The sequence below is a fragment of the Carya illinoinensis genome, chromosome 5, assembly GCF_018687715.1.
Source record: "Carya illinoinensis cultivar Pawnee chromosome 5, C.illinoinensisPawnee_v1, whole genome shotgun sequence".
NCBI classification, from domain to species: Eukaryota; Viridiplantae; Streptophyta; class Magnoliopsida; order Fagales; family Juglandaceae; genus Carya; species Carya illinoinensis.
This window is the reverse complement of record NC_056756.1, coordinates 9,945,494-10,017,582: the sequence shown is the minus strand read 5'-3', so window position 1 is coordinate 10,017,582 and position 72,089 is coordinate 9,945,494. Positions and strand designations below refer to the sequence as shown.

Sequence of the window (72,089 nt, the reverse complement as noted above, 5' to 3'; positions counted from 1 at the left end):
TCCACAGGCTTATTGGGACCCTATGAATTAGTGCTGTAGTCCTTGCTCATGACCTCCTTTAATTTATCTCTTTCACTTTCTTGATCGGAATGGGAAGCATAAATCATATCTGTATGTCTTTCCTCATCTACAACCTTGAGTTTTTCCCTTTGTACAACCACGTTAGGCCCTCCCAAATTATCATGATCGATATTCTCATTTTCATAGGACCCCAAAATCGGCCTAGTAAATTCCGCTTGATGCCCATTAAAGTCCAAAATAGGACCATTCTCAAATTCCTGCTCCTCACTCAAATGGACGTGTTGCATTTTCATTGCACCCTGCAGGTCCAAAATCACCACTTGCATATCAGATTCCGGACCGTCACCTCCACCATTCGGCCCACTCAAAATTTTGCAATCTGCTTCTTCTTCATGCACGTCCTGTATCAAATTCTGCACCTCTTCACGAGCACATTTCAGACTCTGAGCAACCAACGGGCCTCCTGCTTCCTTTTCAACAATTTTCTCAATAACCGAAGAGTCTCCTGCTTCCTTCTCAACATATTTCTCACTTGCTGAAAACCTTCCTACGACATTCACAGTGTTGGCACTAGGTTCAATCCCATCAATTTTAGTCAGCTTAGAATTAATTTCTTCCACTTTAAAACCATCAGTTTCAGTTGGCTTAGGAATAATTTCTTCCACTTTAAACCCTTCTTTCTCCATATTTGTTTTGACACCTTTAGTAACCCAAACCAAGCTGCCCTTCCCTTTTTTATTCTGATCATTACCTTGGCGACAAGTCTTCAAATTATGGCCTTGGCATCTGCAAATAGAACAGTAAGCGGGCAGTGTTTCATACACTACCCCTTGCCGTCGACTTCCAGGTAAACCAGGACTTCCTATCCAAAAATGTAGAATAAGATCCTTTGATGCATTAACCTCAAGACACACCCTTGCTCCATCTATTCGGGTTGCACACTTCGTCGAATTATCACGGCGAATGAATCTCCCAATCGGTGCTGTCAAAACCTTGAGAATTGAAGCATGGAAAAAATTTGGAGGAAGTCCTGGTAAAAAGACCCAAACCGGAACAAATGGGGACTCAAAGCTTTCATCAAAATCTGGTTTCCAGACAAAGGCCGGTATGGACAACCATTAACATCACAAGAATCTCTTGAAAGTGCTTTATTGAAGTCATCCTCATTGGACATCCAGATAAAAACATGGCGCGGTTGCTGCATGGAGGAGAGGACTGGCATGCTGGACAAACCCCATCTAGATTGAATGAACACACGGATATCATCAAGTGAAGGTCGTGGGCGGAGGAATTTGATCACCATTGAGTATCGGAAAGGAATAACAGTGCGCTCAATCTCCTCTGCCGAGGAGTGAAAAATGATTTCTCCATCTACTATCTTTGGAGGACGAAAAGCAACCTCCATCTCAGGCAGGGGCTGTGGAACGGCCGAAACAAGGTCAGCGAAGGACTTATGGGGGCCAGCTGGAGGCTGCAAAACCCCGTCAGCGGCCATGCAAGACCACGTAAGGGTTCAAACCCTAGCAGAGCGAAAAGAACGTATATATGGAAAGTTTTTTTTTAAAAAGCGTTTTTTTTTTAAAACCTGATAACCCCCAGATGGATGAATAAATTTAACACCTTGAAATTTCATATTATGATGTATTGGGAATTGATGCATGTACAACTCTTTTACAATTATAATGGTAATGTAAAATTTTTACATTTATTTTAAAAAGTTGACTCCATATCATTTATTTACACTACAAATTGCAATAAAAAAGAAAATAAATAACCGTGTATTTTGTAATTTACACAAATCGAAATAAATCACAAAATCCTAAAAATATTCTAAACAATCGGATCATTCCATAAAATCCAACCATTAAAATCAAACCAAAAGGATTTTATAAAAACAAATTTACACAAAATCAAAATAAATCAATCGAATCCATCATTGAATACTGATCACTCATCACACACATGCACATTCAATCCCCCACAGCACACAATTTACAATCTCATCATCCATCTCCATTAATCTCATCCTCCATTTAATTCCATAAAAATTTAAAATTTAAAAGAGAGAAAAAAAAAGGAGAGAGACGGACTTACCTTCGGCGAGACTCGAGGAGTCAGCTATGGTGGCGACAGGGGGCACAGACGGCGGCGATAGAAGCATGGCGAGACGATGGGGGCACTATTGCACTAGGTGGTTGGGAAGATTCTATTTGCGCTCGGGGGGGGGGGGGGGGAGTTTAACTTCTTAGAGAAAAAATCAGTACCATTTTGGGTTTACTAACTTAAATAAATAAATAAATAAAAACCTCAAGTGCCAAAACGACGTCGTTTCGGTCACCTAAGGGTTTTTTTTTTTATAAATATATTATATAATTATATTTGGGCGGGGTGGTATGGGGTGATCCTCCGCCCCACCACCTGCTATGCGGGTAGGGTAATCCGCCCCACCACACTGGGGCGGGGCGGGGTAGTAGCAGGGCCCGCTGCCCACCCCTATCAAACAAAGCCCACTTTATAGCCCTCTGCGTTTCCTTCATCGTCAAAAATGATAAGAATTCCTATCACTTATGCTTATAGAAATGTTTTCCGTTGAATGGTGAAGAAATGTACTTAAATGTTTTTTTCCAGAATTCTTTCCCTATCAAAGCTCCAGTTCTTAGATCTTACCGATAAAGCTCCAGTTCTTCCAAATTTTAAATACTTGAAACTTACCATCTGGATATGAGGCAGTGCGAAACAAATTTGGATGCCCTTGCCGAAATCTAAGATTTAGACTCTGATTTGTTGTAAATGGTTTTGATGTTTACACTGTTGTGAGATGGACTCAGTATTGTACTTAGATGGGCTGATTAACGTATGAAGTTCATTTTTATCATTAAAAAAAAGAATATGGAGAGAGAGAGAGAGAGAGAGAGAGAGAGAGAGAGAGAGATTGCAGATGGTGGTTTGATTTCTAAAAGGGCGAGAGAGAGAGAGAGAGTGACGTCGTGGGGGAGGATTGCACTTGGGGAGTGGTCAGTTTCTGTATTTTGCATCTATTGTAAATCTACAGTGCCTACCACGTCTCACCCTCCTATTGGAGGGTGTAAATCTTCTAATTCCACAACGTCCGACATGTAGGGCACCCTTCAATTTTTCCAGGTCCAAAATGACTGCGGGTTGTCGTAATGTTTTTATTTTATTTTATTTTATCTTATTATTATAATTTTTTTAAAAAATTGACATAAAATAAAATAAATAATTTAATTTTTTTAAATATGTATTATTAGTTGGGTGCTTCTACGCAGTTCCATGAATTTGTTTTTTTAAGTTATTATTAATGCAATTGTACCTTTTAAACATCATTGATCATTAAAATAAAATACATAATAATAATCACTTTTTTAATAATTAAATAAAAAATTAAAATATCCAAGTGGTAATTTTAAAGAGGTAAACTCATGGGGCCAAGTATAATTTTCCTATTAAGTTTGTAAATTATTTGAAAAGTTTTATGGTGGACAAGTTCCATGAATTGTTTTTTTAAATAGTGGGACATATTTGGTTAAAAAACTTGAATAAAACTTACATTTTCTTTATATATGTACTAGCATTGCTCTTAATATATCATATTTTAATAGAGTAATGTTAAATATAATCAAAAGCTATACAAATCCTGAACACTTCCTTAAAAAAAAGGTGGGGTCAACAATTAAAAAATTAATTTTTTAATGTCGATCCTGTATTTATCCATCTTTTTCAAAAGAAGTGTGCAATATTATACACTTTTAATTGTAAATATCATTTATCATTTTAATATTACTTGTTCAATTCTATTTCCATCACAATCATGGGTGCCATGTATCTCTTAATTGGTGCGAGTCATAAAGTAAAAGAAATAATATTTGCAATCATATAATATACAAACACCATGCACTCATTTTGAAAAAAAAAAAAGTAAATATGTAACTCATATAAAAAAAATTAATTTCTTAATAGTGAAATTCAATTTTTTAAAAAAAAAAATGAGCATGCAATGCTTATATAATATTAGAGCAACATGGTACCAGCTCTTGCAAGGATCTCGATCAAGTAAATGCAGTAGAAACCATGCACATCAACGTCTCCGATATGCAACAACATGGATCATCAAATAGAATTAGTTCTTGTAATAATGCCACGGTTCATTTACCAAAGTGTCCTCATCATAGATGATCTGTTATGTATCATTATGTAATTTTAGAGGTTGTTACATTCCATAGCTATACAGATAGGAAGGCTAGAATATTCCTTAGTTTTCTGTTAGAAAGGTTGCTCTGTTTTGTGTGTATAAAGTAGTAGCATTGTAAATGATAAAATGCAACGCATCAGGATTTTGCATATTCTCTGGTTTCTCTCTCGTTAGCAAGCTTGAATCAGTATTCTTACATGGTATCAAGAGCTTGCGACTGAGAAACTTTCTACTATGTCTTCTGACAAAGAGACTCCTATCAATAAACAACTTCTCGATTTCAATATTGTTACCAACCCATACCGCCTTAACCATGGTGATAATCCTTCCTTGCCATTGGTTCTAGACCTTCTCACTGGTGAAAACTATACTACTTGGTCAAGAGCTATGTGCTGAGCCCTTCGAGCCAAGAACAAAATCGGTTTTATCAACGAAACCTTGACCAAACCAACTGATCCTGCTAGTCCACTTCTTGATGCGTGGGAAAGGTGCAATGACCTTATTGTTTCATGGATACATAATTCCATCAATTCTTCCTTGAAATCTAGCATTGTTCTAGTCGATAATGCTGCTCAGATTTGGGGTGAGCTCAAAGAACGTTTTAACCAACAAAATGGTCATCGGATTTTCCAACTTAAGAAGGCACTAACAGGTTTGCAACAAGATTCAGATTTTGTTAGTGTTTATTTTGGGAAACTTAAAACCCTATGGGATGAACTTACCATTAATGATCCTGTACCCGATTGCACTTATGGCAAATTAGCTATGTTAATTGATAGATATCAAAGGGATTGTGTTATTCAATTCCTTATGGGTCTAAATGATTCTTTTCAAATCACCCGAGACCAAATCATGCTTTTAGATCCCCTACCGCCTCTCAATAAAATTTTCTCTGTTGCCCAGATGACTAACACAAGAGGGGGGGTGAATTGAGTTGTATTAAAAAAATAACAATTATAAATCTAATATAAAATATAAACAAAATATGAAATAACAATAAATATAAAGAGTAAGGGTAAGAGAGAAGCAAACTCAGTATGTTAACGAGGTTCGGCTCCACTGCCTACGTCCTCGCCTCAAGCTACCCCTTGAGGATTCCCAAATTCACTATTCAACCTCCTTCAGGTGGAGATAGAAACCTATCACACCTTTGAACAACACCGCTACAAAGGATCCGTGTAGAACACTCTCTACACTTGCAATCACCTTACACGTGGTGATTCAACTATTCCCCGTATAGAATACTTTCTACACGCACAAGGGTTATACACACCCTTTTTCTGATACAAAAGCTGATAGTGGGTAGGTTATCAGAAAACACTCCTCAATGAGTGAAATAAGAACAATACAGCGCAAACTATATCTCTCAAAATGAACAAAAATTAAGGCTCAATACTTAGAGAAGAGAGAATGAAAGTTTTGAATGAATGTTGTATGCTTTTGGTGTTGTAAATGTGAAGCTCTCAAATGATCTATTTATAGGCATATGAGACTTCATATTCAAATTTAAAAAGATTCACATGTCAAAGACAACATCATTCACTTTTTCAAAAAATTCAAATAAAAGGTTCTTCTTTTTCAATTGTCAAAGACAACATCATTCACTTTTTAAAAAAATCAAACCTAATATTTTACTTTTGGCATATGACAAAATGAGCACACTTTCATTTTCAAAAAAATTCAAATCTAATCTTTTACTTTTTGCATATGATAAAATGAGCACACTCTCCTTTTCAAAAAGTTCAAATCTAATCTTTTACTTTTTGCATAAGTCTAAAAAAGCATCAATCACTTTTGAAAATATTCAAATAAAACATGCACATATGAAAGATGACAATCAATCATCTTTAATATTTTCAAAGTTCAACCCTTTAATCAAGGCATGCACATGCAAAAGATGACAATCAATCGTCTTTCAAAATTTTCAAATTTAATTTTCAAAAATATTCATGCACATGTGGAAAATGTATTTTAATGCTTTATGATAAAATATTAATTTTCAACATTAATCCTAATTTCAAATTTTAAGAGATTTACAACATTACTCTATGACTTTAATGTGAACTTGTTTCCTTCTTGCTCATGCTTGGTTCTTTGATGTGCTTGATTCCATTGTGTGAACAACTTGAGCTTGAAACTCCTTTATTCTTTGAATTCATTTGTTATCATCAAAATCCACGTGTAGATTTATAATCATATGAAACTTAAAACCTTGGGTTCAACATTCTCTATGATCCAGCAACAAGAAATGCGCATCTTATGCTTTCTGCCCTCCCCTCACCAGATACTAGCTCTTGCTGTTAAATATTCCACCAATTCCTACAAACCTTTTTCCAAATCCATCCAATCACCCGAACGTGACAAACCATTTTGTACCTACTGCAAAATTCAAGGGCATACTCTTGATATTTGTTTCAAGGCTGGAAATGCCCAACCCCCTACTTGTTCCCATTGCCACATGACCGGACATATAGCAGAAAAATGCTATAAACTTCATGGTTATCCCATTGGTCACAAACTTCACATTAAAGCCAAACAACCCACCTTTTCTTCCCCATCTGCAAATTTGACTTCCCTCGACCTAGAACCAACCTCAGATACCCCAATGACCATCACAAACGATCAATACAACCAACTGTTATCTGTATTGCAGTCAAAGGATGTCTCCCTTGCCAATCATTCAGTGAACACAGTTCAAGCAGATTGCACACATTCTTCCACGATGAATGGTAGTTTTTCTTGCCTTAACTCTTGCATTTCCAGAAATCACATACACACACCTTGGATAATTGACACAGGTGCTACCAATCACATGATTTGCAGCACCTCCCATTTTTCCTCCATCACTTCTAAGGTTTCTTTCATGGTTAAACTTCCCAATGGTCACACTGCACCTGTCACACATATTGGCACAGTTTCTATTTCTAACACATTAACTTTACACAATGTGTTATGCGTCCCTTCTTTTCAGTTTAACTTACTTTCTGTCAAACAGCTAACCCTCTCATTTCCTTGTTGTTTTTTATTTCTTTCACAATTTTGTTTCATTCAGGACCTTTTATCATAGACAACGATTGGCATGGGTGAGATACAAGGAGGACTCTATCATTTACTTGCTGCACCAGTGCCTCCTACAACCCTCCATGATCATTTGCCTCTTTCATTGCATACAAATTCTTCAGCTTTAGCTATTGTCAAACCTATTAACTTTGTCTCTGATATTTGGCATTGTCGTATGGGTCACACTCCCTTTTCCAAATTACATCTAATTCAAGATCCTTTAATTCATAACCATGTTTCTACCATTTTTGATGATAATCCTTGTCTTATTTGTCCTCTTGCAAAACATCACCGGTTGCCTTTTCCATTAAGTTCTCATAAAAGCAAAACCATATTTGAACTTATCCACTACGACATATGGGGACCCAACTCAGTTAGCTTACGATGGCACTAAATACTTTTTAACCATCGTTGATGGCTACTCCCGTACCACTTGGTTGTATTTGCTTAAAGCTAAATCAGATACTAGACCTTGTCTTGAAGCTTTTTGTAATCTAGTTGAGAACCAATTTCATACTAAAATTCAAACAATTCGTAGTGACAATGGACATGAGTTTCAAATGAGAGAATTCTATAACAAGAAAGGAATCATACATCAACGCACTTGTGTGGAAACCCCATAACAAAACGGCATAGCCGAAAGAAAACACCAACATATCTTGAATGTAGCTTGATCCCTCCAACTTCAATCCAACCTTCCCAAACCATACTGGACTGACTGTGTACTCACAGCAGTCTACATTATTAACCGTGTCCCAACTCCTCTTCTTTCCAATAAAACACCTTTTGAACTCCTCTTTCAACAACCTCCCACATATTCTCACATGCGCATCTTCGGCTGCATTGTTTTGCTTCCACCCTATCCCACAACTGCTAGAAATTTGAACCCCGTGGTCGATATTGCGTATTTCTTGGTTACCCCTTTGGGGTTAAAGGATATAAGCTTTTAGACCTTCAAACTAAAACCATTTTCCTCTCTAGAGACGTTACCTTCCATGAACATGTGTTCTCCTTTCATCACTCAGATCAAATCTCACCTCTTTCTTTTCCTACTCCAAATTCTTTTCCCTGCCAATCTCTTCAACCTTCCCTCCCAGTCCCATTTTTAAATACTCTTTCCCACTCTGACTCCTCTCTTTCACCAAACAATCTACTGCAAACCCATGCTTCTCCTTCCCCACCATCTCCCTCACCTCCACACTCTTCCTTCTTACCTGACCCTTTAACACTCACATAATTTCCTTCTCCTTTAGCCATATCACCTCCTGATATCTCTTCACCCACACCTACAACATCAGACATACAACCTATCTCACACATCGACCCTCTTCCCATAATCATTTCTACACCACAACCAGATTCCTCCCCATCACTTCTTGTTTGCAAATCCACTAGAACCCGTCGTGCTCCCAAGTACCTACAAGACTTTCACAGCCAACAAGCCACTTGTATCTCCTCCTCCCAATCGGGCAACATGGCATCAGCTCCTTCAGGTATCCCTTTTCCCTTATCTTCTTCACTCTCTTACCACAAATTGTCACCTGCTTATGCTTTATTTTCCACTACCATTTCATCACACACTAACCCTCTCACTTACAAGCAAGCTGCTAAAGATAGTGACTGGCGAAAGGCAATGGAAATAGAACTTGAAGCATTAGAGCTTAACCAAACCTGGATCCTTATAGACTTACCACCTCACAAAACTCCCATTGATTGCAAATTTGTCTACAAAACCAAGTACCATTCTAATGGTAAAATTGAGAGGAAGAAATCGAGATTGGTTGCTAAAGGTTTTACACAGCAACCTGGCGTGGACTATCATGAAAATTTTTCACCCATGGTAAAGATGGTTACCATCCAAACGATTCTTGCTTTAGCAGCCATTACAGGCTGGCATTTGCACCAATTCGATGTCAACAATGCTTTCTTAAATGGAGAGTTACATGAAGACATCTATATGAAGACACCACCTGGCTACAACAAAGCTAAACCTGGCCAGGTCTGTAAATTGCTCAAGAGCTTATATAGTTTAAAGCAAGCTTCCCGCCAATGGTATGACAAATTTTCCACTGCCTTGATTCAATTCGGTTTTACTCAATCTAAGGCTGACTACAACCTCTTCACTTGCATTACTGATACAAGTTTTACAGCACTACTAGTTTATGTTGATGATATAGTAGTTGCCACCAATTCTGTTCAATCCATTTCGGTTTTAAAGGATTTTTTGAACACTCATTTCAAAATAAAAGACCTTGGTACTTTAAGGTACTTTCTTGGCATTGAGGTTGCCCGTTCTCTAGTTGGTATCCATCTTTGCCTACGAAAATACATCTTGGATCTCCTTGTTGATTTGGCTCACTTAGCCTCCAAACCATTGACACTTCCCATGGATCAAAATCATAAATTATCAAAAACATCTGGCACTCCATTATCTGATCCTACTCCATATAGGCAACTCATTGGCAGATTACTTTACCTTACCTTAACTAGACCTGACATTAGTTATCCCATTCAAGTACTCAGCCAATTCATGGACCATCCCACGTCCTCCCATCTTGCTGCTGCTCATCGAGTTTTGAGATACCTTAAAAACGCACCTGGCTAGGGCATCCTACTCTCTTCTACCTCTCCTATAAACCTCAAAGGTTATTGTGATTCAGATTGGGCCTCATGCTCGAACACCCGCAAGTCAGTCATTGGGTTCTGTATTTTCTTGGGGCACTCTCTTATCTCCTGGAGATCAAAGAAACAACAAGTTGTCTCAAGATCTTCTGTTGAGGCAGAATACCGTAGCATGGCATCGATTACCACTGAATTTACTTGGCTGCGACATCTGCTTCATGACCTTTCCATTCCTCACCCTCAACCTGCTGAGCTATTCTGTGACAACCAAGCTGCTTTACACATTGCAGCAAATCCTGTCTTCCACGAGAGGACAACATATTGAGGTAGACTGCCACCTTATCCGAGATAAAATCCAAGAAGGGGCTATTCGGACTGCACATGTTCATACTTCTTCCCAGCTTGCCAATATGTTCACTAAGTCCTTGCCTTCTTACTTGCTTTACTTGCACATTTCCAAGATGGGAATAGTTAATATCTATTCTCCATCTTGGGGGGGTTATTATAGCAACATGGTACCAGCTCTTGCAAGAATCTCGATCAAGTAAATACAGCAGAAACCATGCACATCAACGTCTCTGATATACAACAACATGGATCATCAAATAGAATTAGTTCTTGTAATAATGCCACGGTTCATTTACCAAAGTGTCATCATCATAGATGATCTGTTATGTATCATTATGTAATTTTAGAGGTTGTTACATTTCATAGCTGTATAGATAGGAATGCTAGAATATTCCTTAGTTTTCTGTTAGAAAGGTTGCTCTGTTTTGTGTGTATAAAGTAGCAACACTGTAAATGATAAAATGCAACGCATAAGTATTTTGCATATTCTCTCGTTTCTCTCTCATTAGCAAGCTTGAATCAGTATTCTTACATATAACTCATGACTGTATCTAATATTACTCTAAAAATAATAATATATCCGAATTTTAGGGATGATTATTTATTTGGTGAAGGTAATCCTCAAGCTATTTCTCCCAGCTCTCGTCGCTCTACAAGAGTGCCGTGGATAAGCATGTAACATTGGGAATGAGTAGGGTGTTGCATGAACATTAGATCCATTTTAACCCATTCTGTGAGAGACCTTGTATGCTCCAATCAGTTTCGAAAGACGTGGCTTAGTGGTGGACAACTTCTGTGCATGTCTGCCTCCTTGGCCCTGGCCCTCCATTAACCAGATATCACGTTAGCTATGCAACTAAACTAGAGTTTGCTTCCCATGTATAGATATTCCATGGGAGAACTGTTAGGCAATTTATACATAAATCTTATAAAAGTAAGTTTATAAATTACATAATTTTATATGATGCGTAATATCTATTTTATAACAAAAATTATTTTACAATCTGACATATCATATCGAGTTATATCAATTTAAGACCCGTTTGGATACGAAGAATACATCAGAATATATGTAAATAACATTAAAATAGTTTTGAGTTAAAATATTTTATTGAATTTTGAAAGATGAGAGAAAAATTTGAATAAAAATATTATAAAGTTAAAAAATTGCTTAAATAAATTTTTTTAATATTACTTTTATAAGTAGTATTATTTTTTGTGTTTTATTTAAAAATTTAGAAAATCTGGGATGTTTAGATAAAAAAGCTAAAGAATTAAAATTAATTAATTTTTTTTAATATTTAAATGATGTTTGAAAATGAAATAATTGAAAATATCTAAGAAGAATTGAGTTTCCAAACACTTCCAAGTGAGAGAGGATACCTATCTTCTGTTTTTCTTTTATCGGCATCCGAATTCCGATGTCTGGACAAAGTCTCAAATAATCACAGGTGTACAAGCACTTGATAAAGAAGTTTTCTACGAATGCCCTCAAGAAAAAGAAATTCTTCAATCCGAAGACCTCAGAAGTTCGAATGCAAAATTTTAAATCCAGGATGCCCGGTTTTATAAGGTTTGCTTTAAGACCACCACAGTGCCCTTTAAGGTTAAGAGTGGATCCTGATCCATTTATTACATATGATCGATGTACAAAGATAAAAATTAAGAATATCTTTGAAGTGATGAGTCTTGATGACTTAACAGTTGGGAATTGGAAAAAAACAATTAAGGAAAAAGTACATTTAAGATTGATTAAAGGCATGTCCAAAGAAAATGCGTACCCTGAAGATTGATCTCAAGTCCAATGACTCCCAATCAGACTCATTGCTCATATTATTACCAGAAATACAACCACAGTTGATCCACAACCAAAGTGATGAAATTATTGATTTTATTTTAAACACAAACACGAATTCTTTTGAATGAATAAACATGAAAAGCGCGAAAATTCTCAGCAGTGATAGTGAATCCAAAAGCATGCACGCACGAACCAAGATAGCTGGCAACACAGGGCTCAGGAACCACGCAAACAGGGTTCATTACTTCAAGAGGCTGCATAGTCCATTGGACCATAAGGCTCAAACAACTCAGCAATGAATCCTTTCTTTCTTTTGGGGTTCCATCCCATATCTTTGCAGAGCTGATCATTGTACCATATATGAAGAGCACCAATGCAGGATCTCTTGTAGTATTGCCCCGAGTATGTCTTCATGTATTCTTGCCACTCTCCCACATCTTTCTCCATATCTTTGATGCTGGGCAATCTGAACGTGCCGTCAAGAAGCTCGGCTAGCCATCGGCATCTCATCTCCGAGGTATACAAGTTTGAAACACTCTCTGAGAACCCAATTACTGCTAGTTGTGGAATTCTTGAATGAATGCATTCCCTGATACATAGCAACTATCATTTCCTTATTTTCAATTGTTACCTTCCCTATGCACGAGCGTTTTAGATTTACATCTTACTTTGTCTATCAATGAATTATGATTTTTGGTTTAAAGAAAGAAACTAACCTGTAGAGGGGAACTGTTGTATTAGGGGACCCTGCAATGTAGTCTTTAAAGGTGGAGGAGACGAAGATGTCCTTGAGCTTTTTATCACCTCTGAATCCAGTAGCCAAAATGACCAAATCAGTTGCCAGAGGTTGTGTGTCGCCATTAACCAAAACACCCTGCTTGCAGAAGCTGAACTTCGTGGCTTTTTTCAGAATGATGCTTCCTTCTTCGACTTTGTCATAGAACTTCTCTGGCGTTGTGGAGATCAGACAAGAACTGATTTCTTGAAGGAAGCTATGTTTCGGTACCATTCCAAACTTTGCCAACCGAAGCTTCTTCTTTATATCGCTTTCAACGAATTTAGAAAATGCCCATCTCTGTTCCACAACAGAAAATCTCTAAGCTTCATCCTTATGATGAGAGTCGTGTATAGAAAGAGAAAAGAGAGACAAAAGAAAATCAGTTCAAGGCTATTTACCACAGGAGAAAGAATTGTAGCCAGGAGACTTAGCAGGAAGCCTTCACCAGGCTTATGAACCAATAACTCCGAGAAGCGGTTGAGATATAAATAACCAAGAGGCACACCCCATGGAAGATAATCAGGGGGATTCCAATGCTCAGTCTTGTATAAAATAGTACAAGGATGTTCCCTGCCTGCAGATCGTGTGAGAAATAAATCTTACCATTTGACCTTATTTAGGTTGTAAAATAAGTGAGACTTATGCTTCATACCATTTGCTGTTGAGCACTCCATAGCAATGTCCAAGGCAGATTTTTGCAACCCCACAACAGTGACTTGCTTCCCTTTGACAAATTCAGCAGCACTTTGATAATCCATGGCAGCGTACTCCATGCTGTGGATCACCTTCCCATGAAATACTTCTGGGCCTTGGTTGTCGGGGAATTCTGGGATGTTTGGAATGTCACTGAATCGTCCGATGCAGAGGATCACAAAGTCAACTGGGTACACCTGAAGAGTACATGATCATGAATGTCAATGAGAATCCTTGTCGTGAATGTCAATGAGACAAGTTACCCAGTTCCAATCCTTGTCGTGAATGTCAATGAGAACCTGCGCTTGGCCTTAGAAGACAAGCAGATCTGTACTTTTCAAGTTAAAAATATATAGCATCGAATTAATTGGTCTCTGTTCCCATTAATTCTCAGCCTCACCTCTAGTTCAAGTGGGCTCATTGGGCTATAATTAATTATATAATAGAATCATGAAAAACACTGAAACTCTGATACTTTACATGATGGATTTATATATACAAACCTCAGTTGAAAGGCCAAGAGCATCTCCTGCTACAATTTTCCATTTCCCTTTAGAGCTGAATGGCTCACCAGCACTACCCCACATGCTCCACGAATGCATCTCTTCCTCGGAAGGGCCTTCATACTCGATGCTGACAACTTTGGTGTTAAACTTGACATGCCGAAGCAAATCAAAATGGCGAGCATAAGATTGAATATAATCAAAAACTTGATGTTGGTCAGGAAAATCTTCTTTCACAGAGGAAGGCCAGGGAAAATCTGAGAACTGATATGCTCGTTTCGGAGTTTGGAGCTTGGTGGTTTCCACGGTCTTTGTCCAAACTCCTCCGATGCTGCTTTTGGCTTCGAAAACGATGGGATGGAAACCCTTTGACAAGGTGTACTTGCAAGCCAGTAGGCCACTGATGCCGGCACCGATGATGGCCACCTGCCTCTCCATCGCCTTTATGTTTAGTGTCCTTCTTTCCCCTGTGCAAATGGATAATGTGTACATATCTTATATTAGTAAGTGCCAATAACTTAGGCTACAGAATTTTCGTCTAATATTTTTATTTCTAATTTTGCCCTTAACTTTATTCCAAAATTACGGACAGTTTTCTTTTACTTCTATTACCGACAGATATTTTAGTCTTATTAAATTTATGATCTTTTTTCTTCTTCTAGACATTCACACCCATTTCTTACAAACCCCCCTCTCTCTCTCTCTCTCTCTCTCTCTTCACCGCCACACCCTCGCCTCTAGCAAAGCAAAACAGAGACACCACCGCCTCCATCAGTGAAGCACGGTCTCTCACGTCGGATCTCTGACCCGTGGTTTGATCATCCATCCTCATTTCTAACCTCAACCCCGCATGCCTCCGGTCTCAGCCCGACGAAGACGAAGATGGAGACAAAGGCAGAGAAATACCGTCCTCCATCTGAATGAGAAATAGAGGTCGGTGAAGAAGAATACCGATGGATCTTCCCAAAGCTAAGTTTTTTTTCAAAATTTTTTTTTCAAACAACGAATGTTTGAATGATTACTTTACTGAACCATCAAAATCGAAAGATTTTGTTCAATGTTTTTGGGTTTTTTTTTTTTTGTTGTGATGGACATCCGTATGATTTCGATTCCTTCTGTTGGGATTATTTTCTGTGAGAAAATGATCTATCGGATCATACGCATATAAGCATATGTGGCTTTTATTCTGTTGAGTTTTTATTCAGTATGGTTTTTATTCACTGTTTGGTAATTTGTTTTCCTGTTGCGTATATGCATATGATGTATAGATTGAGCCGTTTGCTTTGTGTTCGCTATGTGGTGGTTGGCCTTGTATGGAAGCTCTGGTTTGGTAGCAGAGGAGCCCGTGTCATGCCGTGTTTAATCTAGGGCTCCAAACATTGGGTTTGAGTTTCATTTTCTGAAAGTTTTTATTTTTGTTTGTTGAACTTCAATTTCGAATTCAATCCTCTTTGTGTTTGGTTGTTTTTTACTCATGCATGTGTATCACAAATTTTTTACTCATGCATATGCGTATCATGAACTTCATTTTGAACTGAGAGGACAAGAAGCAGAAATCATACCTACGAAATGCCCAAATTATCTCTCTCTGCACTTTTTAAATTTATGTATTATTTTCTTTATGGATTTGATGATATGTTCTGTGATTTTTGTTTGCAGGGGAAGGAGAATATTACTCCAATTGGCTCAAAGATCACAGTAATTTCAACTTCGTGCCTTGTTTTTTATGTATTTGTTTATCATAACCAGTGTTTCATTTGTTTGCTTAGGAAAGCCTAATGGGTTTTTTATTACTTTGCTTGATTGAAGTGTTTGGTAGAGTTAAAAATTTCTTGAAATGTTTAATTTTAAATTAATCTCACTGCCTTGTATCAGGATCACATGCGACAAGCTGGGGATGTTTGTTTCTCCCAAGTCTTCCGTGAGAATGGTAGGTTTTTAGTTTGAGGATTGTGTTTAACAGTTTGTTGTGATTGTATCCGAACATCTTGTGGTTTGGCCTTTTATCTGTGGTGGGAAGTAATATAGTTTGGGTGAGAGTTATTATGTGCTCTTGTTTTTACTATGGTGGGAAGATTAGCCGCTAAACGATAAAAAAAAAATCCATTCGTGTCACTAATTTGGTTGCTTATGGAAAATCATTGTTGCTAATTTGGTTTCTTATGGAATTGTGCTATTTTTCTTCGTCTCAAAGTTTGCTAATTTGGGTTTGTTAATTATGCCCCAAGGTTTTTAGTTTCTTACATTTGCTAGAATTATTGAGTGTGAAGTTTGGTGATAGTGGATATTAGCTTAACAAGATGATTCGTATGTTTTTTTAACCCATATGTTACTCTGTTTCTTAAAAGCAATGGGACACAGAATTACTTCACATATCTTGCTTTTTTATTTTGGGTTAAATTCATGCTTAATTTAAATCCTATTAATGATAGAATTCATGAAGTCCATTTCTTTAGTGTCTTGGAAATGAGGAATCATAATTCTTGGAGATTTCAAATCATTTGACTTTCTTTTTTCATCTTGGACCTTTCATCCTTTTTTTTTGCAATACATGATGGGATATTTGAATAAAAATAGACAGAAATGTATCATTTTTCGCATTTGAAATAGTGGGTTTGGACTTTTGGACGCACAATCACATCACATGGCCTCCTTTTGTCGTTATTGAATTCAACAAAGTAAAGGTAAAAATCTAGATTTTTTTTGTTTGTATTTATTTTAGAAATGAGTGCAAGAGTTGGTGATGACTTTCAAAGAAAAATACAAATATTTTAGCAAATGGGAGATCACATATATGTTAATTATTTCCTGATGTTACCATATATAGATTAAAATATTTTTTTCTTATAGTATCAGATGAGAGAATTAAAAAAAAAAAAAATTGCATGTGCTCCCACATATATATATAATTTTAAATATAAATCCATCATTCAATATACTACATATCATCTATTTTTTTAATTTTTTAATTTTTTATTAAATTTTTAGTATATGAATAATAAATAAAAAATTTAAATTAATTTTAAAAAATAAATCTAAAAAAATTTAAAAAAGCATTTAAAAAATAAAAATATAAAATATGTGGTGTACGAGACTCATTGTATGATCACCGATATAAAAGAATGTTGAAATCAAATCTTGAATAGATCAAGAGTGGATGCAGACGTTGAGACAAAGGAGGGATACAAAAATAGTTGGGGGACCTACATCTTGAAACGTGATAAAGTTTGAAATTAAGCAAACAATGATTCAGACAAATATCAATCATCAAAATAGACAAAATAAATATATAAATAAATAGTAGATTAGGATAATTATTTCTTTATTAATTCTTTATTAAATAGAGTGAGCTAGACAGACACAAACCAGTAAGATGATGTCACCCTCTACAGTTCCCACGTCTTTCCTCTAAAATCTTCCGAGATTTCCACTTTTGCATTATTGATATGCCTGTGCTCGAGATCATAAAAGATATATTCTTCATGCATGCCTTTTAACTTTTTCTTTTCTCGAAAAAGTCTTTCGAAGAAGGCAAGGGATAAGGTTTTAAAGGGAATATAAATCAAAAGGTGCGACGTGTTAGGTGCATCATTGATGATCATCTATATCGAGTGTTAGGTGCGACATGTATGTTTTTTCCTCATTCTTTAATTTTTAAGTGAAGTAGAAAAAGAAATTGAATTTGAAAAGGGTCCATTTCCAAGTACCTAAAATGGATTGGCTTAACCTTACCTGTCAAAATATTTAAAAATCAATTTAAATAATTTAATTAATATTATATTAATTTTCTTATGTACAAATTAGATTCCTGACACTCAATGACCGCGATTGACGGCAGACAAAAACACATATATAAGAAGACGAGAGATGAGAGCGAGAGAGGTGGTTGTCATGTAATTCCCAATTTGAACTAATAGGCCCCACCATATTTAACAAAAGATGATCATAACTCTCTCATCTAATAAGACAAAACGGTCCCACCATGAAACGATAATTGAATGTGTACAACCTAAAACTGATCATGACTTGGACAGGTAAGATAAATAAGTCGTGTCTTGGACCAGTTACCAAAATTTGAAGAATTAGATTTATTATCTTTACATCATATTTATTTCAAGAAGTCGATGTCTAAAGTCAACAACCAAGTTAATTTATATTATATAGATGTATATATATATAATATAAGGCAAATCTGAGGAATGGATCAAGAAGATTGAACTCAATCAGACAGACAAGATATCACATAGATCTCAAGCACAGGCATATCAATAATGCAAAAGTGGAAGTCTCGGAAGATTTTAGAGGAAAGACGTGTTTAAATACTAAATTTATTAATTTAAAAAAATTATAATTAAAAAAAAGTTTTTTTTTAAGTTAATGCCCTTTTATAATTAAAATTAATATATGTTTTAATGAAAAAAATAAAATAGATTGAGATGAAGAATTTTATATCTGAGAAGAAATTATGCCGCTCAGTGTTTATTGCTGAGCATGCCGCCCTTAGTTTTTTTCTTTTTTTTTTTATATTTTTTTAATATATTTAAACATTTTTAAAAAATAAAAAAATCTACCAATATATTTAAAATTATTTTCTTAATTATTAAATAAAAAAATTAAAAAAAAATTGTGACTAATGACCACTTTGAAAAGGCAAATAGAGAAGATATACAAAATTTTCTAATAATAACTTTAGTATAAAATAATAAGATAATGATAGATTTACTCATTGTACAAATTGTGATTTTCATCCAGAGGTTTCTCTGTCGTCCAAGAGTCATGCGGGAAAAAGCGTCGAAGTCCCCAAGTCCTCTTTCTTCCTCCTCCTTATTTTCCTTTTTTCTCAACTTTACGTCACTTCCATCTCCTTTATATCACATATCCTAACAACCCATCACATCCCTTTGTCCCTTTTTATCCCTTCTCTCTCCCCTATTTTCTAACACGAGGACTTTGAAAATTTGCTAGAATTTTGTAAGGACACTTTTTGATGCATCAAATATGTATTTTATTCTACCAATGTTATTTGAAGATTACAAAGCAATTTTGTTAAGTAGGATATGATATTAATGTGTCCATGGAGTACAGAAATTTTGAGTACGTAATAGCAACTTATATTGATAAAATAATGTTCTACCCTCAGTTTGAATGTCAAGTTATAATTAATTACAATGCAGAGAGAGACAAGCAATTATCATCCTTACAATTTATAAAAGGGTCCTAAAATAGATATTAATTGCAATTCGGAAAAGAATCCAAAATTGATTGACGTGTTGAATTAAAGATTGCAAAAAATTAATGGAAACCGTTCAGTTATTTTTCTGTCGACTTCTCTCTCATTTTCTTTCTTTAACTTAGAAGTTTAAGCACAATTTTTATTTTTTGCAATCTCTAATCAATCATAATTAATGTTTTTATATTTTTTTTGTTAAGACTAAATACCAATACTGTAATTCAATGATTAATTAATAATGAACGGGTAGTGTAATGTATTAAATATGATGTTATATCATGTTGATGGTGTTGCGAGTAGAGCAGTTAATCTAGGGATCTAACGGGTCGAAGACATACTTAGTCGAGCATCCAAACAAGTCGTAATTCACCAAAAAGCAAAATCGAAAACCGCTTTAAGGACGCCTGGTTTTCATTTGGTGAGAGAAAATCCACTTCTCAGCACAAATACATTGCATGTGGGTTTCCCTTGTGTGTATTGTCACGTATACAAACCTCCCACATTCCTCTCACGAAATAAAACTGTTCTCCATTGACCCACCCCGACTCCTATCATTTCGCTCCTCACCTTCTCTTTCCTTTCACTTATTTTCTCTACTTTGTTTTGCCCTATCTCATAGAATTTGCATGTGGGTTTTTGTTTTTGTTGATAAAGTTCTGTACGAAGAGATTTTGGCCGTTGTCTTCTTTGGTTTTCTCTTTTTTGCTCTGTTTGGAGGATTTTCTGATGGAAAACGATGCGGATTCAACCTCCCGGAATTTTTTCAGCTGTACCCATGTCTAACATCTTCAGTTTCAGTGGTAAACTCTCGATTGCTTTAGAAAAACATAAATGATATACTTTAAGTGTTCTTCTAAATAACATACTCAGTAAATAATTCATCAAAATTAAGCTGTTAATCTCTCTCTCTCTCTCTCTCTCTCTCTCTCTCTCTCTCTCTCTCTCTCTCTCTCTCTCTCTCTCTCTCTCTCTTTTTCAACAAAAACAGCGACCCTCTATTTTAGACCAGACAACTCTGATCCGTAAGATTTTTATAGGTCTTCTGTAGCTGTCAAGCGCCGCAGCTATGATACTACATCGCTCTTCTGTATCTGTCAGGCGCCACAGCTATGATGCTACATCTCTTGTCTCTTGTAGAGAGATGCTTCACGAAAGATGTTATGAAGCAATAGAGTGATACTTTGTCATAATTTTCTCTATAAAAGAATTATTCAGCTCATATTCTTTCGCATCTCATTTTCTTTACTTTTTGTAAATTTAGTCTGCATTCTTACTCTGTAATCTCTTTCTGCTTTCTCACTTTGCAATGGCTCAGCAATCTTCTCATTACCAATATATGAGGTATTCTACACCTCGTTCACCAGTTGTTTATGCTTCTTCCGTAGGTGCTATAATGCAATCTAATAATGATCTGACTAATAAGTCAGATAATGAAATTATCTACGAGCTTGTGAGTCTCGGTATCCGATACTCATCAACCCTTGTCGCATATTCTCAGCGACTACAATCTAGGACTGGTGGGGTTGACAAACTCCACGAGAATATTTTTATCCTTCAGCGGCTTCTTATGGAATCCAACATGAAGATGGAAGCACTAAAGCGAGAGAACAGAGATTTAAAATCTTTGCTTAACTCTTCTTTTCAAGTGGCTACTCCTTTAGATAGGAAAGGCATGCAGATTTTTGAAGAGCAAGAGCGTTTAAAGATTGAGGTAAAGAGCCTCAAATTTCTGTAATCTTGCTTTGTGATAATAAAATAATACTTCACAAATATTCATATTTGTGTTTCTATCTTCTGTTAGATCTTCTATGTGTTCCATTTTATTTCTTATTTAATAATGTACAATTTCTTACAAAACCGTAATATGAATCTGAAATACTAATTGTATTTAAGAGATGATATTTTAGATCTAATAATTTCATTCATCTCCTTCATGAATGTTCTCTAAATCCCAATTGAAGCTTGTCATTTTACAAATTTTTTAGTTACAATTCACTTGTAAAATCTTTGCTTGTTATTTGGAAAAATTCCAGTGGATCAAGATATCAACAATCATGACAGTGTTGCTGCTCTCCTGTTAAACAGGTTGATTCACATTAATAACCTCGGTTGCTTCTGAATGAGATGTACTTATTTCTCTTGTTCTTTATTTTAGGACATTTTGAACTTGACACCTAGACAGAAAAACAAATCCATAACTCATTTTGTTGTTTATATCTGTGTAGTGTAATATTTTCTTGTTTATATGTTTATTATGAAGAGGAATAAAATTGTTAAAATATAGATGAAATTCTATCTATTTATAGCTAAATTGAAAATTTTTTAAATTGTTACACTTAAGAAAAATATTGACTGGACACACGTGCATCGCACGTGCTGTTTTACTAGTATATATATATATATACACACCACCGAAAGAGAAATGGCTAAAATGGATTACACAAAGTAATTTTAGAAATTTATATAATTTCATCGTAGATTATAAAATTATTTTTATTTAAAAATAAATATAACGAATTATATAAAAATACGTTAATTTATTATATTATTTTTATATAATTTCTATATAGCTATAACAGTTTTGTATAAAAAAAACTAGTAGTAAAAATGACAAGCACCATTAAAAAATACATCATATATATCTAATAATATGACTAATTTATTATAACCGACGGTTCTAATATGAGTCGCAAGTCCAAAGTAAAGGATTGAAGATCAATAAACAAGATTGGTAAGTGTGTGAGACAATGTTGATGTGGAAAGTACGGTTCTCGTTAGATGACATTAATGAAATTGTATTATTGGCAATGGCCTAATTATGGCCAAGTCTAAAGTTTAACTAGAATTTTATTTTTTAACCATAACATTAATTTTTAGTTCAATAAGACTAGTCATTATAAATATAAAATAATAATATAATATTATATATTTTAATAATATTTGATTAATTTTTTTTATATTTTATAGGCTTGTGCAGGAAAGTCATAACCCAACCAACCCGATTGAACCAACCCGACTAACCCGTTAAAAGTCGGATTATAATTAGTAGCGGGTCAAAACAATTTCTTTAACGGGCGAAAAGTTCTAGCCCCGATAACCCGTAACTACTAGCTCCCTTCTTCATTTCTTTAGTAAAACAAAACCTAGCCCCTCTCTCTCTCTCAGAGAGACGGCACTTGGTAGCAACTGCAGAAAACTGAGGTATCTTCCTAGCCTAGTTGTCTTTGATCTCAACACGAAGGTTCAAAAAATTGATGTATGTTCATTTATCTCAGTTTTTGCATCAACGTTTCTTTTAGAGATTTTCACTATGCACCATCTTCGATCCTCCTCACTTTCACTGATAAACACAAACTAAAAGTTCAGAAAACAGCCATTTTATTATTGATGAGTTCCTTTTATTAATTCTGCCTGCAATTGTCTTGCACAAAATCACTGCAACAATTGTTCCTTAGATGCCCAATACTTTTTTTATTTTTTATTTTCTGTACACTAGAGTTTTATTGATCATGAGAATGATAAGTGGATGCCCAAATATATATATATATATATATATATATATATATTTTATAGGTAAGATGCCCAATACAACAGGAGGAAAGAAATAAAAATTCGTCCTTAATGTGTTTTGCATTATCTTAGATGCCCAATTTATATGTAAATGGGGATCTCACAATGCTCTTGACGGCCCAATTTTTATGCCCATGGCTGTAGGCTTGGTTGGATTACCAAAGTCCTTAATTTGCAGTTGCAAGCATGCTGATAGTTTACATATAAATTCTTTTCTAATTCTTATATAAAATTGATCTTAATTGACTTGTAAAAGTTTGAATTGTTCATCAAAATATGTCTTCCACTCAGAATGTGTTGAAAAGTCAAATTTAAGCACACTTCCTATTCAGTCCAGTCCAAAATCAATGCAAGTTTGGTCCCATGTCTCTCGGTTTAGCACTTGGTTTTCTAGTTATCTAAAAAGTAGCCAAAGTCATCTAACAAGTTTATAGGCAACTATTGTGATTCCAACAATTTGACAGAAAGGGCTTTGTCACAAACTCACAGCAATAAGTAGAGTATCTTTTATCCTATCAAAAAAAAAAAAAAAAGTAGAGTATCTTTTAGTTCATGACCATTTTGTTTATGGTTTCTGCAACTGTTGTGATTTCAACAATTTGACAGAAATGGCTCTCTCTCTCTCTCTCTCTCTCTCTCTCTCTCTCTCTCTCTCTCTCTCTCTAGCATATGCATATCAAAACAAAATGGTATTCTTATTTTCTCATACTTTTATTATATGTCAGTTCATACCAAGGATTCATTCAGAAGTGACACTCCTACAAATTTAAGAGACTATGAGATTTCTACTCCTTTAGCTTCAAACATTAATTTGTCTAATAGTAGCAACACCATCCTCCCTCCCAAAAGAAAGGCAAGTAAGTACCTATCAACGGTGTGGAAACACTTCACAAAAATAGATGGATGTTCATTAAGTGACCTAAAAGCGGGGTGTAATTACTACCTCAAGACTTACGCTTGTCACTCCAAAAAATATGGTACATCAAATATGTTGCATCATGTTGGTGCTTGTAAAAAAACCCTGATAGAAATAGACCCAAAGATCGACAAGCTACACATAAGTTTGATCCAGAAGATGTACGAATGGCAATTACAGAGATGATAATTTGTGATGAGGTTCCGTTTAAGATGGTGGAAGGACAAGGATTTAGGAAGGTATGTAAATCACTAGAACCAAGATTCTAAGTGCCATCTCGAACCACTGTAGCGAGAGATTGTATTAAACTATCTAAAAAAGAGAAGGAGAAGTTGAGGAAAGTATTTAAGGAAATTGGGCGGGTTAGTTTAACTACTGACACTTGGACATCCAATCAGAACTTTAATTATATGTGTCTTACTACACACTTTATTGACTGTGAATGGAAATTACACAAAAAAATTATAAATTTTTGTTTAATTCCTAATCACAAAGGGGACACTATTGGAAGGTATGTGGAGTCGTGTATACAGGATTGGGGTATTAAGAAGATTTTTACTGTTACAATTGACAATACTTCCTCAAACAATGTTGCCATTGTTTACTTAAAAAGATTTACGGAAGGTCATTTGTTGGAGGGGAAATATATTCACATAAGGTGTTGCGCCTATATTATGAACCTTATTGTGAATGATGAGCTAAAATATTGTGATGATTCAATTGCAAGGGTGCACAATGCGGTTAAATATGTTAGATCATCTCCTACAAAAATGGAAAAATTCAAAAAGTATATAGAGAAGAAGAAAATCAATTATTCAAAATTGGTGTACCTTGATGTTCCTACCAGATGAAACTCCACTTATCTCATGCTAGAAGTTGCAGAAACATTTCAAAAGCCATTTTTGCAATTGGAGAATGAAGATGTTTATTTTTCTCACTATTGTCGTAGTGTGGACTTGAGCCCCCCAAGCTCTAGTGATTGGGTGAGAGTTAAAATAATGGTTAAATTTTTGAAAATTTTTTATGATGCTACTGTGAAACTTTTTGACTCTTTGTATGTCACATATAATACATATTTTCAAGAGATTTGTGGCATTCAATCACATTTATAAAAAATGAGTCAAAATAATGATCCAGTGTTGAGAGCTATGACTACGAGCATGAAAAGTAAGTATAACAAATATTGGGGATCAATTGAAAAGACTAACTTGATGATATTCATTGTTGTTGTTCTTGATCCAAGATGCAAATTTAGTCTTTTGCATTTTTGGTTCAAAAAAATATATGGTGGTAATTTAGTTGAAGAAATGATTGTAAAAGTGAAAGAATTAATGATTGACATGTACGGGGAGTATAGTATTATGTATGAGAGTTCAAGTGGAGTTTTATACTCTGAGCCTCCTTCTTCAGTTGATCCTAGTATGATTGATTCTAATTCTCAGCAAAGTTTTTGGGTTGAATATGAGCAAGAAATTATTGAAAGTAGTTTGAGAAACAAATTAGAGATTGATCAATACTTGGAACATGATTGTGAGGCACGAGTTTCAAATTTTGATATTTTAGATTGGTGGAAAATCAATGAAATCAAGTATCCTATTTTGGCAAAAGTTGCACGGGATGTGATGGCTATTCCTGTTTCTACTGTTTTTTCTGAGTCAGCCTTCAGTGCAGGGGGTCGGGTGCTTGATCCATTTCGTTGTTCATTATCTCCAAGAACAGTTGATGCACTTGTTTATACTCAGAATTGGTTAAAAGATCCAATAACTATTGATCTTTGTGCCTCGTTGGACAATGTTAAAAGTTTTGAGGCAGAATCAGGTAATGAACATATTTCTTTCTTCCATATTTATTGAAGTTTTTCATAATGTTTATTTTTATATCATTTAATAATCTTTTTTTCTTTTTTCTTTTTTTTTTTCCAAAATTTGATCCCCAATCAAGCTTTATTTATGTTGATGATGAGTGACTCAAGGCTTATGGTCTACACATTTTATATTTGTTGTTAAAGATTCCTCTTTGAGGACTGTTTATTTCTTGTTCATGAATTTGTTTAAAAGGGCTGGAATATTTTCCATTGATAATATATATATGGATATTATATTCATGTTTATTGTTTATATTATGGATGGCCTATGGGATGTAATGTAGTGGATGGATGAATGGATTTGTGAGAAATGATGGACATTATATTCATGTTTATTTATAATTCATGAATTTGTTTAAAAGAGCTGGAATATTTTCTATGCATGATAATATATATTTATGGACATTAATGTTTATTGTTTATGTTATGGATGGCCTATGGGATGTAACGTAGTGAATGGATGGGATGTAATGTTTATTGAGAAAGGCTGGAAATGAGATTAAAAGAAAAATCGTAGATTTAACCCGACCCGAATCATTCGGGTCGGGTCGAGTCATTCTGTGCTGACTCTGGGTTGCGGGCCACAACGGGTCAGGTCAAATTTTGGTTGGGCGGGCTGTTGTTCAGGCCTAATATTTTACAAATACACTTCATATATTAATTAATAATTTTATTAAAAAATAAAATGTGATAATTTATTTCAATGTGATAAAGAGAGAGAAAAGTTGATGAAAAGAATAAGATAATTGAATAGTAACTCTTCAATAATAGAAAGCTTCTTAATTTATTATAGTTCAAGTGTTAAGTTAAATGTAGAAACTTTTTTTCTTATTTAGTTAAAATTTAGATTTATATTAACATTTGATTAGGCTATTGCGAATGGTCTAAGTCAGTTCCATAGTTGTGATTGTTTATGGGATACCTGGCTTATCCATATGCTGGCAATGAGAGAGTTTCGCCCGTCGGCCTATAGAAAGCTATCATGTTGATTTGTTTGATCTGTTGTGCCTGTTTATAGGGTAATCAACTGCTGCTGGGCAAACCAAGGCAAAAGGTGCGTGGCAGGGAGATCCTTTGTCTCACTTCACTACTTCCAAGCCTTTATCCCATGACCAACGCCTCTGACAGGGCCGTTATGAGAGACAGATCAGGCGAGGGAGTTGGAGCGGGGAGTACTAGAGACCAATAAGAATACGGATCAAAAGGATGATTCGTGCAAGGTGTCATATTGGAATCTGGATAAGGCCACGTGCACCAATTAACACTGCTTGCTCGGTGTTCGTTGACAAAAATGAGGGTGAAGGTGCTGCAGGCTGCAGCAACGGGAGAGAGGTAAATTTTATCACGTGTGCATATCTTTATAAATAATATTATGTAAAGTTATATAGCGTATAAATATTATATAATTATTTTTTATAAAAAAAAAAAAATTATTATTAAAAAGAGAAAAGAACAGTGTGTGTGTTTGCTTGCTCACAGTTTTGTTGGTCAACTGGATAAACTCACGAGAACGTATGTGCCGCAATGACCAATGAGTGCTCCGACCGAAGAAAAAAACAAAAAAAAAGATTAAACAATGAAAGATAATGGTTGCTTATAGTTTTCTAATAAGATTTTCCAAACAAGACTTAGGTCATATTTGACCAATCAATGATTTTATTTTATTTTAATATATTTTAACTTTTCTTGATTTTTCTAGTTCAGATTTTTACTTAATTATTACTCAAACATAAAAATTGTACAAAGGTTATAAATTTCAAAACAAAAATTAATCATAATAAATTATATTCAAATAACTTTTCAACTTTATTTAACAGTTTTTTAAATTCTAATACAATACTTATTTTTTAAAAAAATTATTTAAAATTCTCTATCTCCTTTTTCGAAACCTAATTTCAAACAAATTCTCACAATTGTTAAATATTTCTAAACATTTTTTATATTCAAACAATAACTCATTATATCGTTGAATAGAAAAGCTTATACTCATGGATACGACGTGATATTCAACCTTTTAGATCTTGTTTGATTTTATAGATAATATTAACTCATTTCATATTAATATTTAAATATTATTTAAATAAAAAATTTTAATTTCAGATTTTTTACTTTTCAGATTTTTAATTTAATCATTACAATTTTTTCAAATTTTTAAACAAAATATAAAAAATAATTCAATTTTTTTTAAAATCTAAAATAAAAATAATATTGTAATTTTATAATATTTTTATTTCACTTTATCTCTATCATTTTTTATAACTCTATAAAAAATTTTAACTTAAAATTTTTTTACTATTACTTGTATATTTTTTTTCGTTATCTATGTAATTAACGAGTTCCGACGCAAAATTTTTTATCTTTCACAAAAATGGAATAGTCTCGTTAGTATTTTCTTAGTCGAAAATGGCTGCTTGTGGAAACGTACAAGCCACGAGGAATAAACAAACAATGATGCGACGCCATTGTGAAAGACTTTTGTTGTCTTGTGGCTGCTGGTTTCGGAAGTCGACAAGACGACCCTTCGTTAGCATTTCAATTTTTCCAGGTCGAAAATGACTGCGGGTTGTCATAATATTTGTATTTTATTTTATTTTATTTTATTTTATTATTATAAATTTTTTAAAATTTTTACATAAAATAAAATAAAATAGAATAAATAATTCAATTTTTTTTAAAATAAGTATAGGTACTATTAGTTAGGTGCTTATACGGCAGTTCCGTGAATTTGTTTTTTAAAGTTATTATTAATTCAATTGTACTTTTTAATCATTATTTATTATTATAGTAAAATACACAATTTTATTAATAATCACTTTTTAAATAATTAAATAAAAATTTAAAATATCCAAGCGATAATTTTGAAAAGGTAAACTCATGGAGCAAGTATAATTTTCCTTATTAAGTTGGTAAATTATTTGAACAGTTTTACGTGGACAAGTTCCATGAATTGTTTTTCTAAATAGTGGGACATATTTGGTTAAAAAAACTTGCATAAAATTTACATTTTCTTTATATACGTACTAGCATTGCTCTTAATATATCATATTTTAATTAAGGAATGTTAGATGTAATCATAATATATACAAATCCTGAACAATTTCTTTAATTAAGGGTTGGGTAACATTTAGAAAATTAATTTTTTTTATGTCGATCCTATATTTACTCGTCTTTTTTAAAAAAGTGTGCAATATTGTACACATTTAACTGCAAATATCATTTTTTATTTTAATATTACTTGTTCACTTCTATTTCGATCGCAATCGTCCGTGCCATGTATTTCTTAATTGGTGCGAGTCATAAAAATAAGAGAAATGATATTTATAAGCATATAGTGTGCAAATGCCACGCACTTTTTTTGAAAAACAAATAAATATGAAACTCATATGAAAAAATTAATTTTTTAATAGTAAATTTTAATATTTTTTCAAAAAAAATACACGACTCTTATATAATTCATGAATATATCTAATAATACTCTAAAAAAATAATAGATCCAGATATTAAGGATGATTATTTATTTGATGAAGGTAATCCACAAACCATTTCTCCCAGCTCTCGTTCCTCGTCAAGAGAGCCGTGGATAAGGATGCATGATATACGATATACTTACTATCCGATTACCACTCATTTCCTACTATAGTGTATTTGAAAATTTTATTTTATTTTTATTATTTTCTTATAAGTATTTTTTCAACATTCTTAATTATTAAGAAAAAATTAAAAAAACATATATACAACTTTATTAATAGTTATTTCTTTAATTATTAAGAAAAAATTAAAAAAATAAAATAAAAAAATATTAAAAAAAGTTATAAAGCAGGTAACATTGGGAATGAGTAGGGCGTTGCATGAACATTAGATCCGTTTTAACCCATTTTGTGTTGGGATTTACTAGGGAGCAGCTACTATTAATGTTGCACGCCACATACTTATAGGTTTTTATAAGGTGTAGAGATGCCTTCCATAAGATATATAGATGTTTTTTATAAGGTGTGTAGTGTGCAATAGTAAATAATGGCTGCTCCCAATATTTTCTCTTTTGTGTTGGAGTCTATGTGTGCTCCAATCAGTTTCGAAAGAAGTGGCTTAGTGGTGGACAACTTCTGTGCATGTCTGACTGCCTCCCTGGACCTGGCCCTCCAGTAACCAGGTATCACATGTTAGCTACACAACTAAACTAGAGTTTGCTTCCCATGTATAGATATTCCATGGGAGAACTGTTAGGTAATTTATACATAAATCTTATAAAATTAAGTTTATAAATTATATAATTTTATGTGTTACGTCATATTAATTTTGTAATAAAAATTATTTTATAATCTGATATATCATATTGAACTATATCAATTTAAGACCCGTTTAGATACGAAAAATACATCAGAATATATGTAAATAACAGTGAAATAATTTGAGTTAAAATATTTTATTGAATTTTAAATGATGAGAGAAAAATTTGAATAAAAATATTATAAAGTCAAAAAATTGCTTAAATAAAATTTTTTGATATTACTTTTATTTTGAAATTTGAAAAAGTAGTATTATTTTTTGTGTTTTGTTTAAAAATTTAGAAAATCTCGAATGATTAGATAAGAAAGCTAAAGAATTAAAATTAATTAATTTTTTTGTTTTTTAATGGAAATATGCTTCATTGTATTCATTCAGTAAACGAAGTTACAACTGTGACTTATAAATCAAGAGAACCAGATTATAAATTAACTAACGTAACTGCTCAGAAGCTTCCCCGCACACAAAGCGACGGACATTATCTTAAACTTCTACAACTCTCAAAATAGAGAGTAAACACTCTGTATGACCAGAGACTGAATAGCCCCTTCAACCTCTAAAGAGGCAGAATGTGGAGACAATTACTATGAACAAACAGTCCAATGACATGTACCTATATTAAAACTAAATAAACAGACAACCTACAAAACAAAAAAAAACCAATAAAAACAACCCAACCATGAGCACGACATGAGCTCCGACGGCACACCCTCCACAAGCAATCGGCATCACGAGCCCCAATGGTACGAGCACCTAGCTTGCGTACAGACCATAGCAACCTCCACAGCGAAGGCTGACCGTAGCATTGCCTGTCGCTCTAAGCTCGTTGTCTCAGATTACGACCGCTCAACAGCTCATCACCTCACCATGGACTTCACATAAAAATAACAAAACACCAAAAAAAAAAAAAAAACAACAACAGCAGCAGAGGTCATGAAAATACAAATTTAGAACAAACACCAATGCATCAACGGAACGGAGGGGCGGAAGACAAAAAAACAGAGGCTGTGGTGCAAGAGTAGCTGAAGGAGAGCCGACGGTCGAACTATGCCTTCCCGGAGTCTGGGGTCCCAGAAAAGTCAAGTTTTAAATCAGCCGATGACTCCTCAGTGGTGCGTGGCGGCCAAGCTCTGGAGTGTCCGAGATTTCATCTTGCGAGTGCGGGCTACGCGCCACTCTATTTGGCACCGCGTTCGGTGAACTTGAAGATTGGCAGCTGGCCAACATTCTGACGGGGCGCGTGTTGGCAAATGGAGGTTAGAAAATAACCCGGTCGGCACTCCCCCTTATTTGCCTGAAAACATGCCTACAAAACAAAAAAATGAAAAAAAGAACACAAAATGCAGAAACAGAAATGAGAAAAGGGGAGGGGAAGGGGGAGGGAAGAGAAAGGTTGGCCCCTCCTAGTCGAGGATCTGTGGATTTAGAGTTAGGGTTTTTTTTTTAGAGAGAAGGGAGAGAGTCTAACGGGGTACCACAATTTTTTTGTATTTAAATGATGTTTGAAAATGAAATAGTTGAAAATATCTTAGAAGAATTGAGTTTCCAAACATGCTCTTAGAAACTTTGATCTTTTGTAGGACTCATCTGTAGATCATTTCTGCAGTGCATTTGAAGAGGTGGATTTGAATTTGAGGTTTTATTAAATCAAATCCATACCCCGTGTTTGAATTATATACAAAAACTAGGAGTAAGAATCGACTCCAACTCTAACTTGTTGGAGAGTGTAGTTGGGTTTGAGCTTTCTTCTGACTTTTTTTATCTTCATATTTAACCTATTTTAAAAAAGATTTTTTTTGTTAGTTTTCAAATTTCAATTTTTTTAAAAAATTAAAAACTAAAATTATCTCAAATCATCAATAAATAGTAATAAACTGTTTGTGAATGGTAGTGAAGTAGTCTAAAAACAACTATGTTCCCAAACATATCTTAAATCATTCACTACTAATTTACTTCTACACTAATATTTAACTTATTTTTATATTAGATTTATAGTATAGTGTCTATTAATTATATATTATCATAATATAGTATTACATATTATTGACCGTGTATAATATTACATGTTATTATTTTATACTAGTGTTTAACTTATTTATAACTTATTTCTATGCAAAACTTATACTATAGTGTCCAATTATATGCTATTATACTGTAGTAAATTAGTATATGTGTTTTTAACTTATTATATTGTACTTATTTAAATACTAGTGTCTAACTTATTTCTATACTTGATTATGTCTGATAGTAATACTATAATGTTTATATATCCTAAACTATATTTAGTCTAGTTATATAACTACATAATTATTCTAGTATATATGATAAATATATAAATAAATACATATTTTTATAACATATGTACAATATCAGAATTGGAATCGGAGTTGGAGGACAAAATTGAAGTCGGAGTCGAAGAATAAAGTCAGAGTTGGATTAGATCCAGCGACACCTCCGACTCCAACTTTGACTTCGACTCCGTTTGGTTGAATCAGTCAGATTTGGAGTCGGTGTATAAAGTTGGAGTTGAATCAGATCCAATGACACCTCCAACTCCAACTTTAACATTGACTCAAGGAAAAATTAAAAAAATATCCGACTCTAACCCAAAGCCATTTTAATTAGTCCACTATTATGGCCGGCATTAATAGTCGAGAAAGAGAAGGATGACGATAACTCTAACCTTTTGATTGCTCATTCTTTAATCAACTCCAAAGTCAAGACTTACTTTGAGGGGAGCATTCCCTTCGGTGGTGTCCACACTCGATCACTTTGCCTAAAGATTTATTGGTTTTTAAAATAAAGCAGAAACAACGTCTTCTTTTAGCTTGACTTCTCAGCGTGAATATGATATCAAAACAATGATTTAGCAAATCAGTTTAACAATATGATATCATGTGTCTTGCTGTTTTTGATGATATGGAAATATTAACTACGTTTCTCCACGAAATTAATGTGGATGCCATCTACAAATCCTAGAATAGGTCTTCGGGAAATCTTTCCTCCCTTGACTTTTGTCCACCTGTTAAAAAAAAAAAAAAAAACATTATAAAAAGATAAGAGGGCTGATTACAATGTGCATCCATAAACCTTCATATATTTTTTGGCTTTACAATCTAAACCACAAAAAGTCTCAATTTACATCCTATATGACCTATACTTTCTATATGCAAACTAAAATAAGATCTAACTGTTGAGATAAATGAAAATTGGCCACATGACATGCTCTTGACGATCAGATTTCAATGGATGGCTCATAGTGAATCCTATTGATGATTTAGGCGTAAAATGAAATTTTAGGATGCAAAGTTGAAAATAGTTCATGATAATATGTAGGGCTGAGCAGAAATCCGAAAATTCGACTCCAACCCAGACTCCGCTCTGGCTTCGCTCCGACTCCGACAAGTCGGAGTCGGAGTCGGAGTTTTTTTCTCATGAAAAGTCGGAGTCGGAGTCCAGGCGGATCCGACTCCGACTCTGACTCCAACTCCGACTTCCTATTCCGACTCCAACTCCTCTAGTATACATATTTTATAAAAAAATATATGTGTTTTTCTATATAGTAATCATATAAATATAAATATAGTAACATCATTAGTTAAATCCAATAATATACTAGCAATTAGTACTAGTTATTAGTTATAAACTTATAGTAAATAAGTTAATAAATATTACTAATTTACTATATACTAATAGACTAATAGTATTAGACTATTAGTATATAGTAAATTACTAATATATATAATAGTATACTATTAGTTGTATATATTAAATTAATATCTTTAAGTTATTATCTATTAGTAATTTAGTACTAGTGTAGTGTTATCACATATTATTAGTTACTAGTTATTACATCTAGACTATCTAGTTATAAGTTATTAGACTATAGTAAATAAGTTAATAAATATTACTATATATTAATAGACTAATAGTATTAGTATTAGTGTATTACTAATATATAATACATATATATAATAGTATACTATTAGTTAATATATATTAAATTAATATCTTCTAAGTTATTATCTATTAGTATTAGTGTAACTAGTGTTATTACATATAATTAGTTACTAGTTATTACATCTAGTTATTTAATATTTGTTATAGACTATAGTAAATAAGTTAATAAATATTACTAATTTACTATTATACTATATACTAATTTACTAATAGACTAATAGTATTAGACTATTAGTATATAGTAAATTACTAATATAGTTCAATAGTATATTATTAGTTATATATATATTAAATATATATCTTTAAGTTATTATCTATTAGTACTAGTGTAACTAGTGTTATAGACATATTATTAGTTACTAGTTATTACATCTAGACTATCTAGTTATTAGACTATAGTAAATAAATTAATAAATATTACTAATTTACTATATATTAATAGACCAATAGTATTAGTATTAGTGTATTACTAATATATAATATATTTAATAGTATATATTAGTTATATGTATATTAAATTAGTATCTTTAAGTTATTATCTATTAGTACTAGTCTAACTAGTGTTATTAGATATTATTAATTACTAGTTATTACATCTAGACTATGATGACTATCTAGTTATTAGACTATAGTATATAAATTAATAAATATTACTAATTTACTACATATTAATAGACTAATAGTATTAGTATTAGTATTAGTGTATTACTAATGTAAAATATATATAATAGTATATATTTTTACTAACTTAAATATATTTTTACTTACTTAAATATATTTTTACTAACTTATTAAATATATTTTTACTAACTTATTAATATATTTTTATTATTAATGGGTTTTCACTTCCCCCCCACCCCCACAAATGGCGCCATTTCTGTGCAACCCTAATGGGTTTTCACTTCCCCCCACCCCCACAAACGGCGCCGTTTGGGGTTAAAATAACCCCAAACGGCGCCGTTTCTGTGCAACCCATTAGGGTTTTCACCCCCCCCCCCCGGATTCCCTCCCCCTTCGCTGTCACTGAATCACTTTTCTTCCTCAGTGCCGTTTCCTCTCATCTGAGTCATCTCAACCTTCACCGAAGCCTTCTTCCCTTCTTCCCTCCCCGCTCCCTGCGCCGAATCGATTCTCTCTCTCACTCTTCAGAAATCAAAATCGAGAACTCTGGTCCCTCACCTCGCATTTGAACCGTACGCAACAGGCCGACGTCCCGAGTTTCCACTCCCCACTTCCAGTCGGCCAGTCCCATACCCAATTCCCAACTTCCCAAATCGGCAAAGAAGGCAGACCTGGGTCATCAGTCATCGCACGGTGCCATCGCAGCCAGCCAAGTCCGACGCCATCAACGCCGTCGCCCAACTCCGACTCCGCTCCGACAAGTCGGAGGCAGAGTCGGAGAGGAGTCTAACACCATCGGAGGCCAATAAAATCGGAGTCGGAGTCGGATGGCTCCAATACCGACTCCGATTCATCGGTGCTCAGCCCTAATAATATGTGATCAAGAAAATAATTTCCTTTCTTTTATGGCTAATTTTTGTAACCTCATCCCAATAAAAGATTTAAGAGGAAAATACATCGATATTGCTTAAACTAATGCGCATATTCTATTGTGCAATGGTTAGCTTTTACTCTCTCTTACGGAAGCATTTCCCTTAATTTAATTCCTCCTTGTCTCTTTAGATTTTCACAGCAGAAAGGACCTGCCCTTTAGTTTGTAAACCTCTTATGTACATATGACTCTGTTATTTGCTTTTATTATGAATGAATGAGCCTTGTAGGGGAAAAATAAAATAAAATAAAATAAGAGGTGATCACTACTATGTTACAGCAAGCATGGCAGCAAACATGTTGTTACAGCAATGGCACGAGTAATAGAATACAACAAGCATCATTTTTACCTATATTTGTTAGAGCAAAGCATGCATCCCATACATGCTACGTACAGCAACATGCAACCCATGCGCAACCTACAGCTGTTGCAAATAACTCCAAGCAACACGCACAGCAGCATGCAACGGCAATACAGCAAACACAGCAGCATCAGGAGCAGCAGCACTCAACGACAGATAGTACAAGTCACATGCAACGTACATAGCAGCAGCACGAGCCTCTCATATTACCTTGTACAAATCATCCTTTGTAACAACCAAACATTTCTTAGCTGTAAAGCTGTCCTAGCACTAGAGAATATTCGGTTTTACCTTTGTATATATATTGAGAGGCTTTGCCTCAGAGTAATGTAAGCAGAGTACGTGAAAGAATTAAATACAGAGGAGTTGTTGTTCTTTCAACAATATTTAGTGACCAAGACATGCAGAAAGGTAGCCATGAAAGTTTTGCTATACTCTGCCCGTGCACACTGTCTAATTCCTCCTCCGAATGGCATGAAATTCTTAGATACAGCTTGTGGCTCGAGATCCTATTTCCATTAATTCAAATAACAAGAGAAAGAATAGGTATAAAAAAAAATGACTAGCAAATGATATAACAAATAATTACTCTGTATGATAAGACACACACACACACATGCACACACCTGCCAACGCCATGGATTGAAAGCAAGTGGATCCTTGTACGTGTTTGGGTTCAGTTGGATGGCAAAATTAGCAAGCAGATGGTCCAACCAGCCGGAATTGTATAACCTGGGTAAGTATTTTGCCAATCTTGCATTTAGACTTGGTAAACCTAGATAACCTTACCCAAAATATGCTCGAGAGCAATATATATCTATTATATACCTTTAAATTCTATATCTTTCAATGCTCTTCGTAGTAAACCAGGAGCAACATTTGCCAACCTAAGAGCTTCAGTATCACCTCTATTTGATTTTGATGACACATTATGCTTCCTTTTCTTTTGAGGTCCATCTTGGCCTTTCTAAGTCTTAACCTTATCATTCACAATCATATTTACACTTTCAAGTCAATCATACTTTATCATTTCCTCTTCTTGCACACTTATAGTCAGAAGATCTGTAACTAATCAGTTTTCCTAATGTGTGTTATAAGAGATCTTGAAAGGCTCATACTCAGTTGGCAGTGAGACAATGATGAAATGAACCAAGAACGGCTCAGATATCTCTATCTTTAAACTCTTAAATTGAGAAACAATGTTTCTTATTTCCGGTGTATATGCACGCATACCCTTAGAACTTTCAAAAGTTTTAGTAGTGAATTGCCTAATAAGAGTATTAGTTAAAGCAAACAAACTGTTCTTCAATTGCCTGTATTAATCCTTAATTGTAGCGCAGTCACCAATAAAACCTCTAATGAACTCATACGAGACTTTATGAGCATTAGACTTAGACGATTAGATCGCTCTCACCACTGGTGATTTTTGATGACTTCCTGTGTATCCGTATTTGTGATAGCATGTGGTTGCTCCACACAGAGTGTATAGTCAAGGTCCATACACCTCAAGGTAAAATGAACCTAATCTTTCTAGTCAGAATAATTAGTGTCATCAAGTATTAAAATAAAATAAACATTATCAGCTAAGGATTGTAGAACAATAGCTGCAAAACCAAGAAAAACTTTAATACTATGAATTTAAGTAAAATTTAACCTTTTTATTGGAAAAAGTTGCATAACAGAATAAATTTACTTATCTTTATCTATAAGAAAAATTATTCCGAATATTAACAAATAATACTATTCACACCTGTAGGCAAAAGATAAATTTTACTGTCAATACCGAAAATTATTTTCTTATACTAATTAAATAACAAAAAAATTAAAGATTTTCCTATAGGGATAAATTCTTAAAACTTATGATTTAGTTATAATGTGATTCCAAATTTATGTATTCTTTTAAATAATAACGATGTTGTAGCATTACCTTCATTATTTAAAAGAAATACAATTGGACATCTACTAAAATGGGTAAAAAAATCTATTAACTGTAAATTAGCCCAAAGGCCTATCAATATGTATAAAGTTTGAAATTAAGCCCAAAGAAAAACATCACTTTGAATCCATTAATATAATTATGAGCACATAACCATCCGGATATGAATTCAAAGACAAAAACTTAAAAATGGAAAGTATAGCCTATCTCCGAAATCATTAAAGAAAGACTCATTATTTGAACAAAATTGAAATGCTAATAATTTAAACCCAAAACTGAAAGGTTTATCTATGATACCAACTGTAAAATAAACATCTTGAAAGAATAAAGAGATCTATAATATCTTTTACTTCCAGTCGTTTGGGTTTGAGAACTAAAATACCTACAAAAAAGAGTATAAAATTTTTTGTAGAGAATGGACTTCTAGTTTTTTACCTTAAAAACTTTATGGGTGAATCTAATGGAAAATACAAGTTCCTTTATATAGATAAGACTAGGAACCTTTATTTATTACTTCTACAACCTTTGGGTTGCTTTTAATATTATTTCATCCATAAAAAAATAGTAAAAGTTAACTACTTTATTTATTTACGAGCAATTATTTATACTTGATAGATAATGTAAATTATCTTAAATGAAGTGAATTACCTTAAAGAAGATAAATGGTTTCCTAGAGAAACCCAAAGTCAAACCCTGCCGTCACCTTTTTCCTGTTTTTTAGGTATGCATACTGTATTTTGCAATACGTTCTGAGCAAAACTTTGTTATCACCTAAGCCAAATACGATCGTTTAGCAAGGAAAACTTTCCCTATGATGCGTAGAACTGAAAATCAGACGGTCCAGACCAGATAAATCGACCGGACCGGCCACTTTTGGACCGGACCGAACCCAATTCGATCGGGTTCGGTCCGGTCCATTTTTCAAGGGACTGAAGGGTTTTTGTCCGATCCCGGTCCAAGGGTTTTTTACCTTGGACCGGACCAAATAGAAATTTAAAAAAAATATTATTTATATAATAGTTCTATATAATTAATTATATAATTATATATGGTATAAAAAATATTAATAGTCTAATATAGACTATAGTTATACTTATACTAATATATAATTATACTAAATTACTATAACTAATACTTCAACAATAGCTATAGTGACCTATACTAATAGTCTACTATTAATACTAATATACTATTATATAATTTATATAGTTATACTAATCATAATAAGTTAATAATTAAATCACTATAAATATAACTATATATATTTAGTATGAATGTATTATTATATTGTTTAATATATAACTATAATATGTAGTACTAGTAAATATTAATATATTATAAGAGTTATAGTATAAATATAATATATAAATTATAATATACTAAATCACCATAATAGTATAATTAATACTAATATATAGTTATACTAATAGTCTACTATTATATATTTATACTAATCACTATAATTAAAACTAATATATAGCTATACAATATACTTATATAGTTGTACTAATATTATTAGTTATATAGTCTAAGACTCTCAATTCTAATATAGGCTATATAGTTATAACTAATACTAATATTTATATTAATACTACTAATGTAGAATATAGTTATACTAACTAACTGATTCAACATAACTAATATAATATAGCCAAATTGAATTACTAATAGTCTAATACTAATACAATTAAATAGTTATACTAATCATAAATTTATAATAACTAAATCATTATAACTCTATAACTATATATATTTAGTATCAATGTATTACTATATTCTTTAATGTATAACTATTAACTATAATATATAGTACTAGTATAACTGATCAAAAAAATATATATAGTACTAGTATATATATTAATGTATTAACATATTATAAAAGTTATGGTATAAATTATAATATATCATATATTTGTAAATTTATAATAGTATTAGTATAGTTAGCTTAATATGTAATATGTTAGTATTAAATCACTATAACTACATAAAGTATTAGTAATAAGAATATTACTATTATTTAATATAGTATTACATATAGTATTACTCTCATTACATATAGTTATTAATTATAGTATTAGTACTAATAGACTAATAGTATTAGTTATTAGTATTACATATAGTTACATATATAGTTATCACTATTACTATTATTACATATAATTATTAGTTATAGTATTATTACTAATAGACTAATAGTATACTATATGTATATATATTAAATATATTACAATATAATTACATAAGTATTAAACAAAATTTTATTGGATAAAATAAATAAAAAAAATTAACAGTTGACCAAATGGACCGACCGGACCAGACCGGTCCTGAGGGAGTTCGGTCCGGTCCAGGGTGGAAAAATCCTGGACCAAATAGATCCGGTCTAGTCCACAAAACCTCTCTAGACCGGACCGAATTCACGCCTAATGATGTGAACTAAAATTCTTCTTTGACGGATGTGTACAAACCAATGTGTCAAGACTACAAGTCTACAGTGGAAAATTTCCCTGATAATCGATATATGATCCAACACAAGCCAAATAACTCTAAACAAAGATATAACCACGTCACTTTATGGTAACATTAACACAAGTTAAACTATCATTTCATTTTCAGTTGATCTAGAAATGAAAGTAAGGACTTTGATCATTCTCTAACTTTGAAAATTCTAAAGGAGAGAGATAGTATCCAAAGTATTATCTAGAACTGAAAGTAATGACTTTGATCATTTTTAAGTATGATTGAAACGTTTTTGACAATTCAAAAACTAAGAGAAAGATAGCATACACAGTATTAGATAAAGTGTGGCCCACATGATCTGTCTATTCATCTCCAGATGGTTGAAAATATTTCCGTCAAATAAAATAAAAAAATTAAAATAAGTGTGGTGTGTGAAGTGTGAGGATGATAAAAAGAATTTTCCATAAAATTAATTGTATGAGTACCAGCAGCGCACTAGCTAGTTTACGCGGCTCCGTAGGACTGCAACTTAACCTTATCGATCAGTCGTCAAATTTGGTAGGTTTGAATAATGAGATAAAATTAGAGTTTTGTGAGTAAGTGAAATAGTTTAAATTAAGTTAATTTATTAATTTTGAGAAATAGAAAAGAAATTGAATCAAAATATTATAAAATTAAAATATAATTTGAATATAATTTTTATCTTAAAATTTGAAAAAAAAAATTGTATTTTATTTAAAAGTTTAGGAAAGTTATAATAATTAGGTAATGATTAAATAAAAAAATTAAAAATTAAAAATTAAAAATATTTTATATTTGAGTGATGTTTGGAAAGTAAATTATGATAAGTTTTTATATGAGATCAAGACACAAAAAATGACAAACATGGCCTTAGTGCCAATGAAGAAAACATGGCAAGGGAAATAACAAAGGAAATATAATAAACACACTTCACTTTACACAATAATGTTTTAAAATAAGGAATATATTTGTAAAATATTTTATAAAAATAACACAATATTACAAAAAAGAATCCTTACTTTACAATATGTATTGTCAAATATATTGTGAAATATGTTAGGCGAATATCATTACTTGTGACAAAGATTCCATATGCAAATCTTATAAGATTTATTTGACATTTATCCCCGTTTGATTACAAAGATGAGATGAGGTGGTTTAAATAATAATGAATAAAATATTATTATAATATAATTTTTGAATATTAATTTTGTATTGAAATTTGAAAAAGTTAGATTGTTTATTATATTTTGTATGGGGATTTGAAAAATGTATAATGATGAATTGAGATAGGATGAGATGAGATTTTTAGTTTTGGTTAACCAAACAAGGTTCGATTTGGATAGTGAGTTGAAATGAGATGAGTTAAGATAAAAGTTAAAAGTTAAATAAAATATTATTATAATATTATTTTTTAATATTATTATTATTTTAAAATTTAAAAAAATTGAATTATTTATTATATTTTATATTTTAGAGGACCTTTTTAATCTAAATCGGGCAGGGTCTCATATTCCTCTCTCTCTCCACCCACAGTGTGAATGATCACCTCTTTAAACCAGGAAGTACTTCTTATATAACTCAAACATAAACTTAGGTAATGGCGAATAATATTACAACACATACGCTTCCTCACCTCACCTCACCTCACCCTCGCAATAAAGCACATCAACAGCATTGGTAAGTTGGTAACCACAAGAGAGAGAGAGAGAGAGAGAGAGAGAGAGAGTGTCCAATTATTTTTTGTAATATATATACAGTAATGCCTCGTGTCCATGACTATCAAATTATTTCGAACAAAGTTCAAGTTTTCATGTGTCTTGCTGTTTTTGATAATATGGAAATATTAACTATGTTTCTCCACGAAATTAATGTGGATGCCATCTACAAATCCTAGCATAGGACTTCGGGAAATCTTTCCTCCCTTGACTTTTGTCCACCTGTTAAAAACAAACAACATTATAAAAATATAAAAGGGCTGATTACAATGTGCATCCATAAACCTTCATTTGTTTTTGGCTTTACAATCTAAACCACAAAAAGTCTCAATTTACATCCTAAATGACCTATACTTTCAATATGCAGACTAAAATAAGATTTAACTGTTGAGATAAATGAAAATTGGCCACATGACATGATCTTAACGATCAGATTTCAATGGATGGCTCTTAGTGAATCCTATTGATGGTTTAGGTGTAAAATGAAATTTTAGGATGCAAAGTTGAAAATAGTTCATGATAATATGTGGTCAAGAAAATAATTTCCTTTCTTTTATGGCTAATTTTTGTAACCTCATTCCAATAAAAGATTTAAGAAGAAAATACATCGATGCGCTCATTCTATTGCACAATTGGCAGCTTCTACTCTCTCTTACATAAGCATACCCCTTAATTTAAACCTCTATGTACATATGACTCTGTTATTTGCTTTTATTATGAATGAATGAGCCTTGTAGAGAGGGGGGGAAAAAAGATTTAAGAGGTGATCACTACTATATATGTTACAACAAACATGGCAGCAAACATGTTGTTACAGCAATGGCACGGGTAATAGAATACAAGGAGCATCATTTTTACCTATATTTAGTGACCAGGACATGCAGAAAGGTGGCCATGAAAGTTTTGCTATACTCCGCCCCTGCACACTGTCTAATCCCTCCTCCGAATGGCATGAAATTCTTAGATACAACTTGCGGCTCGAGATCCTATTTCCATTAATTCAAATAACAAGAGAAAGAATAGGTATCAAAGAACATGACTAGCAAATGATATAACAAATAATTATTGTGTATGATAACACACACACACCTGCCAACGCCATGGATTGAAAGCAAGTGGATCCTTGTACGTGTTTGGGTTCAGTTGGATAGCAGAATTAGCAAGCATGATGGTCCAACCAGCCGGAATTGTATAACCTGGGTAAGTATTTTGCCAATCTTGCAGTTACACTTGGTAACACTATATAACCTTACCCAAAATATGCTCGAGAGCAATATATATGTATTATATACCTTTAAATTCTATATCTTTCAATGCTCTCCGTAGTAAACCAGGAGCAACATTTGCCAACCTAAGAGCTTCATTAATCACCTACAATCAATTCCCACACACCAGAATGTTTGTAAGAAAATTGGGATACTATCATAATACCATGAAAAGAGAGCATGTTGAGATTGTAGAACTGACTCCAAGTGTCAAAGTCATTGACTTGTATTCATCCCAATTGAGTGTGGAATTTGGATCCTCTCTGTTTTTGAGAATTGCCTCGTGCTCGGCCTGATAAAAAACCAAGCATCAGTGCTACACCATTGCTATGCACATCGAAAAGATTGCAGGCTCGGCTAGAGTATGTTGTGTATACATACCGTCATCTGTTGTAGAACAGTAGGATGCTCCGCAAGTAACTTGAGAGTCAATGATAATAATGCTGAAACCGACTCAAAGCTTGCAAATAAGATTCCAAACAAAAAATAGACGAGAAAATCTTCTGTTAAGTAACTCTCCGTCTGCATATCATCAATAGCCTGATCAAGGAAATCTCCACGACGTTTCTCGGGTGAAATCATCCTCTCTTTTACGGTGTTCCTTAGCATATTCAATGCTTCGTTTTGATACTGAATGGAACCCCAGAATGTTTAAAACAAAACGTATCTAAATAATCTCAAACAAATTCTTTTTCCTAAGAAGTTTATCTTTTTCTCATCATTTTGAATTACCTTCAAACATTTGTGGTACGCAGTACCAGGAATATTCAAGGGAAATGACATAAGACCATCTAAGGTATTGGCAAGCTTCTCACTCATCTTCACAGGCGATTTTTCAGCATCATAACCAAATAATTTATTGGCAGTGAGATCAAATATCATCTGCAATTAATGTCCAGCCACCGAAATACATATTATACCATTAATGCTTTCAGATTCTAAGCTATCAAAGAAAGGTGTATAATGGGGGAGAAAATGAAACTTACGGCTGAAGCGGCATGCTTCACTTCAACAGAAGGCAGACTTGACCATGTTTGTAGGGTTTTGTTAACATATTCTTCGATTTGAGAAAGCAACGTTTCCTTGAGGTTGTCAATACCAAAGTGATTCAATGTAATACTTCTTACGTACTTGTGGACAAGACCAATGGCATTAGTCTTATTTTCACCATCTTGCTTGAAGAGCTCTGCAAATGAATCCAAGTACCATAGTTCAACCAACCTGCCTTCTTGTTTAGCTAAGTAATGGTTGAACTCCACATCAGTTGATACTATAATAGGCCGACCCGCGACGCTTGTTCGGAATATGGGTCCATATCTGAATAACCAAAAGAAAAAGAAAAAGAAAATTACATAATGATGGCTCATCTAACTAGCCATCAGGGTAATGAAATTTCCACCCCAATCAGGGCCAGCTCAATATGTTGCAAGGCTAAGGCAAAATTTTGATTGAGGCATTTTTCATTAAAAAGGTAAAATACAATCAATTTTTTTATTTTTATTTTTATTTTATGTTATATTTTTATTTAAAAATCCCTCATATCGTAAATTTATTTTTATTTAAGATTTTATACCACATTCTCAATTAATAACTGACTTAGTTTTATAAAGAATTTATCGATGATTATTAAACTAAAAACTTTACTATTTATAAAGAATTTATAGATGATTATTATCAATTTAGAAAGAATTTTATCAAAGTTAGTTTTATAATACGTGCTTTAGATTCTCAAAATCAATTGTATCAATTATTGTAAATAAAATTCTATAAACGCACACATTTGGGGAAAAAAAAAAAGGACTATCATCTCTTCAAATGATTATACTAAAACCTTTTATCAATACTGAAAAGAAGATTTTACTCTTTATAATTTCCATACTGTATGTTAAACTAATAATAACAAAAAGAAAGTGTATCCCAAGAATGAGATTATGTGAAATAATTATTTTGTAGAAACAAGATGAGAATTTATATCACTTCATGTCTTGGTACCAATACTAGAAATGAAAAGGAGATGGATAAGAGAAAAAATTTCATCATCATCAAGTGAACTCAAATATAATAAAACTCTAAAAATAGAATTCCAATACTAAGATATATATATATATATATATAGAAATATAATCATAAAGGTTATAAAAAAATATATAATCATAAAGATTCAAGAACAATCAAGCCAAAAAAAAAAAAAAACTCAAGCCAACGAGTACGTTTTTGGTAAGTAAGAGCATTACTAACATCTTTATTAATTACTTAATATGAATATAAAAGTTTTGATGTGAATTGAAAGATTCTAAAAAAGAAAACTATAAACTAAGAAAAGTTCAATAAAAATTAAGTCTTCAGAAGGAAAAAAAAAAAAAAAGAATAATCTAGAAAGAGAATCAATTATATAAGATGTATTTGATACTTTTAATAGTTTTTTCTTGATTTATTCGATTGTTTCTAATTATAACTTCTTTTTTTAAACTTTTAAGAAATTCTGCTCGAAACACTTTTAGGGGGCATTCTTCCACTTGGGCCTAGGCAATGGAAGAGCCGGCCCTGACCCCAATTAGTGAGAAAACGTCATGACGCCAGTAACAGTGAAAGAAGAGATATTAGGGGATCATCCTTGTCCACAGAAAGGATGTTTCTGGATAAGGTTGGGAGATCATAGATTAGAAAACATATGTATGCTATATATGTATGTATGTATGTATGTATGTACATGTTACCTTTGAACTCTCTTTCTGATGAAAGGGTGGAGTTCTAGAGAATAACTGGGAACGATCAACTGAAGGGATTCTCCGATAAGAGGAGGTCCCATGGAACCAGGAGGGAGTACTCCATTGCACTTTGGGTTTCTCCATTTGTTTATCCAGTGAGTAAACCATACTACAATCAATCCCACAACACACAATCCAAAAACTGTCCACATTTTGTATCTTTTGTTTGATCTTTTGATGATTTTTTCCTACATCTTATATAGCGGTTTGCGGAGGGAGAGCTCGCTTTCCCAAATCCAACGATTGGATGTGATATAAGAAGTGGAGGCTTACCACCGGAGTCAGGAAGTCGTATCTGGGGGCCTGACATTTATTTTTGTACATAATATCTACTTAAATATTAATAATACTTTGAAAATTTATAAATTTAATTCAAGATTATAAAAAAAAAAAAAACGTAATTTATTTACGAAGTACTAGAGCTTTATTTTGTTTATAACTATAAAAACTTACATAACAAATACTATGTTGAGATATAAACTTACAAATAGCAAAACTCATCTGGAGATACATGACCAAAAAAAAAAACTAATAGTTGTGAAGATGATTATTAAACTAAAAACTTTACTATTTATAAGTTGGAGAATAGATATAGATATAAAGATTTTAATGATTAATTAATGTATAAGAATCATATCCTTTTTTTTTATTATTATTGAAACGATAACAGATCAATAAAAAGAATTTTTTTTTTAATTGATTGGTAGTTTAAAAGAGATTTCTTTTTTCTTTAGAAAAAAAAAAAGAAAAAAAAAGCAAAAAGAATGGAATTTTCTTTAAAGAAGGAAAAATTAGTGAATGATTAATGGGTTGACCAGGAAAGAGCTTTGTGAAGAAATTAATGAAAGCTGTTGGATTGGATTGGTGGTGTTAAAATTAAAAAATATTTACCCAGAGTGAGGCTGAGATTGAAGAGAATGAACAAGAGCCACATAAAGTGGACTTTGAATCAAATGAACAAGAGAATAATGCAAACGTTCAATTATTATGATCGTAACTCTGAACCATATTTTCGTCTTCCAGACAGTCCAACAAAGCCGAAGAAAGCCACTTACGGAGGAATGTAGATTTCCCGCCCCCCCTTTTTTTTTTGGGACAGGAACGTCATTACCAAAGCATATTTGTGTTCAAAATTCTTGAATATGGATGGCTTGCATAACAACGACTGCCTCTTCAAGAATTTGGGAAGATCTTAATTATTTTAGTTATAGTACTCAGGGAGGGAGTTCTTCAGGTCTCTTCTCAAATTTAAGTTGTATCAATTGAATTCTGTCAAACAAGAGTAAACCAATATTACACTGTTCTATCCCTACATAAAACATAACAAGGATTAGGAACGCTAAATACACAACTGCTTTTTATTTCAATTTGAAATATCTTAGGTGTTATTACAGAAGACAAACAAAATTGAGTTATAGTGGACAACATTTGCAGGGAAGGAGAGACAATGCCCTTCTTTTTTCTCAAATTGAGAAATTGTAAAACTAAAATAAAAACAAGAATTTATCGGATGAGATTTTTTTTTTTCTCCTTATTACAACACTCGAGATTTTAGTGTACTCATGTTACTTAAAAAAAAAAATCACACCTTCTGAAAAGCAGGATAAAAGCAATGATATGGAACTGTAGAACCGGGGGGGTATGATCAGGAGGAATCAACAGGAACAGGTGATAGCTAAGAATAAGGTGGTAATTCCTAATCAATCAGTCCAGATTAGCAATGACAGCATCCACCACCTCCTGGGTCGTGCTGTCTCCACCAAGATCTTTTGTACGGTACTTGCCCTCGGAGATTACACGTTTCACAGCAGTCTCGAGCCGGTCAGCGAATGATGGAAACTGAAGGTGCCTGAGCATCATGGCTGATGAGAGGAGCAAAGCCACAGGATTGGCCTTATTTTGCTGCACTACCTTATCCTTTCCCACGTTTCCTGCTGAAGCACCTTGCTCAAACACAGCATGATCAGCCCCTGCATTGCCTGTGGCCAGCAAAGACTAAATGAGATACAAGAAATGATCGGAAGATTACAAAAATTGTTAAGATGATTTTTTCTTTTAACTCTTTTTTTTTTTTTTCATTTTTCTGATCATATATGCGTCAAGCAGACACAACTACGGTTTTTTTTAAAGGAAAAAAAAAAAAAATTTTGTCACTTCCTCTTGGTCAGATTCATGCCATGAAGAGGCCAAGTTAATAGCTTAACTTTATGAGATCCAAAATCTAATAACTCAGAAAAGCACAGCAAAAGCTAGAACTTGTAAGGCTATGAATATGATTAGAGTTAGTACCTCCCGGCATGACACCAGTTCCTCCAGCAATACCAGCTGCTGTGTTTGCCACTAGATTGCCATAAAGATTAGGAGTCACCTACAAAACAAAAACCAGACTCATCAGTTAGCCAGGAGGTGGATATTGACGAGTTATTAATTAAATCTATAATGCACACAAAACGTCAGTTGGACTTTGTGAGAAGTAGAAGAAGAAACACTTGAGATATATAGGATGCTAGATATATGACTTTAGTTATGTCCCCAGCAGGCCAAACAGTAACGAAAATAATGAGCCAAAACCCTTGAAAGAAAGGAATGTATTGATAATTCAATAAATACCCAAGGCGATTGAATAATCAATTAGAGCAGAAAGAACATGATAGAGGGAAAAATAAAAGCGTAAATAAACTTTTCATCCTCCAACTAATAGGAATTTTACACTTTGCATCCCAAACAACCAATAATGACACATTCCACTCAAACAACCCAAAGTTCAATGCACACCCTCTGTTAAGATCTGACAGTCAAGATTGTGCTACATCACCCATTTTTCATTCATCATAACACACAGAACTGGATGAGTGTTATCTGCCAGTTTTCTATGGTTGGAGGGTGTAATTTGTTGGTGTGGGTATTTTGAGTGTAAAGTGTAAAACACATATTAGTTAAACTACAGAAGAACAACATTTTGATATCATCAAATCAATAAAATCTTAGCTTACATATTCTCCTAATAAGTCAATATAAGCAGATTATTTGGCACCGGAGCACAACAATGCAATTCATGCTAGGTCCAGCTTAAGCATTCCATCATCCAAACAGCCAATAATTTTTGTTTTTAGGTTTCCACCCCTGTTAGAGCACATCTATATGGTACTACAGTATACTCCAGAATCTGGCTCAACCACTCTCGCACATTTCTATATCCTATTTTCTTAATTTATGTTGAAAGGGTCTCACAATACCAAAAACACACCTACATAAACTATTCAGTGGAATTGAGCCAAGGAGAGTATTTCTTGTGCTAAGCTTCCTAATTTAAAACTCCAGGCCAGAGTTACCTTTGGAAAGAAAAAAGAACAAAGGAAAACTAAGCCACAAGGGAAGAAAGTTTCTTTTGTGAGCATATGGACCTGTATGAGATTCTCCACAAGCCAAGCCAAAGTTAATGCATACAGCTCAACAGGTTTGTATCTCACGTCCAACTTTTTTCTCTTTTAATCTGGTACCAAAAAATAATATGATTACTACTTCAAAAAATCCAATCCATGAAAACACTTATTTTTCATCTTTTGGATGTGAGTAGTGACTATATTAAAATCAATCCAACACTTCATATCTTGGTCATGTCCAGTGTCCACACAGTTTTTCACTATATAAAAAGCTTTAAGAGCCCATCTAAAACTAGAACCCCATATCTATCCATGCTCATCAACTTGACAGCCATGATAAATCAAAAGAAGGGCCATCTCTATTATCAACCACAAAAGCATTTGCCTCTCTTGCCGATCAAAAAAAAAAGAATTTGTATCTTGTTACATCATTGGTAAGCATTTTTTTTTTATAAAGCTCGTCTTATACAACTATACTGCAGAATCAGTTTAATATAGGAATGCATTGGTCCTCAAAAATTTTATAGCGTAATATGAAGTCCAACTAAAATAAATGAGAGCTTCCATATTAGAACTGAAAAGAAGAGTTTTCATGAGTCACATACCATAACATCAAATTGCTCGGGCTTTGAAACTAATTGCATGCAGCAGTTGTCCACAATAATCTCATTGTACTTGATACTGGGATATTTGGTAGCAACCTCCCGGCAAGACTCTAGAAACAAACCATCTGCAAGTTTCATAATGTTGGCTTTGTGGACAGCCGTCACATTTTTCCTGTTGTTTAGGTATGCATACTCAAAGGCGTATTTTGCAATACGTTCTGAGCAGAACTTTGTTATCACCTACGCCAAATACGATCGTTTAGCAAGGAAAACTTTCCCTACGATATGATGTTACGGGTGCTTGGGGGCAAGGTCTTGAAGAGAGGAAGGTTGGTGGTGATTGGTCATTGGAGGAACTGGGTAACAGATGCAATAGAGTGACAAGTCTCAGGAAGGAAAAACAGCTTTAATGGTCTTGAGGATGTGAAGAAATGAAGAGCTACAACGTGTAGTTTAGGCTAAGAAGATCCTTTAATGAAACGGTGCGTTTAGTTTTAATAGGGAATGTTGTAAGTCGTTTTGAATAAAGTTGAGGGCGGTTGTAGTGTTCGTTTTACATTTTAATTCTAGCATTTCTTTAGTTAAACGGTGAGTCTTGTTCTTGTATTTGAGTCTCGTGGTTCTGCAACTATAAAGGCAGTAGCCATCCCATGTAAAATTCATTTTGTGAATTCTGGAGTTTGTGAATGGGAGGTTGAGAGCTCCTCGAAAATTCTCTGTCAAGATTCAAGAATGGAATCTTGCATTTAATCATTTGTCAGTTCATCTTCTTGCTTGCATTCTAAGTTTCTTGTTCTCGAGTTCTTTGGGTTAGTGTCTTGTTCTTGGGCTCTTGGAAGAGGCGAGGCTTTGTTCTTGTGATCAAGAACATTACAAGTGGTATCAAAACAGTCGATCTTTGCAGGCAATGAAGAGGTGGCCTCTGAAATGGTTTTTCTTCTCCTCTTCCACTTGTTCATTATTGAGGTGGCCTCTGAACTGGTGTTGGGCTTGAGGAGGGGGAGTTGGCTGAGCTCAAGGAGAAGGGGGAGTTGGCAGGAGAAGGAGCTATGATCTTATGCGAGTCCCCTAGAGGTACAAAAGAAGGCGAGGGGTCTCCAGGACATGATCCTACTCTTATAAGGATCATTCCTCCTTTTACACCACCTGATTGGATTCTAAAAAAAGTGGAGGAGCTCCAGGAATGTGTGAAGGTTATGAAGAACAGTTTAAGGCACTTCTAATAGCCTTGGCAGGACATCAGCATTGAGGAACAGGGAGAAAGAGAAACAGGGAGTTAAAGAGGCTAACTTGGTCTCTAAATTATGATGGAAAGGAGGGGAGTGCAAGTCGGGAACATAACAAAGGTAGGGCTGCAATAGTTGATTAATGTTGCCTAAAATCCTGACTTGGAACGTAAGGGGTCTGAATGATATTAACAAACGCCTTCGTATAAGATCATTGCTTAGGCCATGGAAGGCGGATATCATCTGTTTGCAGGAAATTAAATTGAAACTTATCACAAGAACTATTCGGAGTATGTGGGGCTGCCAATATGTAGGGTGGGCATACAAACCTTCGGATGGGGCGTCGGGTGGAATATTGGTTATGTGGGACAAAAGGGTGGTGGAGAACGTTGATGAGTTTGTGGGAGAATATTCTGTGGGATACTTGTTTAAAAATTCTGAAGATGACTTTGTGTGGGCCTTTACTGGGGTGTATGGCCCCAACTCGGAGTGTGAGCGGCGGTTACTTTGGGATGAGCTTGCCGATTTAAGTTCATGGTGGGAGGTTCCATGGTGTATAGGGGGGGATTTTAATGTGACAAGATTTCCAAGTGAAAGATCGGGAGGAGGACGGCAAAATCATGCCATGGGGGAATTCTCAAATTTTATTTCAGAGTTGGAACTCATGGACATACCTCTCATGGGAGGTGACTATACTTGGTCTAACAATTACACTTGCTCAAAACTGGACAGATTCCTTATATCTTCTTCATGGGAGATGCAGTTTCCAGATTCTTGTCAGAAAAGACTTTTTCAGTTGTGCACGGATCATTTTCCTATTATTTTAGATTGTGGGGGAATCCCGGGGGCAGGAGGCACTTCAAATTTGAAAACATGTGGTTAAAATCTAAGGGGTTTGTGGAGTTGGTTAGGCAATGGTAGAGTTCTTATCAAGTACAGGGCAATCCGAGCAAGATGTTGGCGAAAAAGTTGAAACCTTTGAAGAAGGATTTGAAGACATGGAATGATCAGATATTTGGTAATATAGCATTTCAAAAGAAGTCCCTGCTTCAAGAATTACAAAGTTTGGGGATTGTGAAAGATGAGGATGGTCGCAAAGGGCAAGTAATTTCAGAGTTAGAGAGGTTGATCCTAATGGAGAAGATAAATCTCGCGAAGACGAAGATGGTGGCGGTGGGGGATGTAAGAAACATTCGGGGCTGGCCAACATTTTAGGGTGTGGGGTTTCATAGTTGCCAATGAAGTATCTTGGCCTCCCATTGGGGGTATCTTTCAAAGCTCAGACAATTTGGACGGAGGTGGTAGAAAAACTAGAGCGTAGGCTAGCTGGATGGAAAAGGTTATATTTATCTAAAGGGGGGAGGCTCACACTTATTAAGAGTACTTTATCTAACATTCCCACTTATTTCTTGTCTCTATTTCCCCTTCCAACTAGCATTGCTTCAAAAATTAAAAAATTTCAACGTTACTTTTTGTGGAGTGGTCTAGGGGAGGAGTTTAAATTTCATTTAGTTGGGTGGGATAAGGTGTGTACACCATTGCGTGAGGGTGGTTTGGGGGTTCACAATGTGAGAATTTTTAATAAGGCCCTATTAGGGAAATGGTTGTGGCGCTATAATTATGAGAAGGAAGCCTTATGGAAATGGGTGATTGATGCGAAGTATGGGAGTGCAAGAGGGGGTTGGTGCTCTAATGAGAGGAGAGGGGTATATGGTGTGGGGTTATGGAAGCATATAAGGAAAGATTGGGGGGTATTCTCTAGTAATACTAGGTTGTGTATGGGAATGGTCAGAGGATCAGTTTTTGGCATGATGTGTGGGTGGGTGATACAGCTCTTAAGGTTGCTTATCCCACTATCTTCAGCATTGCAGTGGAAAAAGACACGAAGGTGGCTGACTTGTGGGGTACTACATATGATGCTCAAGCATGGAACATAAATCTCATAAAGAGGCTCATGATTGGGAATTGGGTTTGATGGTGGAGTTTTTTAATCTGCTCCATAATATCTCCCCTGATGTTTTATCTGAAGATAAGTTGGTTTGGAGACCTTTGCGGAAAGGGAAATTCTCGGTAGGCTCTTTTTATGAGACACTTACAGCCCAACCTTCGACCAACTTTCCGTGGAAGAGCATATGGAGGAGTAAAGCACCTCTCAAGGCCGTGTTCTTTGTTTGGACAGCAGCCCTTGGGATGATCTTAACTATTGATAATTTAAGAAGACGTGATCTTATAATAATGGATTGGTATTGTATGTGCAAAAACAGTGGGAAAACAGTGGACCATTTACTCCTACATTGTGATTTTGCCCAAGAAACTTGGAATCATTTCTTTAATAGAATGGGACTAACATGGACAAAGCTGGGAAGGGTTGTTGATTTACTGGCAAGCTGGAAAGGGATTTCAGGGACAGCACAAATTGTAGCAATGTGGAAGATGGTCCCCATATGTATCTTTTGGAGCATCTGGAGTGAAAGAAATGCTAGACATTGTGAGGACCAGGAGAGATCTGTAGCAGTGTCTAGGAATTTTTTATGGAAGACTTTGTTTTCATGGGCCATTGCTTTAGAGTTTAATGGTCTCAGCTTCCACGATTTCCTTGTATCAGTTTCTAGTTTTTAAAGCAGTGTATTCACATGTATACTTCCAGTGTACATGGCTCATGCCTTTCTTTTATCAATAAAATTTAATATTACCTAAAAAAAACAAAAACAATTTGAAGCCTTGGCAAATAGGCTCAAGGGTTTATCCGAGAGACATAAAATGAGCTGTTTTATTAGTTGATTGAAGGATGAGATTAGAATACCTGTGAAGATGTTCAATCCATTGAATCTTGGGGACTGCTTTTGGATTAGCAAAACTGTAGGAGGAGTATGTGTTATCTTCAAGGAAACCTTGGAAGCAAACTGGTTATTTTGCTAATAAGTGACCAATTAACAATGAGAGGCCTGTTGATTCAATGAATAAAGGCCAGAAGGGTTTGTTTCCCTTAAGGAGAGTCAATTATGTAGAAATGGATGAAAAAAGAAAAAAGGGGCTGTGTTTCCATTGTTCTGAAAAATGGAATCACAATCATATGTGTAAGAGTCCTAAGGTTCATTTTTTACATGGGGAGACTAGTGAGAATCAAGAAGTCATTGAGAGTGTGGAGGAACTTGAGGCATAGATATTGCCTGAATTGAAAAAAGTGTTGAAGGAAGGGTCTGAAGAACTTGAAGTTTCTATTCATGCCATTTCTAATTGCATTAACAGTAATGCAATGAAGTTGTTGGGCAAGATTGGTTCATTTTGTTTTTGAAATTCTTGTGAACTCAAGAAGTACTCACAACTTTCTGGATCCATTGGTAGTAAAGACATCAAACTTAAAGGTTATAAAAGATAATAATCTTCAAGTGAAAGTGGCTAATGGTACTAAAATTGCTAGTTAAGGAAGATGTGAGAAAACAATCAGTGTGCAGGGGACTAGATTTATGGTTCCTTTCCATGTATTGACACTGGGGGGTTTGTGACATTGTGTTAATGGTTCAATGGCTTAGAACATTGAGTCCTATTCAATGGGATTTTACTAATATGTCAATGCAATTTGAAGTTTCTGGTAAGAAATTACTTTTGGAAGGGCTGCTGTATGAAAAAGTCCAAGTTGAACCTGCAGTTAACATGTTGAAGTCTTCCTTTGTTGGACAAGAGGGATGGTTGTTACAATTAGTAGCAATTGATGAAAAACAAGTTAAAGGTGAAGTTTTACCAGAAGAAGAGGAAGTGTTGCAACAGTTTAAAACTGTTTTTGAGGAACCAGTTGGGTTACCTCCTACTCGAGATTGTGATCACCATATTGTGTTGAAGGAGGGCACTAATGCACTTTCTGTGAGACCATATAGATATGCTCATTACCAAAAGACTGAAATTGAGAAGATTGTGCAGGATTTATTGAGGAATGGGGTGATTCGACCCAACCAAAGCCCATTTTCCTCACATGTCCTCTTGGTAAAAAAGGCTTATGGCACTTGGAAGATGTGCATTGATTATAGGGCCCTCAATCAAGAAACTGTTAAGGATAAATTTCCTATTCATGTGATTGATGAACTCCTTGATGAATTACATGGTGCAAGGTATTTTTCTAAACTTGATTTAAGGTCAGGCTATCATCAAATAAGGGTGAGGGAAGAGGAAATTTCTAAGACTGCATTTAGAACTCATGAGGGCCACTACGAGTTCTTGGTAATGCCTTTTGGACTTACCACTGCACCTGCCACATTTCAAGGGTTAATGAATCATGTTTTTAAACCCTTTCCTAGAAAATTTGTTCCTGTATTTTTCGATGACATCTTGATATATAGTCAGGATTTAAAGGAGCAATTGATGCATTTACAAATAGTTCTATCTATTTTACACCAGAATACTTTATTTGCCAAAAGAGCCAAATGTAGATTTGGGGTAGTTGAAGTGGACTACCTAGGCCATATTATTTTGGGGGGAAGGAGTTAAAGCAAATCCTACAAAAATTTCAGCAATGGTTGAATGGCCTATTCCTAAAACAGTGAAGGCATTGAGGGTTTTCTAGGCCTAACTGGCTTCTACAGAAAATTTATAAGGAATTATGGCTCGATAGCTGCCCCATTAACAGTGTTGTTAAAGAAGAATGGTTTTCAGTGGTCATTAAAAGCTGAGGAAGCCTTTAAAAGGTTGAAGGATGCTGTGTCTAATCCACCAGTTTTGAAGCTGCCAGATTTTACCAAAGAATTCACTGTAGAGTGTGATGCATTAGGAGTGGGGTTGGGGGCTGTGTTCATGCAAAATAATCAGCCTAAAGCTTTCTTTAGTAAAGCTCTCAAAGGGAAGGTATTATTACTTGCCACATATGAGAAGGAATTCTTGGCAATTGTATGTGCAGTTGGGAAATGGAGGCCATATTTGTTTGGTCAGACTTTTAAGATTAAACTGATCAGCAAGCTTTAAAGCATTTGCTTGAACAGAAGATAGCAACTGAAGCTCAACAGAAAAGGATTACAAAGCTCATGGGTTATGGCTTTCGAGTGGAATATAAGAAAGGAAGAGATAATAAGGTGGCTGATACACTTTCTAGGAAAATGGAGGAAGACTCAGCTACTCTAGCCCTTATTTCTTTTCCCACTCCTGTTTGGTTGACAGAATTGAAGAAAATTTATACTAATTCTGTTGAAATTTCTGACTTGATAGCTGCCTTGCAGCAGGGTAAACAGGCTCCCAAGGAATTTGCCCTATAGCAGGGATTATTGCTCAGAAAAGGGAAGATTGTTATTGCTCCTGGATCCTCTTTTCAGAATAAGACATTGCAATTCATTCACCATAGTCCTAAAGCAGGCCACTTGGATTACCACAAAACCTTACAGAAGACACAGTCAGATTTTTTTTTTTTTGGCCTAAAATGAGGAGGATGTTATGCAGTTAGTAAAAGAGTGCCAGGTTTGCCAAGTTAATAAGACAGAGAATGTGCTTCCAGCTGGGTTACTTCAACCCTTGCCCATTCCTCAAGATCCTTGGCTTCACATTGCCATGGATTTCATTGAGGGACTGCCTTCTTTTGGTGGTATGTCAATTATTTTAACTGTGCTTGATCGACTAACCAAGTTTGGCCATTTTTTTCCATTAGCTCATCCACATACAGCTTGTAAAGTGGTAGAAGTTTTTTTTTTTTTTTTCCTGGAGTGTTTAAGCTTCATGGGTTGCCTAATAACATAGTGTCTGATCGTGATGTGGTGTTCACAAGTTCATTTTGGAAGTAACTTTTCAGGCTACAGGGAAAAACTTTGGCAATGAGTTCAGCTTACCATCCACAGTCTGATGGTCAAGCAGAGGCTTTGAATAAGGCTGTTGAGGCATACTTGAGAGATTATTGTGGCTCAAAACCTAAAACTTGGTCTTCATGGTTACCTATGGCAGAATGGTGCTATAATACTACTGTGTGCACTCCTCGAGGCAGTCACCATTTCATACCTTGTATGGCATACCCCCACCAAGACTGTTGACTTATGTAGCTGGCACTACTGCCAATGCTGCTGTAGATCAACTTTGAAGACTATGGAGCAGACTTTAGGCTTCTTGAAAGAGAATTTAAAGAAAGCTCAGGATAGAATGAAGATTTATGCAGACAACAAGAGGTCTGAGAGAACTTTTCAAGTTGGAGATTGGGTTTTTCTTAAGTTACAGCCCTATAGACAGAAATCAATTGCCATGAGACATAACGTGAAGCTTGCTCCCAGGTATTATGGTCCCTTTCAAGTACTTCATAAGATTGGCACAGTGGCTTACGAGTTGAATTTGCCATCCTCATCAAAAATCCATCTTGGTTTTCATGTCTCATGCCTCAAGAAAAAAAAATAGGGGACCAGATTTCTCCTTTATCTACTCTTCCACCAGTTGACTGTGAGGGATGTATTCAACCTAAGCCAGAACAGATTATTGAAAGAAGAATGAAGAAGGTCAGGAATTATGCTGCTACTGAAGTCTTGGTTAAATGGTGGGAGCTGGTATGGAAGATAATTTTTTTTTTTATAGGTAAATGATAGTATTAATACGAATAGGCATAGCCCAAGTAAACAAGAAGTTATACAAGAGATAAGACCTATCTAAGTCGCTAAAGAAGACATAAGAAAACCGTGCATATTTTGGCCATTTAAATCTACAGCAATGGCCCAAAGGAATAGAGAGGTGCAAAAAAGAGAGCGAATTATTGTACAAGCTGAGGTCTTTGTATCCACATTTGGTAGGTACTGTTTGTGAATTGTTACGGGTGCCTTGGGGGCAAGGCCTTGAAGAGGAAGGGATTGTTATGGGTGCTTGGGGGCAAGGTCTTGCAGAGAGGAAGGTTGGCGGTGATTGGTCATTGGAGGAACTGGGTAACAGATGCTATAGAGTGACAAGTCTCAAGAAGGAATAAAGGCTTTAACGGTCTTGAGGATGAAGAAATGAAGAGCTACGACGTGCAGTTTAGGCTAAGAAGATCCTTTAATGAAACAGTGCATTTAGTTTTAATAGGGAATGTTGTAAGTCGTTTTGAATAAAGTTGAGGGTTGTAGTGTTCGTTTTAAGTTTTAATTCTTGCGTTTAGGCTTTAGTTAAATGGTAAGTTTTGTTCTTATATTTGAGTCTCGTGGTTCTGCAACTATAAAGGCAGTAGCCATCCCATGTAAAAATCATCTTGTGAATTCTGGAGTTTGTGAATGGGAGGTTGAGAGCTCCTTGAAAGTTCTCTGTCAATATTCAACAATGGAATCTTGCATTTAATCATTTGTGAGTTCATCTTCTTGCTTGCATTCTGAGTTTCTTGTTCTCGAGTTCTTTGGGTTAGTGTCTTGTTCTTGGGTTCTTGGAAGAGGTGAGGTTCTGTTCTTGTTATCAGGAACATTACATATGAACTAAAACAACTTTTTTTCCCTCTTTGACGAATGTGTACAAACCAATGTGTCAAGACTACAATTGAAAATTTCCTTGATAATCGATATATGATCCAACACAAGCCAAATAACTCAAAACAAAGATTTTTTTTATTTTATTTTTATAAGTAAAAGGAAACTCAAAACAAAGATATATCATATTTTTTCATCAAATGACTCGTATTATGACACTTCAACGTGAAAGATAGAAAATTTAAGCATATTAGGAAATACAATTATCTGAGACTCAAATTCTGAACCATTAGCTATCAGATAAATTCTAAAGTGCTAATTCTTAGACTTAGTCACTTTACCTTGAGGCTTTCGACGACTCCGGGTACCACCTCGTGCTCGAGCCCCGAGTACTCGCCCTCGGTGTTCTCCCTAATCACAACGATATCCACGTTCTCGTGCCGTGTGGGAAGGCCAGGGAGATTAAAGCAATTCACAAGCGAGGCGTAGAGGTCGAGCTCCTTCCGAAGCTGAACGTTGAGCGAGCTCACTCCACCGCCGACCGGTGTCCTCAGCCCCCCCTTCAAGCAAACCTTGTTCTTCCGAATCGAATCGATCACCTCCTGCGGGACCCGGTTCATGTCGCCGTGCACTTCGTACCGCTCGAAGTACACCGGCGCGTGCATCGCCTCCATCACCTGCTCCACCGCGTTCGTCACCAGCGGGCCCACGCCGTCCCCCGGGATCAACGTCACCGGGCGTGGCTCCCCGTCTCCCGGTCGGGGCATGTAGGTCACGGATCGACTCCATGTGGGGCGCGGGGCAGTTAGCTGCTTCAGGATAGGGATGGCTCGGCGGGCCATGGGGAGCGGAAGGGAAGATTAATGTGAATGTCCAGGGCGGTAACAGACCAGGGGTTAGGTTAAAGCTACTGGACTTTTTGGAGACTGGGTACGAGAAGATTGCAGAGGCGAAGCGCGTCGATTGATTGATTGATCAGCTTGGTCCCATTTCCCGTTTTGCAGTTATGCCCTCTTTTTACGACTTTTTCGATTCTGTCCCTACGGGTTGTTAACTGAATTAAGATTCACGAAAATTGTGTCAGGCTGGATTGATAAATTCGCTTTGGACCGTCCGGCTGTTTTACAACCCACCAATTATAAGCCGCCATGTCAACGATTTTACATAATTAACATGAAGATTACACATTTTCGAACACCCTAGTCGAACCCCCCTGCCAACACATCTCTTGAAACTCAACCCCGGTCGAGGGAACGCCCCTTCACAAACTTCAGATCCGTTGAACGCCCCAGTCCAGTGTCGTCAGCCAGTCACAGTCGAACGCCCCAGTGCCGTCGAATGCCCCAACAGTTCCATGGCTACCAGTTTCAGCGCCACCATCTCCGTCGCACCCACCGTCTCTGTGGCCCACTATCTCCGTGCAAGAACCATCTCCGTCGCCCACCATCAGTTTGGACCTTGGAGTTTACTCTTTTTTTTTTTGGTAAAATGCTAGAAGTTTAGAAAGCTACAGAATTTAAATGTTGAATGTATTAGAAATTGGTTTTTAAAATAATGAGAAAATCGAATGTACCACTAAATTCTTGATTGGATTGCAGGTATTGCTTCTTTTTAGTCTTATGGAGCCGAGGTTTTCAGTTTTAGATTATGTGAATGTTGAGTCCCCAGATTCGGAATTCACAAATCCTCCTCTCAAATGCTGCAATAAGGCGAACACCTCTGACAACCAGAGAATGAGGAACTGCAATTCGAGATATGGCACTTCTACTCTACCAAGCTCAGCAACTTCATTATGACAGTGCAACCATGATCATGAGACTGAAAGCCAAAATCCAAACTCTCGCTGAACAAATGAGTTTTGTGAGTGAAAAGAGTTCAAAATATGGACAAATAGCAGCATAAAAAGTTACAAAAAGCTTATATTGCCTTGGTGTCTGCTTAACAACTGAATGATTTAAAAACTTAAACTTACAGAGGAAGCTTGTTGAAAGGAAGCAATTAGACATGAAACTTACAGAGGGGCTTCGAGAGGGAGGCTACGACGGGCTAGAGGCTTTGAGAGGGAGGCTGCGACGGGCTGGAGGCTTCGACAGGCTGCGACCCATATTATTTTTCAATGCACAGCCTACGTGGAGATCACTTATTGCTGAGCTGTTTTTTTTATAATAGACAGTCAGATTCTAAGTTATTCTCTTGTTGAAAATTTCGACTTGAAATAAAATAAGGTGATATATTTTATTAAAATTTTTACATATAATTTTTTAATATTAATTTTATTTATAATTTAAAAAAATTAAATTATATATTATATTTTATATGAAAATTTAATAAAATTATAATGATTATATTAGATAAGATGAAATAATTTGATTTTAAATAACCAAACCAATTCTTAAGTTTTAGAAAGGAGAAATGTTTAGCGATTTTGATTTATTTTTATTTTGTAAAGTAAATTTAATATATCATATAAAATGATGTTTATTTATAAATTTATTTTTATTAAATCTGTTTTAACGAATTTTTAAAAAAAATATTATATTTACAATTCAGTATAAAGTGGGTATATAAAATATTTATTAAAGATAAATTTTAAATTTTAAAAATCTAATCTTATGATTTAAGTAATGTAAATAGTGCATTCTATATGCATTTAAAAATAGAATAACTTTAATTTTTAATATAAATTATTTAATTAATGTCGAATTCACAAAATTGTGATAAAAATTCATATTCTTAATCTAATCAGTCAATTTAAAATTGTATCAAATGAAGTTTGAATTATATCATTATATATATATATGCACAATCTTAATCACAATTCTAACCCATTTTATTAAAAGAATCCTCCATTCCCAAGCTAATCTATTATTTCATATTGTAATTTATGTGGAATTGGGGAATGGTACGATAAACTGAAGGTTATGCGTGTTTTGTGTTGATAACGTTAAAAATAGTCATGGTATATGAAAAATTAGGGCATGTTTGGGTAATGAGAGCATTGAGAGGGCAATCCAACCCGACACAATCTTCGTGAATCGTACCTCAATTTTGGTTCAAACTTGCAGGAAACACGAAAGAATAAGCTTTGATGGCACTTCAGCATGGTGCTAATATGAACGACTGTCTGTGTCAAGCGCGCAAGGGGGAGGCAGTTACCAGCTACAGGAACTCGAGCTCCAACAATTTCCAGCAACCAAACTGCACTTCCCTTCTTTGCCAGCAAAATATTTCCTATCCCCCTGCTTCCTAAGTAAATATAACAAACCCTTGTGTTCTCAAACTTTTGTGAGAACAGAATTCTTAATAATAAATACCCAGTTTCCTAACATTCTCTACTCTTAAGAGGCAACAGATAGATTTTTTTTTTTTTTATAAGTAATAATCTTTATTGAATAGGAAGAAACTAGGCAATGCCCAAGTACACAAGAAGTATACAAAGTGAGACACCTAGTTACATTCTAGTAGGGTAGGGGTGTCAAATCGTGTTAACAGGTCGTGTTCGTGTCGTGTCAAATCGTGTTAACGGGTCATATAGGTCAACCCTAACCCAACCCGTTAAGCTTATCGTGTCAAAATCTCAAACCCTAACACGACCCATTAACATAACGGGTCGTGTCGTGTCAACCCGTTTTGACCCATTAATAAATATTACGAAATATGTTTTTTTTTATAAGTAAACAAATAAATTAAAAAAATATTACGAAATAGGTTAATACGACACAATACAACTCATTTTAAACTATTTATATAAATAGGTTGAATAGGCCTGAAATTAACCTTTTTAACCTGATTAAATTTAGCATAATTTTATATAAATGTTAAAATTACAATATTTATAAAAATTATAAAACTAATTATAAGTCCAAAACTACAATCCAAATAATAAAAATATCGAAATTGAAATTCTAACAATTTTATTTTTAGATATAAGGATATAATTGTAACTTTAACTTTCTTAACGTGTCATAACGGGTTATAACGGGTCAAAACGGGTTAACCCGTTATCAACCCGTTAAGCAATCGTGTCTTAACGGGTCAACCCGTTTTGACCCGAACCCATTAAGGCTAAACCCTAACCCGCTATTATCGTGTCGTGTTCGTGTTGGGTTAACGGGTCGTGTGACATATTGCCACCCCTATAGTAGGGTATAAAGAAAATAGAAACTCATGAACATTCTCACCCTTCAGAACAATAGCAGATTGCTTTGAAAGCTACATAGATAGTTGAGCCATTTAAGTCGATAACTTTTTATGATGAGAAACGGAGAAAGCACCGCATACCCATCAAAGCATTACCAACCAACAGCTCAATAACTTTCTCACTCACATATCTGATACTATCACTACCATCGAAAGCCTACATCTGCGACCAAGAACGCCAACATTGAGTATAATTAATGTCTAACCCCTCCACAAACCAGTCTTCAACCCCAAAAAAATGAATGCTAAAGCCCACCACCATTAATGTGTACATTGTATACGAGCAAGTGGTTCAGACTACTTGTATAAGCTCTGGTCAAATTACACTCGTACTGGCCTATAGAAAGTATCAACCATCCACAAATTTAACTTATTAAGTTGTGGATACAGAAATGATTCTTCCAAACAAATTGAAATTATCCTATACAGTGAAATACCTTACACTGGTAAATGTTAATCAACAATAAGGTGGCGCTCATATTAATGCATGGAATGAATTGATATGATTCTCAAAAGCTTAATCAAGTACAACAAAGAACAGTAGAAACAAAAAATTTTCTAACAAACAGATACTAATAAACACAAATATGGCTTTTCAATGGTGGAAGCCTATATGCTATGATGAAAGATAATAAAAAAATGGCATACATTTCAAGTTCAAGATCCTCAAAGACAGTCGATTCAAGTCTTGTTTGAATATTAGCATGAATGCCTCAGAAAAAAAAGAAAGAAATGGATAGCACAACAATCTCTGCATCAATTCTGAGACAATCAGATTCAAATATATATTCAATTCCCCACACTATGTCCTCAACTTCGTACACTGCCTCCTCTGTCATCCATAAACTGTCAGACAGCACTCTTTAATGAGCAATAAAACACACCTGTATCACCGAGTTGAAGCAGCAGCATTACTCCCAAATCCCATCTTATGCCCCAGCAGTGTAAGCTGCTCAACAAACTCCACTCCTGTGAGAATTTCTGTCGCTCCATATATAACATGCTTGACAGGCTGCTGACACTGTGCAAACTCTTGCAAGCTCCCATACTCAACATAATTACCACCACCAATCATGAAGACAATAGCTTCTTTAAAGGGTCCTCTCATATGACTAGTACCAGAACTTGACTTGGGAGCACGGGGATCAAATACTAGGTAACTATCAATTTCAGGGTTAGGTTTCCCGTCCATCAAGAGCTCCACTGTCCTTGTCAATGCCAGTTGCCTATCGCTAGATAACAGATTCTTCACACCTGCTGTCACAGCATAGATTTTCTCAGCCCAGTCTACGATGTTATTTCTGCTAGCTAAATTTGCTGTTGCCACTGAGGCGTTCAACGACTTCAATTTTTTCACATACTGAAATGCACTAGTATCAACCTCAAACTCTCTAAGTGCGGCTTCCACTGATTCTACTTCTGACTGATTAATGTTTTCTGAAGAGATCAGATACATGACAGCAAACCGCAGCTTATCCATCTTTGTCCCTTTCCCTCTAAGCACACCAAGCAGCTCATTCCGATCAATATTCCCTCGGACCAGCATGTCATTCTCCTTTTTTGCATAAGAATCAAGCGACCTCTCCTTGATCTCACCCAACAAAACAGTTGCAATATTGGTGTGCTTATCTATAACCTGCTTCCGCTCTGTTAACTCAGGCAGTGAGTTCACTGCATTCATCAAATGCTTGGTGTTCCCCATTAAGTCTGTCCCATCAAACTCAGCCCCGTCAGTCCCACCGGTCCTTTTATTCACTTCATCAACATCTTTCTTATACTTATTCAATTGAGACTCAATCTCCACTGCAACTTCAGGAAATTCAAGTGACCCATTCACCACCCAAAAGGGGTCTGAACTATCCAACTCATACGACCTCATCCCACCCTTTTCACCTTGCACACTTAACCTATTGAGCCTCAATCCAAGAACATCATGAACAAGAGCTCGGTACCTAAAATCGTGCTGTATCCCGACTGACAATTCAAAATTCCTATCAAATATACACAAAATGGGCCTCTGGAAAGAGCTCACAAAACTCCCACCTTCAGTAAACAAATTGTTCTTTGACAACAAATGGTCCCGCAGTCTCTGATCCAATGCGGAGGCAACCATTTCAGCTGGCCCACCACGTGGGCATCTGATTATAGGAACCACGGCTAGGGTAGCCAAAACACAGAATAACCCAGTAACAATCCTCTCCACAATCTCTTCAATCTCACGATCCCCAGCAGACGGATCATTCAATTGCACATAACTGGACTTCTGGGCCAATGAAAACAAGCTATCCTCCAACGTCACAAACTCCAAATATTGATCATGTACCTTCGAAATCCGATTAATCGAATCTGAATTCAACGTCCCGGATGCAAGTTCTTCAAGCAGCGGGCGGGGAATCGAAGAGGAGAAATTGAGATGGAAACTATCATAGAGTGACCGGGACGCGTCAGCAATGACCCGCTGAATATTGGTTTGATTTGGTTGGACAAAATATACCGCGGGCACTCCATGGACTGGCTTTCTATCCTTATCGATAAGAAAGTAGAGGGTCACGCCGTGTTTTCGAAGGTCCTTGACGTGGATCAATGGTGAGAGAATGTTTTGGCAAAACTTATCGTAAATTAAGATCTTGTAAACTTCTTCGTTTGCGGTGCCCGTTGCGTTCACGGGTTGGTTCAGATTCAACATTCGAGCAATACATTCTGAACACACAAAGCCATAGATATCCAAATTCACGAACATATACGCACAAAACTCACACAATTTTTCTTTCTTGGTAGGGAAGATTCACACCAATAATATATGAGTTATTGTTTAATTACGAGAATAACAATCCTAACCAATATATCCCATCTGAGTTCCTATTTTGTTCTAAGCTATACAAAATAATGGATGAAATTAGGCGAATACAGGCTAAAAATCAAAGAAACAAAATGGGTTTTCGAATTTTGGAGTTACAATTTAGTTTTTTATTTGAAGGAGTAGATATCTAAATACAGAATAGGATCCAGAGAGAGATACCTGTGTGCTTTTGACGAAGATTGAGAGCCATGAACGTAAAATCTGTTCCGCGCGGGTGATTTTAGCTTTCTATGTAAGTAAAATGGATCTCTGAGCGCTGCAATTCGAGGGGCTCGGCGTCTGAGAGCGTCGGATCCAACGGCGGAAGTGTACGAGATTGCAGAAGGAAGAAAATGTTCCCCTGCGGTGACTTTATTACAGTACCTTCTAACATCCAGTAATATCTTTCCACGTCATAAATCAAGAAAATTAGAGGAATAAAAAAGTAGACTGATATTATACAGACTCCTAAATGACCGGGTTGTGGGTTGGAACTGGGAACTTGGGAACAATAGGAAGAAAGCTGTGGAATTCGGACATGATACGACGTCGTTCGGGCGCAACAGATACTGGGTTATGAGCCACGGCAAGAGCATTCCAAACGAGAAAGGCCTTATTGTCTCATCCACTGTTCGTCTCTTTCGAATTTTCGTTCTTTTTTTTGATTAAAAAGTATTTCTTGTTATATTCTGCAATAAACAAAATTGCAGATTTTGTGGATGTTTGTATAATGTATATTGAGCTTCTTATGTAATTGCCCCAGTCCAGTCCAAAACAAGATATGAATTCCGCATTAATGGTGGATTCTATTAGCTATTCGATTTTTAACTCGTATTGCCCTAACTGGGTTTTCTTGATAAGGCTATTTTCAAGCGTTAATCTTGTTTTTCTCTTTCTATAAATAAAAAGGGAATTATATTTGGGAGATATTCGGATAAACACAACAAAACCTGCCAAAAAGCCATTCATTTAGTTCATTCGTTGTAGTCAACAATGAGCCTTGGTTCATTGGTTTTATCTTTTGTAAGAAAGTAGATTTCTTTGTGTCATGACTGGTTTTGTCGCCAGTGTTCCTAGATCTTAGGACGCATTTTTGGGGGATATGATCTTAGAAATTACATTTGTTCACAGAATATGGAGTCCACATCAAGTTATTAACCGGTGGCTAGCTCCTAACAGGAAAATGGTACGCGTGCTGAATTTCAATTGGCATCTGAAGGGGTTCAGCAAGCATGGTTGGCTGGAGAGTTATTTCTAAAGGTGGTTGTTTATGACTCATGATTTTCGGTTTGAAGTCTGTCTTTAATCCATGCTCCAGTCTGCCTTTCATCCAGTATGACTGCAATCCCTTTCAAATAAATTTGTTAGGTTCCAAACTATCCTATGGGTTTTTGTAAGTGACTGATGTGTTCATGAATATATACATATACAAAAATTTTATGTACAGTCATTTTTGTTTACTGTTTTGTGCACTCCAATAATATGATTGATTGTGTATTAAAAAAATTGATGCAGCCAATTACATCAGTAAAATGCGCAAGAAGTATGTAAAAGTGACTGTACATAACATTACTCATATTATATATATATATATATATATATATATATATATATATATATATATATATATATATATATATATATATTTGAGTGTCTCTTTACTGACTACTTGATAAAACTTATGAAATCATTATTGTAACAACCCGCTAGAAATTCAATTGTGGAATTTCTTTTGACCTTAAGAACCTCGTGAAAATTCCGTAAGTTTACACGAATCGACTAATCGCATAGGTTTTAGCATGTCAACATAGTTAGTGTTATCACTCACTATGGTGCCAGAAATGCGATTTTAATTATTTGAGATAGTTAGAAGTGTCAGAATACATTATAGTCTACACCACTAGGCTTAATTGAATATTTAAGATTTTTCAGTACTAAGTTTATTACGTTTATTTTTGGAGTGAATAGTAATCTCGGTAAACGTACTAAACGCAGTGTTTTCAAAATCACAGTGTGAAATGTCCAAATTAGGTTAGCGAAATTTTATTTGGATACTTGGCAAGATCTTAACCACACATAATGAATAGTATTAGATACTTAGCACAAAGAGAAACCATTAGATGGAATTGTGAAGGAAATCAAGGTGTGAGATCATGACACCTAAGCAAAATACACATTTGGAAAATATCTTAAGAACATAGATTTAAAATACACGTGGAAAGATTTTAACCACCTTACTCTTCCAAATCTACTCCACATTTAGAAAATATTTTAAACTAATTTTGTGGATATTATTGGGTAAAAATATTTTGAGTTGATTTTTGTAGATATTATTAGGTAAGAGAGTCCTACACTCCACTCTCACTCCGGTAAGAGAGTCCTACACTTAACTCTCACTCCAGCCTCATCTCTTCCATATCTTATCCACAAATATCTCCAGCCACCCCTCCCCACGAAATTATCTTCATTTATGCTTTCCATTGAAAGAATACCAAACACTCTCTCTCGGATAGCTTTTAGGAGTTCTTTTGCACACCCATTTCGAAGCTTTTGTAAGTGTTTTATCATAAAATCTCCTTCATATAAGTTGTTCGTCTTTGAGTCTAGTTTCCGTAGATATATTTTTCGTATCATTCCATGGTCATTTGGTCAGTCAAAAGTATTTTTAACCATGGAAAGGTCATTCTGGGCGTGAATCTGGAGAGTATGTTATAGTTTGGAGTTTTTGACCAAGCTAATGGATAGATATTGGTCCAAAATTTTTATGGAGTATTGTTAACATGTATATATGACTATTGGTTGAGGATTTTTGCATGATTAAAGGTTTTGATGAAAGATTTTCTTAGATTTAGAAACTTAGAAGCTGGAAGAGGAAAAACAGTTTCTGTTTTGAGAAAGTTTAACTCTTTGGTGGTCTAAACCTATTCTAATGACTTTAATAATTTTATTGGAGGATACTAAGTATCTTATATACATGTTATATTATTATTTTGAAGATATTTGATGTTAGTTTCAAAGATATGAAATTTTATGCAAAGAGATATTCAAATAAGCCAAAGTGTGGATATTCTTGGCTAAATTTATGTTTTGGTTAATTTCTAACCATGTGATCTTGAATTAGAAGCTTATATATGTTTTAGGACATCTTTTTAAACCATGTGATGGTTTGGTTTGAAGATCATATAAATATAAGTCATAGATCAAGAGATTTATCAAAACTAGTTGAGGAAAAAGTTTATATTTTTGGACTAAGTGTAAAACCAAAAACTCCAAATGTTATTTTGTGATTTTGGTGACTTTAGTTCGATGATTTAAAGCATGGTTGATGTTAGGATAATATTATTAATATGTTAGAAGTAAGATTTGATTTTTGAAATTCTCGAAGATGTTTTGATTTAAGGTCAAAACTTGTGATTCAAGTGCTTGGATCTTTTTACAAAAAAGTTTGGTGTTAATTATTAGCTTTTTCTAAATGGATGTTTTAAGTTTGGTTTTGAACTTAGAATTGGAAGATGTTTGTTGCAAAATTTTGGTTTAAGCATGAGTTTTGAAGTTGGAAGGAATTGCAACAAAAATAAAGGGAAATGGCCTATGGATGTTTCAACCATAGTGTGTTCTTCATAGTTGTGTTTTGTTTTAAATTTTTCTGAGTTGATATTTAAGTTTAGGACAAGATTTACATGAGGAATGTAAATTTTGAAAACTTTTGGAGTTAGTATGCAAAATCCTTAAGGTATGGGTAAAACGGTCATTTTCCCACATGTAGAGAGTAAAATGAAAATTTTACTCTTTAAGTTATTATTTTCCATATTTCAAATTATTAGTGATTTAGTTCTAACTTTTAGAATCACTAATTACAGTTCCTCGTGATCGCACTTGAAGTTTTATAAGAAACACGGAGATCGAAATAAGTTAGCTTTTAACTTACTAGCAGTCTACTGTGTATGTGTGCTAAGTAAAAGAATTACAGTGTATGTATGTATGTTATCATATATGTCATGCCATGCCAAGTTATCATGTAATTGTCTATTATACAGAATTTATTCTGTCATCAATTTTTATCTGTTACACAACATATTCTGTCATGTATTACTATACATTACAAATATGTCATGTTAAATATGTTGTCTGTTATATGTTATGCCATGTTACGAAATGTTACTATCTCAAGTTGGTTATGTATTTCAAATTATGTTCAAGTCACGTTATGTTACGTCAGGGGTTCAGTCCTTTCATATTCCAGTCACGTTTCATCTTGAGCACATTCAGTTTATGTAGAATACATGGGGCCACAACAACTGTGGAGTATGTATTTACATATAGAATACATGGGACCACAACAACTGTAGAGTATGTATTTACATATAGAATACATGGGACCACAACAACTGTGGAGTATGTATTTAACTGCATAGTGATGTGTAGAATACATGGGGCCACAACAACTGTGGAGTATGTATTTACACATAGAATACATGGGGCCACAACAACTGTGGAGTATGTATTTTTAATGTTAAGTCAAGTTTGTGTAGAATACATGGGGCCACAACAACTGTGGAGTATGTATTTTTCATGTTAATTCAAGTTTCAGAGCAAGTTCATGCTAAGTCAAGTTTCAGATCAAGTTCATGTCAAGTCAAGTTCAGTTCATGATTCAATTTAAGCTATGTCAATTATGCTATGTTGTATGCTAAGTTATGCTTTAATTACTTATGAATTTGATTATGCATTTATGCTTTTACTGTCATACATGCATCATTAGTCTGTATGGAAGTTTTTTGTTAACTTGCTGAGATTTGTAATCAAATCTCACTGTGGTAGTCCCAACTACCATTCCCCCGAATGGTAGATCTTTTTACAGGACCTGAAGGAGGATCAGGAGCTGACCAACTAGACACAGTCGACTGAACGACGGTGCGTCGTTAATGTTAATATAGTAATTAAATTACTACTTGTACGATGGAGTTGCATCTCCAGTACTTTTGGATCATAACTATTTTGGAATAGTGTTGTGATCTTAGTTATTCAATGAATCTTTATGTATGAAGTATGTTTTAAGTATTGGGATATTTTCAGTTTGGTGCATAGTATTGCTAAAGAAAAAAAATTATCTGCTGCGAATATTGCATAATGTTAGATGCATGTTAGGATTATTGCATCTTATATGTCATGAACGGGGGCAGGTAACCTTGTGTTACATGTCTCGACGCTTCAAATGTCCGTCCGATCCCAAACGGAATTTGGGGGCGTCACAATTATCATCCTATAATATTTATGGATCCTTTAGATGTTGAAGCTTGTATTATTATCTACTTAGTTTATCTGAGCATATAAACAATTGTGGAGAGTTTTAATTTTAATGGGAAGCTAAATTTTTCACGGTCAAACTACATAATTTTTTCAATCTGCATCATAAACTATCAAAACCATTAATTTGCATCATTAATCCCTTAGAGTTGGCTCAAGTGGTAGAGGCCTTGGGCTTGGGAGTATGCTCCCCCCAAGTCAAAGGTTGAAATCTCCTTAGGTACAAACAATCTCTAAGAGTTATCAAATTGAGAGACTTTCCACTTAAATTACTCGAGGTGCACTTGCGAAAAAGTTCTTGTTAAGGGTCTATGCACTCTCGGAATTAGTCAAGATGCATGCTGTTCCTGGACCTCTAGTGCCAATCAAAAATAAAATTGCATCCTGAATCACCAAATTTTGGTTATTCGTGCACTCAGTCAAGATTTGATAATATCAATGAAAAGTAAATAAGACGCATGACACAAGCATAAAACTCAAATGTCAACTGAAAGTGCAGACTGCCAAAATTTCGTTGTTTAGGATGCAATTGGTATTTTTGATAATTAGGGTGCAGATAAAAAAAACTTGGTGGTCAGAAGAATGTTAATTGCGGTTTTCTTAAATATAACTAATCTTGTAAGGGAGTCTTACAGATGTGACTAGCACACCCTTAGGTTTTGACAAAGGTGGTTAACACTAGCGATAAGAGCATTTTAAAAAAATGTGGTAGTCAGAGTGTTAAATGCAATTTTCTTTAGCATACCAATTGACATATGGAGATAAAGAAATGGTTCTACATAGCTCTGGTGGGGATTGGCATTTTGCATTTACCATGTTCACCTTCACGATTTGGCCATTCCTTGATGTATCATTCTCCACACTATACTTATTTGAAAAAAATCAAATAAAATTTTATTTTGAATCTTACAAGCACTAAAGGCAAATAACATACCACTTGAAAATTTCCGCATTTGTCACTCTCCCTTTTCAAGAACAACTCACACTTCTAAGGTTGTTGCATCCATGTTGAATCTTCCATTTGAAGGTCCTCAATGTAAGGTAGGTTATTCCACCCTCCCATATGTGTAATATATCAAGGTTTCTAAGCATTTGTTAAGCATAAATGAAAGAGATTATATGATACAAAGAAATTTTACTCGCAATATCTTTAAAATAATGATGGCCGTGGGCATTGCTCACATGGCGTGGGGTTTGGGGCAGGTCCTAGGT

At 34.7% G+C, this 72,089-nt stretch overlaps 4 protein-coding genes and 1 long non-coding RNA gene across 5 annotated transcripts; 1 reads left to right on the top strand and 4 right to left on the bottom strand.

Moving 5' to 3' along the window:
• Positions 1-11,986: 11,986 nt before the first annotated feature.
• LOC122309006 (probable flavin-containing monooxygenase 1) lies at positions 11,987-14,504 on the bottom strand. Its single transcript, XM_043122327.1, has 5 exons — positions 14,034-14,504; positions 13,490-13,727; positions 13,236-13,411; positions 12,776-13,134; positions 11,987-12,648 (listed from the first exon to the last, which is right to left on the bottom strand). Exons 1-5 carry the CDS (start codon positions 14,469-14,471, stop codon positions 12,306-12,308), a joined length of 1,554 nt encoding a protein of 517 aa, XP_042978261.1. The 5' UTR covers positions 14,472-14,504; the 3' UTR covers positions 11,987-12,305.
• Positions 14,505-14,703: 199 nt separating this feature from the next.
• LOC122311696 lies at positions 14,704-16,194 on the top strand. Its single transcript, XR_006242845.1, has 2 exons — positions 14,704-15,731; positions 15,909-16,194. It is a non-coding gene; the product is annotated as an uncharacterized LOC122311696 (long non-coding RNA).
• Positions 16,195-41,913: 25,719 nt separating this feature from the next.
• Positions 41,914-46,239, bottom strand: LOC122309836 (cucurbitadienol 11-hydroxylase-like). The gene is made up of 9 exons (XM_043123528.1): positions 45,885-46,239; positions 44,154-44,484; positions 43,900-44,049; positions 43,549-43,797; positions 43,370-43,459; positions 43,195-43,273; positions 42,992-43,098; positions 42,761-42,888; positions 41,914-42,124 (listed from the first exon to the last, which is right to left on the bottom strand). Exons 1-9 carry the CDS (start codon positions 46,085-46,087, stop codon positions 42,031-42,033), a joined length of 1,431 nt encoding a protein of 476 aa, XP_042979462.1. The 5' UTR covers positions 46,088-46,239; the 3' UTR covers positions 41,914-42,030.
• Positions 46,240-47,265: 1,026 nt separating this feature from the next.
• Positions 47,266-59,530, bottom strand: LOC122309835 (isocitrate dehydrogenase [NAD] regulatory subunit 1, mitochondrial). The gene is made up of 4 exons (XM_043123527.1): positions 58,873-59,530; positions 49,924-50,163; positions 48,225-48,303; positions 47,266-47,914 (listed from the first exon to the last, which is right to left on the bottom strand). The coding sequence occupies exons 1-4, from the start codon at positions 59,371-59,373 to the stop codon at positions 47,640-47,642; spliced, it is 1,095 nt and encodes a 364-aa protein (XP_042979461.1). The 5' UTR covers positions 59,374-59,530; the 3' UTR covers positions 47,266-47,639.
• Positions 59,531-63,309: 3,779 nt separating this feature from the next.
• Positions 63,310-65,941, bottom strand: LOC122309834 (SEC1 family transport protein SLY1-like). Its single transcript, XM_043123525.1, has 2 exons — positions 65,751-65,941; positions 63,310-65,431 (listed from the first exon to the last, which is right to left on the bottom strand). Exons 1-2 carry the CDS (start codon positions 65,779-65,781, stop codon positions 63,621-63,623), a joined length of 1,842 nt encoding a protein of 613 aa, XP_042979459.1. The 5' UTR covers positions 65,782-65,941; the 3' UTR covers positions 63,310-63,620.
• Between the last annotated feature and the right edge of the window lie 6,148 nt (positions 65,942-72,089).

What these genes read in the sequence shown, in the direction of transcription:
- LOC122309834 (XM_043123525.1), bottom strand. Translation starts at nt 65,781, where the DNA reads ATGGCTCTCAATCTTCGTCAAAAGCACACAG. An exon ending in TCTTCGTCAAAAGCACACAG is followed by an intron (nt 65,432 to 65,750) that starts GTATCTCTCTCT and finishes TTGTGTGTTCAG; the next exon opens with AATGTATTGCTCGAATGTTG.
- LOC122309006 (XM_043122327.1), bottom strand. Translation starts at nt 14,471, where the DNA reads ATGGAGAGGCAGGTGGCCATCATCGGTGCCGGCATCAGTGGCCTACTG. An exon ending in GGAGTGCTCAACAGCAAATG is followed by an intron (nt 13,412 to 13,489) that starts GTATGAAGCATA and finishes CACGATCTGCAG; the next exon opens with GCAGGGAACATCCTTGTACT. An exon ending in ACAACAGTTCCCCTCTACAG is followed by an intron (nt 12,649 to 12,775) that starts GTTAGTTTCTTT and finishes GCTATGTATCAG; the next exon opens with GGAATGCATTCATTCAAGAA.
- LOC122309835 (XM_043123527.1), bottom strand. Translation starts at nt 59,373, where the DNA reads ATGGCCCGCCGAGCCATCCCTATCCTGAAGCAGCTAACTGCCCCGCGC. An exon ending in GAGTCGTCGAAAGCCTCAAG is followed by an intron (nt 50,164 to 58,872) that starts GTAAAGTGACTA and finishes TATTTGGCGTAG; the next exon opens with GTGATAACAAAGTTCTGCTC. An exon ending in AACTGGTGTCATGCCGGGAG is followed by an intron (nt 47,915 to 48,224) that starts GTACTAACTCTA and finishes TGCTGGCCACAG; the next exon opens with GCAATGCAGGGGCTGATCAT.
- LOC122309836 (XM_043123528.1), bottom strand. Translation starts at nt 46,087, where the DNA reads ATGTGGACAGTTTTTGGATTGTGTGTTGTGGGATTGATTGTAGTATGG. An exon ending in CAATGACTTTGACACTTGGA is followed by an intron (nt 43,274 to 43,369) that starts GTCAGTTCTACA and finishes AATTGATTGTAG; the next exon opens with GTGATTAATGAAGCTCTTAG. An exon ending in TCAATCCATGGCGTTGGCAG is followed by an intron (nt 42,889 to 42,991) that starts GTGTGTGTGTGT and finishes TAATGGAAATAG; the next exon opens with GATCTCGAGCCGCAAGTTGT.